General features: G+C 39.3%; 1 protein-coding gene and 1 long non-coding RNA gene across 3 annotated transcripts in view; both read left to right on the top strand.

Annotated features, from left to right (window-relative positions):
- LOC138239370 (uncharacterized) overlaps positions 1-3,820 on the top strand; it is a 4,889-nt gene extending 1,069 nt beyond the window's left edge. Inside the window, exons 3-5 of the long non-coding RNA XR_011189827.1 lie at positions 1-54; positions 381-428; positions 3,746-3,820. The exon at positions 1-54 is cut by the window's left edge and continues 45 nt beyond it. This is a non-coding gene — a long non-coding RNA (uncharacterized lncRNA). The remainder of the gene's footprint in view (positions 55-380; positions 429-3,745) is intronic.
- A 20,270-nt stretch (positions 3,821-24,090) lies between these two features.
- Positions 24,091-60,823, top strand: lrrc24 (leucine rich repeat containing 24). Of its 2 annotated transcripts, none has more exons than XM_015354075.2 (5): positions 24,091-24,344; positions 56,034-56,238; positions 56,859-57,137; positions 57,855-58,023; positions 58,960-60,823. In XM_015354075.2, exons 2-5 carry the CDS (start codon positions 56,086-56,088, stop codon positions 59,973-59,975), a joined length of 1,617 nt encoding a protein of 538 aa, XP_015209561.1. In that variant the 5' UTR covers positions 24,091-24,344; positions 56,034-56,085; the 3' UTR covers positions 59,976-60,823. The 2 variants fall into 2 exon arrangements, with proteins under 2 accessions (XP_015209561.1, XP_015209559.1); XM_015354073.2 differs by having other exon boundaries at positions 24,091-24,561.
- Positions 60,824-72,089: the final 11,266 nt, after the last annotated feature.

The following is a 72,089-nucleotide window of genomic DNA, read 5'->3' as shown; positions in this document are numbered from 1 at the left end:
TTGTCTCTGAGAAATCTGAATCAGGACCAGACACAGATGGATTATTAGACACAGGTAAAATAGTTCTTCTTTGTTTCTTTAAAAAATTCAATTAGGTTAGTTATTATAGTTTTAGATTAGTTAGGAAATCTGTACCAGCTCTATATTGATATTCAACTTGTGTGCCACAGAAAGCAGAGGAAATCTCTGTTTACTCTGACTGTGAAACACAAAAAGGCTATGTAAGACAGACATTTGTATTCATTGTCTGAATGGTTCAAATAATTGATTGTACATTTTTAACCTTAATTATTTATCAAACATATTATTTATCATTTGCTAAATATGTTATTGCTCTCCATTCAAAGGCAACAAATACAACGTGTAATGTTGTTTTTTAGATGATCATCAAGAAGACACATATGATGATGTAGCTTCTATACAGCTTGGTAAGAATTCTTTTATTTATTTTTTTACCCAGTTTAGTGATGACCTGTTGTTAATCAATTCATCTCACCACTTCAACCCTTGCAACACCACCAGGGGAATGAAAACTGTGCAGGCTCTTCTTTATTACTCCCCTGACAAGCTGGTTGGTATTTGACTCACAATAGTATTCAATGAGGACAGAGGTGTATCTCTGTGACAGCAGGGCAACTTCCCAGGTGCTTTGCATGTCCTAAAGATCACTACTGGGCTGTACATATTGGCTCATTTTAGTCTGTCCTACTCTGGCAATACTAAGCTAATTGTGGGCCACTGTTGGAGTATCCTTTTTTTTACATATACATGCAGATGTATTAGATATTTATGAATGTCACCTTCTTTCTTTTTTATTATTAAATGACAAGATAATACTAAGACACACAAATATACATACAAATAAAGGAAAAAAGACATCCACTGACAGAAACAAAAAATGTTTGAGCATCCTTGTCGAAGCCTACTAATTGCAGTGCAGACTCTTACTAGAGATGTATGGACTATTGTTCTGAGTAATACATCTTATATCTGAGACACTCAGGGGTCAATAAACTATAGTTTATTTTTATAATGTATTATAATTTTGTTTTGATTTATATGTTATGAAACACTAAGTGATAAAAACTGCTCTGGATGTTTGGTGAAATTCTTCTCGAGAAAAAATCACCTAGGGAATGTATTATTTCTGATTCCTTTAAAAAGGAACTACTGTATTCCTTTTTAATCTGCAAACATTCTTACAGTTATTGCAGTACATACTGTAGTCTGCATCTAACGTTTCCAAAAGTATATTATTATTATTATTATTATTATTATTATTATTAATAATAATAATAATAATAATTATTATTATTATTATTATTATTATTATTATTATTATTATTGTTTACACTTATATAGCGCTTTTCTGGACACTCCACTCAAAGTGCTTTTTACAGGTAATGGGGACTCCCCTCCACCACCAGCAATGTGCAGCATCCACCTGGATGATATTAAGGAAGTGTTTGATAAAAAATCAAAGAGGTGGTAAAAATATTTAAAGGACACTTCCTCGGGTCACTTTTGTTACCAATCTAAAAATGAAAATAATCACTCAGTGAATGTTTTGGTACAGTATGTGGTTTTTTGTCAGTGCACATTTTGAAATGTTGAAAAGGTGTGGAATCCCTTAGTATTGCACGTTGTCCTAGCTATATGGTGGAATGTATTCTTTTTGTACATGTCACAACCATTGATTGTAAAGATGAACCAGACAATTGGGATGTGAATATGGGGAATGTTGCAGCAAATAATTTGCACAGGATGTCAAAGCTATTCAACATTAAGGCCACTGGTAGAGTTAGTGATCAAGTTCAGTGTCAGCATGTGGAGGCTGCATAAAAACAAGCTAAGGTTTATTCCATGCTGAAAAGAAAAGAACAAAAACACAAAAGTTTTCATTGTGGAGCCTTCTTTGGGTGTTGGAGGAAATAGATCAAGCATGAGAGAACAAAAGCTGGGATTGGAGAGGAGGCAGGAGCAGGAGAGAATCAGTATCAACTCTCAAGTGATGTGATATCAAGAGAGGTGAAGAGAGGTATGATATCGAAATCTGTAAATGAATAGAAGGAAAAGAGTCTGCCATTGAGAGAAAGGGGAAGGTGTGATCCTAGTTTCACAATAATTTTGCTTTTGCATGTCTTTTTGTAGTAGGAGTTCCTAAACCTTTCTGTGAGAACGCAGACATAGAGATCAGTATGATCATGGCAGTTAAAGGTGAAATGAGAAACTATAGGTTTTGAGAGGTCCTTTGATCCTCACAGAACTGACATGTTCCCTGAAATGGTCTCCCAGTCTCCTTCCTGTCTCACCAATTTAAAAGCTGGGCATTTTCCACAAGAGAAGCAGTAAATAAGGCTGCTGGAAATTACATCTGAGTGATCCAGAATTGTCCAGAGGGGCCTGGGATGTGTGTGGTATTGGTTAATATTTACAGGTGATGGAGCAAGTTGTGTGGCATGGGAAAGTGCCTGGTATGGATGATTACTGAAGGCAGTCAAGGGAGCTGTGAACAAGAAGGTTCCACAGATTAGGTGGTCGGCGATGTAAAATGATGGGGCGGTTAGAAAAAAGGGTAACAATGGAGGGATTACCCTGTAAGATGGAAAAGTTGTCGTTAATGTTCCTGGGGATAGAAAGTGTGTTAGGGTGGTAGGGATGCATTAATGGAACTGCAGTTGTAAGTCAGGGAATCTCTAATTGGGTTGATGATCCTAGGGCTATGTTTGGCTTGTGAGAGGGCCCTATCAATAGCATGGGTGGGGTATCCTCTGTTAATGATGATTAGGAGATAGGAGGAGTCAGTGATCATCCTATTGACAATACTGGAAAATTATTCTCCAAACCCTTCATAGCCTGTTTCAGAATAGAGTAAGTAATGTTATCAGGAATTGAAACAGGGCAGGTGCTGACAGAATCATCCAATTAAGTCTTGGAAAAATGTGGACCATGGTGGCATGGCAAAATCCTTATACTGTACATCAGCATTGGCTACACAGCCAATTTGCACAGAACTACTGTATGTTGTTGATAAAGCCACGTTTGGTGGAGGATAAATTATGGAGTGAGGTACAATTAATGCTCAGTTCAGATCAGAATGTCTCCCCTGAGCTGTGTGGAAAACCTCAGGAAACCAGTCCCCACCTATTGTTCATGTGGCCTGGCAGAGATGGGTCAATTTACAACACAAGAATACACACCATTTACAATTACACAGTTACAAAAGCAATCCTTCAGATTAACAATGTTGGCTTGGCTTTCATGACCAGAGAAAAATTAAACATTTCTGGGGATGAGTTGGGTCATCGTGTTCAACAGTACCATACTATTGCAGAGTTGTTACTATCTTAACAACATTACTAAACAGATCTCTCAAAATCTGTGTGACACACTGGTGGTGCCTCACTGACTTCAGGCATGTGTAAGAGCTCAAGAGCATGCTCTTACACATGCTCAGGCATGGTTACATGGCTACATCCATTTTTAAGTATCAGTGAGCTCTGTTTTTTTTCTCATGCTATCTATTATGTCACAATCATTCCTTTGCCATTTAGTCTGTGGCTTTAGAGGTACACTACCAGTGTATTCTTTTCTCCGCTTACTGCATTGATAAACTGAACCAGGCAAAACATTTTGTCATTACTTTCATGGAGTTACAAAATGAGCTCATTTATACTGTTTTTTCACAATACATAAACCAATGTAATTGCTTTATTGTGTATTGTGCTGGAACCTGATCTTCCAGAAGCTGGATATGATGATGTTGGTTGTGACTCCAGAGAGAAAGATTCAGATTATGATGATGTTGAAGAACATGACCATGTCAGTGAAGAAGGGGACAGTGGTGAGTGAACCTTGTTTTTGAACATAACAGTACGATTTGGCCTGATTAACTATATAATTAGTGGTAGAGGATTACAAAAGGTGAATACTATTCTTTTTACTTATTACTTATTTCTGTACCATTTTCTTCACTATTCCAATAACTCTGAAGAAAAGGAAGATTTACTGGGAGAGTACTGATGCACCACTGTAATTGAATTAATTATCTTTATTTTGTCAAATCTAGCAGCAGAAATAAAGGCAGAGACAAATCAAGGTGTCATATTTAGGCCCGATTTTCAGGCATACTGTGTATCATTTTTAGTTGGTTCAAATAAATAGTGTGTAGCTGCTTTTGGAAGCAAATCAGACAGTCCACCTGAAGAAGGCTCCACGGCCGAAACGTAGTGTTCTCTTTCTTCTGTTTTTCAGCATGGAATAAACCTATTACTTGTTCCTTTGCAGCCTACGCATACTGACACAGCTACTCACCTGAACTAGTCCATCTGTATGCCTACATCTAGTGAGATTATGTCTCTTTTCTTTCATAAAGTCTAGACAAATCTGTTCCTGTGCTTTAGTCTCTATACCCTAGATGTCACAAGCCATCCCACAAATAGTCAATGGGGCTCAAATCTGGAAAGTAGCAACAATAGAGTAACTGTAAAATTTTCATTTCATAAGAAAACCATTGTAAAATGAGGATGTTTGATGTCCTGCTGGAATATTGTCATATCTGAATGAGCCCACAGAAGAGGCAGCAGTGATAGCCGAGTACTTGTTCAAGGTAGTTTAATGTAGTAAGGTTACAATCAATTACTGCAAGTTGAGTTTTCTAGCAACTGAAAACTCCTGCCCAGACAATCACACTTGGAACTCTTCATCAATCTAGGCAGGATGTCATTACTCATGGTCTTCTAAATGATGTCCTGTCAGTGATAGATAGCTTTTGGCTGTACAGTAACATTGTGCCCGGTTAGAAACTGCCAACTGCGAATATACCAGACAGTCAGTAACAGACTCTGATACACTGTTGGCACAAAAACAGTATTCTCTTTATAAGCCATACTAGTACTTAGCAAATTATGTTTATCAGTATGAAGTTCTGATATTTCAATTTATTCTATTCAAATAAAAAAAAAATCTCAAATGCTTCTCTAAGCAGCTCCATCATTGGCTCATCGGCTTGTTGGTGTGTGGCAGCTCTGGCTCTTCAACAGCAACCTCACGTTCCTACTGAGGAGAGCAGCAGTTTTAATAGAGGCTATCAGGGCACTAACTACCGACAGCTGTGTCCTCCTCTGTTGATCACAAGCTGTTGGCAAGTCCCAGCAGAATTTAACAAAGGGTAGTATTTTCGCAACACAGTATTTTAGCAGTAAACGTTATGCTGTTCGTTATTTCTCTATTAATGTCATTGTTAGAATCCAAACCAGGAACCAGAAAACTTGATAGAGGGATTTCAATAGAGCCAGCTTTATTGAATTTGCAAAAAGGGAGGTTGTACGGTAACAGAGTCCACCATCATATAAACATTTCTCAAAAATCAGTGGCAGACACAGTATCCCTTATTTGAGTCACAAATGCTTGTTCGTTTTCCAAAAATCTATTCATTTTAACAGATGTTTTTACTATTTATCATCATAAATAGTAAAATCATATCTCACCTCAAAATCATATCTTACTGTATATCTCAGGAACCCAGTCAGGCTCATCCTGTCTTCCACTTCTAAATTACACTCCACTGGTTTATTCTTTCCTGTGTATCTTCTGTGTTCTTTGTTAGTACAGTACATCTTTCCCATGCCTGTTAGTATGCTGAGCTTCTGTAAGTTCAAGGTTAGGTGTTCAGCTTGCACAGCCCAAGTGTTTCAGTCATACAAGCATTTACAGTAGCAAATGATCCTCAAGCCTAATATCTGGACAAGCCTGCCTTTACTAACTTATTATCTGCTGCTAATAAATAATTATTATTCTAAATGCTTAATAAAGAGCAAATTATACCAGGTAGGCTGATAACTACTCTGGTATCCTGTGTAGTGTGAAATAAAAGTGTAATATCTTATAACAGTATTGCAGAATATTTTCATGTGATATTTTTATTTGGCAGAAGTTTACAAAGTAAGGTATCACTTCTTGAAATATACATGTTGTATCTTTTACAAATGTGACTTTTCATCCAGATGTTTCCACAACATCAGGTATATGTATTTGTTATATGTGGGTCTTGTGGGCGACACAGTGGCACAGTGGTTTGTATTGCTGCCTCACAGAGCTGGGGCCCTGCGTTTAGTTTCGGAACTGAAGAACTATCTGCATGGAGTCTATATGATCTCCCTGTGTTTATGTGGGTTTCTTCCGTGTGCTCTGGTTTCCTCCCACAGTCCAAAGACATAGTTGTAGGTCAATTGGCATCTGGAAAAATTGGCCCTATTGTGAGTGTGTGTGTGTTTGTGTGCTGTGTGTGCCTTTCAATGGACTGGCATGTGGTTCCCCCCTGACTCCCCCCTGACTCTGAATTGCTGGATTGCTGGATGTGTGTCTAGTCTTGTCAGGAGTATAGAGCATGAAGACCTTGCAGATTATAATTATGACAATTAAAGAGGTCCTGTATGTCATGTTTGACTGCTGAGAGAGAAATAAATAGCACATTGTGTGCCACTTTAACATGATTTAGGATCAAGGTTATTACTTGGAGCAGACTAAAATGTTATATCTAATGTTCTTGGAAATAATTAGAATCAAGGAGAAGTGAAAAACCAACATCAGAATGATAAGCAATTCCTGACTAGAAAGCAAATTTATAATAAAACACACAGCTTTTGCCTGTGATTATTTTTGTCTTCACAAGTATCTGTTTATGTTCGACAGGTGTATCTCAATACAATGATATTGGAAACAACATGGAAAAGGATAATTCAATTTCAGGTAAAGATTTAAATTATTTATGTAGAATTGTAGCTAAGTGACACACAAATTAAATAGAAAGACTCATTTGAGATAATTTAATTGTCATGGTTGTCCCAGGCATGTATCAGAGACACTAGAGATGTCTGCATACTACCCCAGCTCTCTACGCACAGCAACCTAACTATTATTAGGCACAATACTACTGTTATCCTCTGTCTACCCACTCTACACACTGACTTAAACAAGATGGCATGTTAGTGTAACCTATTGAGACAAGGTCATTACTGTATAAAGTAGGATGTGAGTCATTTTGATGTCTTTGGGTTCTAACTCAGGTCTGCATAATTTTTGTATCCCAAATATAGTATATTACATGGCATCTGTAAAAATCTGTAACACGATTTGATGTTAAAAGGCCACATCTAATTCAGCAAAGAGAGATGTGTTCACAGTACCTAGCCTCTTGAAGTAAAGAGGTTTGTGTATAGTCAATCATTGTCTTCCCCTTAATTTCCTCACAGGTGTCTCTGTGGATTTCCTTCACATCTGACCAGAATACTGAGTTAGGAAATGATTCTGAGACAAGAACTCAGAATCACTTGCTGCACATTAAATACAATCCGATAGAAAAAGTAATTAACAGCTCCTTTCCAGAAAGACTGGGGAGCAGCATTCCTCTTCTCTATGCCATGTAAGCCAGGTGTAAAGCTAGGCTGTGATCAATAGGCAGAGCTCTCTGTGAGGAAGAATTTAGTTCTTATTTATGGCATCAGGATAAATCATGTGCAGGAATCAGTGGAATTCTGTATATAATATTGTCATGGCCAGTACACCTAGAGGGCGCTCTACTTCTCTCCTGTTCCTAGTTCCCTGTGATTATTCATGTCTTTCTGGTGTGTCTTATTGTGTAGCCTATTTACTTCCTGCTTCTGCTCAGATCCTCTCTCAGCATTGAGGTTCGGATGTCCTGAAACCCGCCTAGCAACAGGTCGCCCCACGTCCGCAACCTGAGGGCATAGGTTTCTATACGGCATTTCCTGAACAGCTGAGCCCAGGCTAACCCCTGTCTCGCTGCTACACATAGATTCTTTTTCGCTCTCCTGCCATTTCACGGTTCGTCACAGCACATTACTCATTAGTGCTGAAAATATTCTTTATTTTGAGAAAAAACTTATTTTGTTATACTCTATTGATTTTGCAAAACCAATTTTGTGCTTTTCACATCAAGTTCAAGTTTATTATCATTATACTCATACACAGGTATATGGTATAATGAAATACAATTTAGCTACCTCTCAGATAGTAAGTTGTACAAAAAACAACAACAATACAATTGTATAAGAAAAAAAAGACAACAGGCAATGTGCAAAACAACAACAGGTAACAGGTAATGTGCAACAATCAGTTGTGCAAAATCATACATCACCAGAATGAAAAAAAGGATAGAAAATTATGGGGAGAAAACTTCTTGGCATGTGAGGTAGAGGTACATTCCAATGTGTGTTTGAGTTTTGATAAAGAGAGAAGGCACTGTGAGGGTTCGGATTGTAGGTGAGAGAGGCTGGGAGTTTAATAGTTAGATAGTGCTGGGGTAAAAACTGCCTCTGAGTCTGGTAGTCCAGACATGAATACTCCGGTACCGTTTTTCAGATGGTAGAGGGTCAAATAGTCTGTAGCTGGGGTGTGTGGGGTCTTTGATGATGCTTAGAGCTTTCCTCAAGCACCGTCTGTCATAAATGTCCTGAATGGATAGGAGAGCAAACCAGTGATGGACTGGGCAGTTTTCACCACCCGTTGTAGGGCTTCGCAATACTGCACTTGGCATACCACACTGTGATGGAACCTGTCAGTGTGCTTTCTGTAGTGCATCTGTAAAAGTTAGTGAGGATCTGGGCAGATATCTTAGCCTTCTTCAACTGTCTGAGGAAGTACAGGCGCTGTTGCACTTTCTTAATCAGACAAGTGGTGTTGAGGGACCATGTGAGGTCCTCGGTGATATGGACACCAAGGAATTTGAAGTTACTGACCCTTTCCACTTCTGTCCCATTGATGTTGATAGGGGCATGGCCATTTTGCAGTTTTCTGAAATCAACGATCAGCTCCTTGGTTTTGCTGACATTGAGAGTGACGTTGTTGTCTTCATACCACGTTGTAAGGAGACTGACCTCCTCCCTGTAGGCCCTCTCATCATTCTCTGTGATAAGACCTACAACTGTGGTGTCATCGGCAAACTTGATGGTTGAGTTGGTGTTATGTTTGGCCTTACAGTCATAAGTGTAGAGGGAGTAGAGCAATGGACTAAGCACAAACACCTAGGGGACCCCAGTGTTCAGAGTTCTCAGGGAGAATGAGTGTAGTGTAGACTTCTCCATCCTGTCCACCTTCAATACAATTTTAACATCTTTTAACACGTCATGGGCAGCATAGCCCTGAACTGGAGGTTCAGTGCTGATTGGAGGAGAGACGCAACCCTCACCAACAACACTGCAGGCCTTCAATTCCCCTGGGACACAGGGCTGCTGTGTCCTTGTGAGCCAAGAGCCCTGGCAAAATAATCCTGATTGGCTAATCCCACTTTTCCCTATGTGCACAAATGCTGGAAGAATCCAGATCATAATCACTTATTAATATTACCCAGACTTGCACTCGTGATCAAAGAGCTTAACCAATCAAGATGCCTTGTTATTCACTTTAGTTTAGAAGACAGCAGGGGATGGAACATTCCCACTTCGGTTCCTTGCTAAAGTCATCATTAAAGAAGCCTGTGCAATTCTTTTTTAATCATACATAAAATGTACATTTGTGTTTAATTAGAATAGATACTGTACTGAGTTGTATTAATGATTATATAATATACTGTAGATATTTGAAGAGTCTTTTTTAAAGTTAGATCAAAGTTATATAGGGACTTTAAAATATGTATCTCCAACCCTAGTCCTAGACAGCTCTATTCCAGCATTTCCTAGGTAGCAATATCTAAAAGCCCGAAACAATTTAATTATGATTTATCAATAGTTGCTATTTGCTGGGTAGGTGTTGGGTTCAGTTTAGACATTTGGAACAAAAATTAGAATATCCATCAGCCCTCAAAGACCAGTGTTCCTTTTATTGAAGCATGCTTAATCATTAATTTGTTTAAAAAAGCGTTTCTAATCTTTAACTAACAGGACTAACACATCTGAATTGTGGCTTTGCAGGACAAGGGTTGGAAACTCCTGCATTCTTTGCATCTTGGTTTCCTGGAAATGTTAGATACTCTTCACTGAATTATTTCATTTTACCTGCTAAAAACATTTTATTTTTACTTTATTCCTATACTACTCTATATATTATTCTGATGTATATCATGCTTGGTGATTTTAATTAAACTCAGTGTTAATGATTAGAAAATTACTTACTATTATATATTACTTTTTTTTTGTTGATGGTAATATTATGAATTTATTTCAACATTAGTTTCTTTTAGATTTTGTAAATGATACCAAGCAGTGGACTTAAGCTTCAATAAAATGTTATTGCTAATGAAAATATTTTGTTGGCTTTTTTCTTACTAAATTTAACTTCTAATTCTCTAGTGCATGTACAAAGGACAAAACAAAAGATTAATCTTATGTATGATAAGGTTCAAGGAAAGACATATGATATATGTATACTTAATTAAATTGTACTAAAACATTTAGGTAAATTTAGGTACATCTTAAACCAAATACAGATCAATGATTATATACAGTATGTGGTCACTAGCACAAATGTCTAGTCTCACACATTAAAGTGCATTCTAACGTCATCTCATTCTCACAGACTGAACTCTTAAGGCACACCCAGTTCACACAAATGGATATCCCCCTGCTAGCAATTGAAAGATTTACTAGGGAATTCAAAACAGAAGAAATTTGTGAGGAACACACCCCAAAATGTGAATACTGTAAGGTGTAATCATGGCATCTTCAAAATTTACTCACAGTCTGCTTTAAAGGGGATGTTGAATGATCTTCACTTTAAACATGTTTGAAGTCACGAATTATTATAAAATGGAGATGAATCTGCAACCCCAGAGAAAACTTAATAATGACAAGATTACTGTACAGTACAGTAGGTTCCCTGGCTATAGTGGAGCAGTTTGAGCTGGAGTCTCAATAATAGTTTAGGCCACTAGAGGGACACTCCACAGAGAGCAAAATAAGATTCTACATTTGCCTAAGATTATAAAAAGGATTGACTCCAGCTGGCTTCAGAATGATTCCTCTATAAAAAGGTTCAACATTCTATAGATGGAAGATTTAAAGTAGGAGACATGGGAGATTATAGGATTCAAGGTGCAGACTGTGAAGCGGGAGCAAGTTACAGTACAATTCTAAGAATAAGAATAGTTACTGCTATAACTGATCAAAAGAAGAATCAGTCTGATCGAGACTGATTTGTGTGTCTCACACAAAGTACATTAAAAAGTCCTGCGCAAATGCATACCAGTAAATTGATACAAATGCATATAATGTCATGATCTCTATTACAGAGCACAAAGAGTACCTACTATAGTAGCCGTCTTCACTTCTCTGGGGAAAAAGTCACAGATTTCCAGCTCAGCTCAAACAACAGGTGCACTTTACTGCTTAGAAAAGAACAAAATCAAGAAGACACTAGGCACTGCAGGGGTTATTTGAAACCCCTGCTTTATCTAGAGAGAACTCCTTCTATTACACATTTCCCCATCTATTCATTTTTCTGCCAGTTTACAATCTCACTATAAGCAAATATGAGCATGAAGCACTTGTGCTTGGTTTCCGCTACTGCTAGAACCAGAACTACATTGCATTTTAAAGAATATGAACTCTCACAGTCGAGGTCAGTGTTGGCCAGTTTTGGCCTCCAGTTTTTTATTATACTTGTGATCCCAGCCAATTACTCACTTAAATGTGTAAATCGAACATTGTTTCCAGATTGCGAGCAAGCTTCTTCTAGTTTCTTCAGAACTGCAGCTCTCCAGCTCAAGACTGACACACCACTGATTAAAGGACGAGACAAGTACAGTGTTTTCACTCTCTCAAACCGAGCTCTACAAATATTATTAATTGTTTCTGTTTTAATTCTCTTAAGGTTCCTTTGGAGGTATATCTTTAGAAAGGAGACTTAAGGTTTGTCACAGATATTGCCTAAACTGCAAAACAACATACTTTCTGAACATTTTAGATCCACACATCCATTTGTCCATTTTCTAAGACAAGCACACACATTCATACCAGGATCCGTTTTCCCAGTAACCAATCAACCTACTGTACCAATATGTCTTTGGGCTGTGGGAGGAAAACTGAGAACCTGGCAAAAGCCCACAGAGAACATATAAACTCCACATAGATAACATCCCAGAAATTGAATTCAGAGCCCCAGTACTGCAAGGCACCACCACTACCCAGCTGCTTAGATATTTTACATAAATTCCAATTACGTTTATTGAGCCCTGTTCTTCTGGATTGACATCCTAAATGTTCTTAAATTATTACTTTTTATTATTTTTATACAGTATATCATACTTTTGCTATATTCTGACTGTACCTTGTTGTAAAATTACTCTTAAAATGTTCTCAATTAGTATACATGATGTATAGGAATTTAATCCAAGTATGACTGTCACAGAAGCCGGGTTGGTCTTCCATGGAGGGTGATGTTTTAGACCCTATGCAAGGTGGCGATTCTCGAAAAAGGACCATAAACCAGGTTCAGGAAAGAACAGGGTTTATTGGTGCTCACAGTGAAGAAGGGAGGTTCGTGCAGACATGCTGGGAAAATCCGTAAGCAAAGATATCCAAGGAAGTCCAAAGGGAAGTCAGGAAGCAGTCCATAAGTCCATTGCCAGGAGATCCATCAGGAGATGCAGACAAACAGCAACACAGACGAGACGACAAGAATCCAGGAAATACGGGGTTCTTTTCAAAGCCCTGGGCTCAGTGGATCAGGGAGCATTAACAGGCCTGTGCTCTCACGCCACAGACGTGAGGCAACCTGGTACTAGAAGGGCCATCAACCTACTGTGTACCAAAGCTGAGCCCCGAAGGCAGGAATGAGTAAACTTAAATAGGGAAACTAAAACAAGGCACACCAGGAAATAATGCAGGTTATTAAAAGAACTATTGTAAGGAGGTTGAAGCACCCTCTGGAGAGGAGGGTTACTGTGACAATGACATGTTGTTGTGTCTGTTAAATCACCCTACAAAATTCAAGAAATTCAAAAGATTGATAGCTTTTGAAGTTCTCGTTTAACTCAAGCAGTAGTTTGTCTGCAGTGTTTCAAATGAGTTTTATAATGTTGTTTAAGAATGCTGTTAGTTGAGGAATTTGATTATTTTGTTCTATACCAGCAAAATGTTCACTGTAAAGTGTCACAATATATTTTTCACCAGGACACTAAGTTAGATTTGGCTCTTTCCCCATAAAATTTGTTCATTTAAATGCTCTTGTAGCAAAATGTAAAATGAGAACAAATCAATATGTAGAACCCTGATTCAGTGGATAATGATTTTCCTCTATTTTCCACTGGCTGAGATTTGGATTTATTTTCGCATGCCCTCATTGACTTGTGATTGTTTCATTCCCATCTCTGAGGCTGGTTGCAGATTTTCAAATTCATCAGATCACATGCTCTGCAGGCAAGAGACCTACAGAACAGCCCATCTAGCACATGTAGTGGTTCTGTTTTGCGAAAGTACATTAATAACTGAGAACAGGAGGTACGTCTACACACAAAGGACTGTGAACGAAACAGATAAATAATTAATTCCATGCTGAAAAGAAAAGAGGCACAGTGTTTTGGCTGTGGAGCCTTCTTTAGCTGCAAGTCTGGATACCCAGTCATGGTGTTGAAGGTGGTACATTTTCTTCTTTCAAAAAATGTCCAGAGATCCTTAAAGTGCTTACCAACTAACTAATAAATAAGATGAACAGTCTGAATGGCTTTCTCTTGCTTGTAGCTGTTTTTAAATTCTCAATAGTTAATTCATCACAGGAATTCATCCAGTTTTTCCTGAAAGAAACCAAGGTATCAGCTTCAAAGCTATGACTGTGTAGCTTGTTCCATACTTCCACATCTTTTTGAGTTTGAGACATTGTATTAATTTGAGATTACTGGATTATGTTTTTAGTCCCTTCCCTTCTGTTATAACTGATTTAAAATAACTGTCATGTGAAATAATTCTTATAATACAATTTAATTAATCAAATGTATTTATAAAGTAGACTCCCTCTTCCATAAACCAAAACTTCAAAATATATTGATGTGATGAAGCCTGATGAGGTTCTCAGGGGAATCAATTACTAAAAACTCTACAACGGTCAGAAGACTAATGGTCTCCTCTGATTCATAGTTTGTCCTGTATTCTTTGGAATTTAGAAATCAGAAGACTTTCCTCCAATCAGGGATTAATCTTATTTCCTGTTTGATATTAACAACAGGCAGCCAGGGGCAACTGGCAGAGGAGAACCCTGTACTGACACCAAAACAGCAAGGATTACCAATGTGCAGAGGAGCAGTGTATAATCCAGTCACAGGAGACAAGGGGAGGTGTTGTGTTTTTAAATGTATATTTCAATAAAGGCCTTGTGCAGACGATTAAAAGAGAAGGAAGAAGCATTGTAAGCAAAAAAAAGACACAAAAACATACAAATCATAGATCTCTTTCCTGATATTTCTAAATAACACCGAGTACTTCAACATTCTTATGAGCATTTTGTATTTCATTGTATCCCCATCTAAATGTTTACCAAATTAACTTAATTTGTTAATTTGTTTTAACAAATCTTTTCTTTTATATTGAGTATTTTTCAACACACTACTCATCATTTGTGAAAATCTTATTTTGTTTCAGTTTGACCTAGAACTCCTAGTTCTCCTTAATAATGAATATGTCTTTGTCTGTAAATGAACTGTTTTCCCTAAAGGAGTGCTGCGCGCTGGGTTTCTTGGCACATGTCAGCCCTAATTAGACTAATTAACATCAGAAACCTGTCCAGAGCAAGTATACTTCTGACTTCCTTGTAGCTCAGTTTGCATGTTTTTATTTTACCTCCTTTAGCTATCCGATTGGAACAACTGGGCATTCTTCAAGTTGTGCTTTATCTTCAATTGTTTGTAAAAGATGGGACTTATCCAGCATCTCTTTCTGCACATTCCCAGTATTAAATCTGATGTGCTGAAGCTAGAGAAGAACACCATGGTTACCATCAAATTGCACGTAAAATTGTTCTTTGATGGGTAGATAAGCAAATTGCTCAAAATAATGTTCAAAATATAATAAGAACTGTGGTACTCCAAGGCCTCAGCCCTGTGCTAAGCTAATTAGACCAATGACTGAATTAGTGTTTCCTGAGGCTGTGAGTGTTATATAGCAGCTGTGTAGATCTCTTCTGCTCATCCTAGGCGCTCTGGGCAGAGGGCCACAGCAGACAAGCTGCTGTAGGAGAAGCAGCAGGACAGAAAGGCTCAGCTCATAGGCTCTCCAACAGTTGATCCATAGTGACCAACAGACCCACACATCCACATTTAATCCCACAACTCAGGATCAGACAAGCTGCTTAAACACAAATGCTTCCAGGTTTTTCTCCTTAATAGCATGACGTTAGTTGGTTTTCCCTGCAGCAGTGGGTTACAATATTCTTCCAAAATGTTCCTATAACATAAATCCCTACAATATCAGCTCCAGCATTAATACAAGTTATTTTTTAAATTAATTGCAATAAAATTGCCATGCGCTAATATTCAAGCAGGTTACCACATAACATATTGGGCTGTGTTTGCTTTTTATAGGTGGCCTGTTTGCTTTTCCAAAGACATGAAAAGAATTGATTGATTTCAAAGCACATTTTCAATCTACGATTTACAGGGATAAAGGTTATCATCCATCCATCATGCTTTCTTTCAATGACCTCTGTTTGTTTGGGTTCCAGGTCAATATTTTGATTTTAAGTAGAAAAATAATTTGCTTGGTACTTTAGGCACTCAATTAGTTGGGATGCTATCACTGCTTCAGAGGTAAGTACTGCATGTCAAACTGAATCATGGGTGTGTCCTTGTTGGTGAAAGATCAAAGTTGAAACTTTATGTGACACTTCTCTGAACCTCATAATGATAGGACAACTGAGAACAGGCAAGACTACAATTATGCAGTCCATGGATGGGACTTGCTGTGTCCGAATGTCTCTGTTTGTTTCTGTTTTTTCCACCATGTTAGTGACCCTGCTGTGTGTGCGTGGCCTCTGGACAGATTCCAGACCAGGAATATCTTTTTTTGTGACTCTGCTTTTGCTATGGTTACAAATGACTGCATTCAATTACACGTCATCTGTCATGAAACATTAGCTATCCAATGAATGCAAGTATATCCCTTCTCACCAGGTACTAAGGCACAAGCTACATGATGGAAATTAAGAGCACGCAAACATCACTGGGATATGTTTAGTTTTACAGTAAAATCTCAAACACTTCACATGCACTTTTTAGTCAATTAAACATGTTTTTGACTGTGATGGATTGAGATGGCCAAAACTGTAATTGAGAACAAGAGAGGTATATTATATGCATATTTATGTCCTATGATTTATGACATCAATTAAATACTGTAAATGTACAATCAAATAGGAATTAAGGAATTCATATTTTTCTTCTAGTGCTGATGTGAGCCTTTTGGCAAGATTTGCACTGTGAAACATAACCTGTTCTACTTTCTGTGATCTGGCTAAATTAAATCCCATGCATTCATTCATATTTGTATTCCAGTTACACTGCACATTCTTCAGTATCTCTGTCTAAAATCACATGTTTCATTACACCCCTATATGCATCCCACTGTACCCCTTTCTGTCCCTCTTTGTTCCCCACCATTGTACCCTGACCTCATTCAGACCACCACACACCCCTATTAGTGAAATAAATCAAGCCGATGCTTTAAGTAATTTTAATAATAGAGCTGCTAAGCCAGTTTCACTCTATGACCTCTCCATCACTCCTTCTCCTTCCAACCTACACTTCTGGTTTTCTTGAATGCTGATGTCTAATTACAGTTTTATCAGCATTGGAACATTGACCACTGTTCAGCTATCTCGAAATCCTTGAAGTTTACGGCGTGTGTCCAATTACAGAGTAACTAAAACTGCATAACACTCAGTGCAGGTTGCAGAAGAATTGTTTTTGCTTCATGTTTCCTCGCCTATATACATTTTCTTCGGTATATGACAGTTGTAATATACAGTTTTTTTGTCAGATGACAAGTAAAACAATTGCATTTGACATCTGTGATTTCTGGTTGTATGGTATTGGGGCAGCTGGTATACAATATGTAGGTCATCCCATGTTATCTGCACTTATCTGTTCTTTCTATTTACTACCCATTAATCACTTCTTAATCCAAGTGCATTCCTACTACCTATGGTACATTTTAAGCTTCAGTCTTTTAGAAGAAATGTTATTTGTCACGAAGCATACTTCTGGACCCTATGCAGACAGTATTATCCGGAAGTGAGTGGAGTAAGACAAAGGGGAGGAGACGACGAAGATCAGAAAGGGTTGACAGACAGGGGGGCATGATGATGGTGAACTGGTGCTTGGGGGGACGTAGCCAGGGTGAACAAGTCCAAGGAGTCCAGGGGGGAAATCCAGGGAGAAGTCCAAAAGTCCAAACCCGGGTAATCCAAACAAGACGCAAACAAGACACAGTTAAAAACCAAAATGGGATCCGGTACAGGGACTGGGAATAAAACCAGGATCAAGAGGCCAGGTGCTCTGAACCCCGGACTCAGCAGGGTCAGGACGCCGATAGGAGGCCTATGCCCTCAAGCTGCGGACGTAGGGCAACTTGGTGGTAGGCAGGCCTCCGGGCATCTGTCTTCCAATGCAGAGCCATGAGTAGCGAGAGTGCCCAGCTTAAATAAGGAGGGGCAGGATTGGAGGCAGGTGAATGAAATAATCAAAAATGTGAAAGAGATGGAGTGCCCTTAAGAGGAGGGATCACGAACGTGACAGTTTACAAAACCCTTAAAAAATTAAAATATATTTTCATTATATATTTTGTGTGTGTCTATTAAGGTGGTTGCTTGTTCAAGGAACACTAACAAAATTGTAAAGACCTACCCTTTCTAAATCCATTTTGACTATAATTTCTATAATGTAATGCAATAGAAGTCAGACTTGTAGGAATGTAGTTACATGGCTCAGTTTTGTCACCTTTAAGGCCAGGTGCAACATTGCATTGGCAGTTTACAGTCAATGGGAGTGACCACAACCTTGAGTGACAGTTGGAAATTTTACATGAATTGCTTCTATAACATATCTACAGAAAATAAGTTCATTTTTCCCTTGTCGTAGGGTTAGAAGTGCATGATGAAAAACCTACACAAAGAAAAGCAAACAACTGTCATGATGTATTCAAACTTTTTGTTTTCCCTGGACACAAACAGGAGCTTGGCAGGGAGTTCTCTTATGCTGGACCTGGTGTATTGGCATCTCAGTGAGGCATTATCCTATAGGGACCTGGAGACTATGTGTAAAAATAATTCTTTATGCTTGTACATACTGTAGCAAATGAAAACATTACTACTGTATAGGAACTCCTGATAAATTATCAATTGAAAAACCCTCATTTAAACCTGCTTGTAAATTCAGATAACTGTGTAGAACATAATCAAAAAGGGAATTCATGCAATAGTGTGTGAAGTCAGAGCAACAATAATTTGATGACTCACTGAAAGTAATAGCAGGTTTTCATTCTGTCCACAAAAAACACTACGGAAGACAGACCTGTTATTACACTCACATCATAGTCATACATAATTACAGAGTTACAGTATGTGTCAATGCAGTGACAGGGCATTGTTGAGGCCAAGCACAACAAGCTATAACACAGGGTGAGCGGGGGATTATCAGGGACTTTAGGATAACACATTATGATCTGCTCTGATCCCTTGGAAACAGTTTAATCTCCACCTTCATCATTAAGTGATTTCAGATTAATCTGTACTTTTAATATTAGACTGAAGTCAAACACAAAGAAACACAGTGTGGGGGATCAGTGTGTCCATCCTCTCTCTGGTTATTGTCATGAAAATGCAGACAGCTGGACTCCACACATTTGGCATGCTCTCTGTGCCATTCAGCATCTAAATATCGGGCTACAAAATCAGCACAGGAACAGTTTGTTTTTATGTTTTACAAGGATCTTCAAGACCCCAGGCATTGTATTTGTAACATGTATTATTATATTTAAAATATAGTTAATAGTATATAGCACAGTTCTTACTCAATATGAATTTCCCCAATTCAACCACAAAGATTTATTCACTGGGAATAACAACACCCAATGATTGGTAATGTTTATTGAGTGTTTTAGTTTTAGTGAATTTGGCTTAATCTGCTGAAGGGCAGCTCCTGGACTACGAAACTCAGACCTCTGTGCAGAGAGGGATGTGAGGGAGACAAATAATTTTCTAACATGTGAAATTTACTTCAATAATGATAACGGTTTAGTACAGCTGAGGCAGATTTAACTTGGCTGTTGTTTTCCCTCCCAAACTTTTGTTGAATTTTCTTTATGGAGGGTGTTTTATTTTTAACGCTCTTGGTGAAACTATATGATCTCATTATGATCTGCAATTAAGATTTCTGAAGTTTAAAGATTCATCTGTTAGAAATTATTCAATCAGATTAGTTTTCTACTCTTGCAAGTCTTTTCAATTGCACAATTGTCTTGTTTTGCCCCTTCTGTCACATTTAAAGGAACCCCCTTCCTTCATCAAAGAAATTATGATTTTGTGACATGAAAGAAAATATTAACCACAGGAGGAACAGGAGGACAGAATGATCTCATGCACCATGTAGACACTGACAGACATGCTCATGTGGAAGGACAATGCAATGGCATAGGTCGCCTTCAATCTGAAACTAAATCACCCAGGAAGAAAGAACATTGGCTGAAGTCTTCCTTCTCTTTCTCCTTTACAGTTCTGTCTACAAGATCTCAGCTCACCCATCAATTTTGCAGTCTATACCTTCTTTTATGTTCCGTTTGTTATTGGGTTTAATCTGGCAGTGTTTGTAAGACCAGTTTCATGGTGAAAGACAAGCAACACTTCCACACTTCACATTACTTGGGTTATTGCATCACAATAGAGAAAGGAAACAATATGATACTTCTCCCTGTCTTTACTATGTCTCTTGCTTGTGTACCAGCAAAGCAGCTCCAGTTCTACACTACAACAGAATGGGAGAACATTTTTTAAAAATATATTTTTATGTTTCCATTTGTACATGCCATCTCTTACAGTATGTTCTACCATTCCAAATTTACTCCTATTATATTTCCTCTATGGCTCCAAATATTTTTCCTTCATTTTCCTTCATCTTTTCTCTTCTATTTAGATCTCTGAGTGTTTCTTATCCATCTACTGAAGCTCTCTGGGTTTCTAGATTCTTGCAGTATATGCTTAGTTATTTGGAAAAACACATAAATTATCCCTAATACATCAGGGGACAATATGTCAGGTTTTGATTTATGGACTTGAGTGGCATTGATATGGATTTATAAACTCAGCTGTGTCACAGGAAGAAACAGTAGAAGACAAGAACTGTCACATAAAATATGATTCCTGGGAGGAGACTCTGTAATCAACCTTACTGATTTACAGAGGAAAAGGTGAATATTCCATTCCTTAGGCAACCAAATGCCAAGTACTATTATCAGAACATTGTGTAGTATTAAACCTTTTCTTTATTCTGTAGTAATAAAATCCAGTCATCTCTTTAGAACCCACATGAAAGAGAGTAATCGTATAAAAAGTAAAGTATCTACAAATTAAAAATTAAATGAAGAAAATTAATTTTACCCCCCACATTTCTCCGAAAAGTGCTTTTGTGGGGGCAATTAGAAATGTCTCTCATTGATTTCACTTTCAAAAGCTCAACACTTGACTCATGTCTTTAGTACTCTTGTGCCTCATGTGTCTCTAGTACTATTTTCTAATTCTTCTTTGATCAATGTCTGGGGTCCAGTGCCTGTTTTGGGCATTTTAGTCAGTTTCCTTAGGAGAAGTTTACAAACTGTGACTTTGTCACTATTTGATACTATGGGATTTTCTGCAATATAGAAATCACCAAAGCGCTAAGTACTGCTTAAGATATTTTGAGCCCTGGATCTGTGTCTTCTCTTTTATTTGTTTTCATTTTCTGCCTTTTGCTTTAAAAGCCCCTAGTTGTTTTCTGTATCTGTTTATTATTAACAGCAATCCAGGATGCGACACCCAGAATAGCCATCCTTCCAAAGGGTAAACATGAACATATACTACAGTAGTTTTTATCTTAACTTGGAGCCAAGTGAGTACAACTCACTTAAATTTAAACATAAGAATGCTTACAAACGAGATGACACCATTCCTCCTGTTCGGTCCATTTGGTAAGTAGCAACTAATTGATCCCGAGCACCCCTTTCATGAACGAAGCCAGAGTACCATTTTCAACTTAGCTGGACAGCTCATTACGTACTCCCTCAGCTCTCTGTCTAAAGAAGGGCTACCTGATCTTAGTTTAAAATTCACTTCCACAGCATTTTTACTCATGTCCTCTTGTTCATTTGAAGATATCCACTAAGTTGTTAATGCCTTTGCACCCTGCCTTTACAACATTTTAGTTCTCATGTGTACCGCGATGCCTCCCCTATTTCAGTTAATTCTCTCTTTATTGACTAAGAAGCAAATGTGACCTCTGATAGAAAGAGTTTATTAACATATGTCAGATTCGCCTGGAGAAAGTTCCTGTGCTCTGGAAGACATCATGCCTGGTCCTGGTACCAAAGAAAGGGCGCCCCTCTGTCCTCAATGACTACAGACCAGTTGCGCTGACTTCTCACGTCATGAAGACACTGGAGAGGCTGGTCTTATCCCACCTGAGACCTCTGGTTAGTTCATCACTGGACACCCTACAGTTCGCCTACCAGCCCAGTGCTGGTGTGGAGGATGCAATCATCTACATGCTGCAAATAGCCTACTCACACTGGACAAGGCTGGCAACACTGTAAGGACTATGTTTTGCGACTTCTCCAGTGCCTTCAATACTATCTAGCCCTTACTTCTAAGGAGGAAGCTGGAGGAGATGCAAGTCAGTGGTTCTCATGGATCACGGACTATCTGACAAGCAGACCACAGTCTGTGAGACTTCACAACTGTGTGTCTGAACAGGTAGTAAGTAACGCAGGGGCTCCTCAGGGGACAGTTCTTTCTCCGTTCCTATTCACCCTCTATACTTCGGACTTTATATACAACTCAAAGTCGTGCCACCTGCAGAAGCTCTCAGATGACTCTGCAATTGTGGGATGTATCAAGGGTGGGCAGAAGGAGGAGTACAGGGGACTGGTAAGCAGCTTTGTGGAGTGGTGTTGGGAGAACCACCTGCAATTGAATGTAACAAAGATGAAGGAACTTGTGGCAGATTTCAGGAGGAAAAGGGTCAAACCTAATCCTGTCTACATCCATGGGAGTGGTGTGGAGATAGTGGACTCCTTCAAGTACCTGGGAGTGTACAAGAAGAAGAATTTACAAGAAGGGTCAGAGCCGACTTTACTTCTTGAGGAGTCTCAGGTCTTTCAATGTATGTAGTTAGATGCTACATATGTTCTTTCAGTCTGTGGTGACGAGCGCCATTTTCTACACGGTGGTATGCTGGGGCTCTGAGATTAGAGCAGTGGATTCTAACAGGCTGAACAAGCTCATCAGAAGAGCAAGCTCTGTCATTGGGTCTGGCCTGGACCCCCTGGATGGTATCCAAACTAGAAGCCATCATGGACAACTTCTCCCATCCCCTCTATGACATGCTTGTAGAAATGAAGAGCACGTTCAGCAATAGACTGGTCCATCCACGGTGCGACAGGGAGCGCTACAGGAGGTCATTCTTCTGCCATAAGACTGCACAACGCATCCACCTTGCGTCTGGGCAGAGGCAACATTGACAGTGACCTGTTTCTGGACTGAACAGTAAATTGATACATCTGTTCTTTTTCTTTTTTCCATTTACAACCGTTTTTCCGCAATATATGCCAGGGGCCTGTGCAATACATTTATATTTATATTGTGCAATACGACTCTGTTTGTATTGTATGTATTGTATTATTATTATTGTATCATTTGTTACACTGTTTCTGTGTTGTCTGTGTTGTAAGCTGCTGTTGCACTGCAATCTCCCTCACGGCATCAATAAAGTATCTATCTATTCCACGGGTATATTTGCATTTGGATATTATACATAGATATTAAAGATGTGTATAAATCAGTGATTATATTAAGTGTACCCCCCTCCTTTCTATTTCAAGAATGTTGGTAATATTTCCAGGTAAAACCATATTTCTGAACAGCAATACATGCTGACCTGTACATTGTATTACTTTATTACATAATGCAGTGCATAAAGAAGCATACTGTAATATTGCAGTATTTACATAATGTTGTATTTTTAATGTTAATGTTTCAAGCCCACTGTGACATGCAATGTTATTTGAATTTGTTTCAACAAATTTATTACAATTTACGTTGTAGTACATCCTATGGTTCACAGGGAAATCTTTCTATTTTTCTTTTGTCTGAGTGTGCTTTCCTGTATTATTATTGCATTTATTTTTTCTTAAAACTGTCTACAGATCTGTTGGAAGACTGTAGACTTTTGCAATTAGGCTAGGAAAGTCCATCTTCAGTAATTGTTATATCTAAGCTCACTTATTTTTGGATTCCGTGTGACTGAAAAACACCTGGAAGCATTTTATTTCAACATTAATTTTACTAGTGCCACCTCTTTCATTGATTTTCATAAAAATATGTTGGAATAATAGTGCTCCGTCGATACGGTACGATAACCCTAAACACTAAAATAACTCATTTGACAAGATATGCATTACATTACCTTCATTATCTATACAATCTTTCCGTTTTCCAAATGGATGATTACTTTTCACGCTTGGCCTCTATAATGATGTATGCTGCACGGGGCTTGAATAAGTATTGAATAAGTATCGTTTTAAATATGAGCTTCCTATATTTAGTATATTGTAATGTTGGATAAAGAACATATGAAGTTAAAGACCTTAGGCAGCAGAGAGAATTATAACAGTGGGACACGTGTTGCATTGGAGAGCAAGTTCTTAAAAGAAAAGTCGTTAATGAAAGGCTCCTCTTTATTACGCGGAAATAATACAATCCAAAAATCCAGAAGCATGTTTGAGGCTTTAGTGATTGGATCGGACATGTGGTGATGCAATACTCGTTACCAATCACAAAATAGAATGGTCAAAATACAGGGTAAACTGGCAGCGTAGTCCAAAGGCGAAGAACAATACAGGCGGGGGAGCGACACAAGAGGCGGGGGGGTTAAATGATGCGCTAAAGGCTAGATGAGTCTGAGCGGAGTGGGGGAAAGGAAAGGGATTTGCGGTCTAAAGCGACTGGATCACTAACACAAATACGCACTTTTATTACTGCAGCAACAGGGGCCAAATTAGATTAAGCGCATCCTTTATGAAGCGGCTGCGGCGGCTCATAGCTGTTCGGATTGGCTGAAAACCACGGAACAGTGGAGCAGCGAGGCTACACTGGGACAGGTGCAGTGAACGGTGATTTTTGTTCTCGGTTTTAATTGAGACGGATTTTTTTTTGCGTTTTAAAGAAGTCATAATTCCTTTCGTGGTTTGGACTGGTACGATACATCCATTTCCAGGTTTCTAAATGAACTGAGCCCACGCACAGATTACTGACTTCCACGGGAATCCTGTTCCAAGGGAAGCGTCAGGAACTCCTCAGTTCTCCTGGGTTTGTCTGGTAAGGTAGCCAGCTGTAAACTGATTTCTGCAGCTACAATTCGTCTTTCTAATTTAAGGCCATGCACAATGGATAGACCAAAACGAGCTCTATGTATTTGACACATTAAATCACTCAATTGTACATGGAAGTCAGAAGTGTCATAGGGTGTCACCCCCTCAGATGTCTTGGTGTTGTATAAGATCTAATGTTATATACTTTATTTCGTATTGAACAGATTGCTTGGAATTTAGAGCTCCCGCTTGGTTTTTAAGATTTTATGATCAGTCACAGTACCATGTGTTTTGTACTTTGTACCGTGTGCCGTGTTTTTACAGCCTGTGCTTGTAAGACATACTGTAAAAACGGAGGGTGATATTTGTGGATAACATCGTGTAAAAGAGCGCTTAACTGTCAATGCAAATTGTCCTTAGGGTAAGAACGTGCTACATCATCATTTGAAGGGTATGTCATGAACAGCTGTACTTTTACGGACACTGATTAAAAGCAAGGTTAAGGAATGTGAGTTTCAATCCCACCAGCCAGTGTTTCGTTTTAAATGCACTATGAAGTCTATTTACATGCAGGTGAGCAAAACAAATCAGACAGGGTAGAATACTGGAGATGTATTTACTGTTGCAATTCAAAGGGAATAAGAAGTGTATGTTTTATTCTCTTTTATATGTCTGCCCCTTTATTGATTTTTGTTCCAATCCCTTTTTTCGTCTTTACCTTTTCTTTATTGTCGTTCAGTCTGTTTCCACAATACCGAGTTAGAAAGTACAAATTGATATTTCAAAATTTGTAACCTGTATACATCAAATATATCAGTTAGAGATTTTGTCTGGGTCTTGTAATGATATTCGCTGTTCTAAATATCTCTAAAAATAATGAACACGAGTTCAGCTTTTTATGTGCTTTGCAAGTGGATTTAATATTTTACTTAAATGATGGAGATATGGTGATAAATAATGTAGAATGAGAACATTTAAGGGATACAGAAAAAGATGCTCATCTACTGTACATACTGCACAACAGAAATATTGTACTGTATTGCATACATACATACTGTATACTTGCGTAAGCTGCAAAGGAACAAGTAATAGGTTTATTCCATGGTGAAAAGAGAAGAAAGAAAACACAATGTGCTCCATGGCCGAAACGTTGGGTTTTCTTTCTTCTCTTTTCAGCATGGAATAAACCTATTACTCGTTCCTTTGCAGCCTACGCATGCAGACGCAGCTACCCACCTGACATACTGTATTATGTTGTGACACGATATTTAAATGTAAATTATGCTCCTGATTATGAATGAATCGTCCCAGTCTTCAGTTTTGACTATCTATTCGGCAGATGCGTTGCACTGTCAAAATGAATTACAACTTCATACAATGATAGACTGTGCGCAGAATCCATGATTAAAAAGAAGTTTGAAAGATCTTATAGCAGACATTTCTGTCTGCTATAGTAGAAAGGTGTGATTTATTAAACACCTCCAGACAGCTGCGAAGCACAGCCTCTACACAAACGGCGCTTAATCGCTGAAACCTTTTCATTTAGTTTAATCAGTCAGGGAATGCGATTGCTGGGAGATGAAAACTTCTCTTTACACTTCATAGGGCCTTGTTGTAAAGCTCTTATGTGGACGACCACATAAGACCCTCATTGTTTCCTTTTTTAAAATTATATAATGTTAGCATGCCCAAAGGGGTTGGGCAACCAGTTAACCCCTAGAGGTTTTTTCTCTCCTTACTAAGGAGGTTTTGGTTCCTCTCCTCCGTTGTCTTCTGGTCTTCTGTTCTGTATTGACAAAATGTATCGTCAATTGTATTGTTAAGCACCCTGGGGCAACCTCGTTGTGAAAGGCGCTATATAAAAGTAAATTGAATTGAATTGACAAATGTCAAAGCTTTACTGTTCTGGGATGAACACTAACAGAGCTGAAATGTTCTTCAAAAGACTGAATTAAATGACTTACATCATTGATGCAAATAAATGTGCAGTTCTAAGAGTGAGTTTGCATCAGAAGCAGTAATGCTGTTCATGGAGCTCAGACAGCATCCTTTTTATTGGTTATTGATGACTGTTTAGTTCAGGTTGTGATGAAATACTGCTGCTGTTCAATACAAGTAACTAATTAGCTCTGAAAAAAGAATATAATGTCTTGATAGAACTGTATTTCAGTTCATCAGTAGTGATTTCATAGAAAGGCTTCTCTTGGTGGGGAATGATTTTTTATAGCAAGCCTGGCGATGACAGAGGAGATCAAAAATTCAGTAGTTCAGTTTTATTAGGAATAACAACACCCAAGAATTAATTGTTCTGAAAGGATTATGGAGTGTTTTAGTAAAAATTTGTCAGAGCGCTAACCTCCTGGTTAGGAGGCCGGGACAAGGAGGCTAGAATTCCCATGCAGAGTGAGGAGTGACCAAGAGGCAGCTGCAGAGGTGGAGATGGTGTAGAGGTGGGGTGCAAAAAGACGTACTGTATGCGAGAGAGAGAAGGGGATCATGTGTTTCTAATGTTTTAGGTGACGGAATTATGTCAAGAGCTATTGCGAATAACTGACAGCTGAATCTGATTACATTTGGCTGTTTTCATCCCTCCCGAATGTCTTCCCTCCTTCCCTTTCGATTGAAAGCCCCTACAATCCTACTGCTGTCATACTACTGTATGACGTTTGGTAAAGTAAAAAAGTTGTACAACAAATTGGCATCAGGGTTAAAATATGAAGAACACAAAGCAGAAGAAGCAGGTTGGTTCACACAGAGGTAGGTAAACCTCACAGTGCAAGAAAGGCCAGATGCAGTTTTAGGCACATCTGGGCACGATAATTTCCTTCTAGATTAAATAAGGGAAATGCTAACGTTTGGGGAAATTGTTTTGTTTGAACAGAGGGAAAAGTGTAATTTTTTTAAAAATTGGACTTTAATGTTTTAAATGAATGTTGTGTTAAAGATATGGCTTTCTTGCACTTTAACAGGATAAAAGTGGAAACTATGTTTAACGGTGTACTGTATATACAGTGCCTTGCGAAAGTATTCGGCCCCCTTGAACTTTTCAACCTTTTGCCACATTTCAGGCTTCAAACATAAAGATATAAATTTTTTATTTTATGTGAAGAATCACCAACAAGTGGGACACAATTGTGAAGTGGAACGAAATCTATTGGATTTTTGAAACTTTTTTAACTAATAAAAAAATGAAAAGTGGGGCGTGCAAAATTATTCGGCCCCTTTACTTTCAGTGCAGCAAACTCACTCCAGAAGTTCAGCGAGGATCTCTGAATGATCCAATGTTGTCCTAAATGACTGATGGTGATAAATAGAATCCACCTGTGTGTAATCAAGTCTCTGTATAAATGCACCTGCTCTGTGATAGTCTCAAGGTTCTGTTGAAAGCGCAGAGAGCATCATGAAGACCAAGGAACACACCAGGCAGGTCCGTAATACTGTTGTGGAGAAGTTTAAAGCCGGATTTGGATACAAAAAGATTTCCCAAGCTTCAAACATCCCAAGGAGCACTGTGCAAGCGATCATCTTGAAATGGAAGGAGTATCAGACCACTGCAAATCTACCAAGACCTGGCCATCCCTCTAAACTTTCAGCTCAGACAAGGAGAAGACTGATCAGAGATGCAGCCAAGAGGCCCATGATCACTCTGGATGAACTGCAGAGAACTACAGCTGAGGTGGGAGAGTCTGTCCATAGGACAACAATCAGTCTTACACTGCACAAATCTGGCCTTTATGGAAGAGTGTCAAGAAGAAAGCCATTTCTCAAAGATATCCATAAAAAGTCTCGTCTAAAGTTTGCCACAAGCCACCTGGGAGACACCCCAAACATGTGGAAGAAGGTGCTCTGGTCAGATGAAACCAAAATCGAACTTTTTGGCCACAATGCAAAACGATATGTTTGGCGTAAAAGCAACACAGCTCATCACCCTCAACACACCATCCCCACTGTCAAACATGGTGGTGGCAGCATCATGGTTTGGGCCTGCTTTTCTTCAGCAGGGACAGGGAAGATGGTTAAAATTGAGGGGAAGATGGATGCAGCCAAATACAGGACCATTCTGGATGAAAACCTGTTGGAGTCTGCAAAAGACCTGAAACTGGGACGGAGATTTATCTTCCAACAAGACAATGATCCCAAACATACAGCAAAATCTACAAAGGAATGGTTCACAAATAAACGTATCCAGGTGTTTGAATGGCCAAGTCAAAGTCCAGACCTGAATCCAATCGAGAATCTGTGGAAAGAGCTGAAAACTGCTGTTCACAAACGCTCTCCATCCAACCTCACTGAGCTCGAGCTGTTTTGCAAGGAAGAATGGGCAAGAATTTCAGTCTCTCGATGTGCAAAACTGATAGAGACATACCCCAAGCGACTTGCAGCTGTAATCGCAGCAAAAGGTGGCTCTACAAAGTATAAACGCAAGGGGGCCGAATAATTTTGCACGCCCCACTTTTCATTTTTTTATTAGTTAAAAAAGTTTCAAAAATCCAATAGATTTCGTTCCACTTCACAATTGTGTCCCACTTGTTGGTGATTCTTCACATAAAATAAAAAATTTATATCTTTATGTTTGAAGCCTGAAATGTGGCAAAAGGTTGAAAAGTTCAAGGGGGCCGAATACTTTCGCAAGGCACTGTACGGGCTAGTTTGCAACTTCCACCATGTTTGGCGTCCTCAGAGTGTGTGTCTGAATGGACAGAAGTCTGGTTACCTTATCTGTGTTGCTGCTTGCTCAACTTTCATCATTAATCCTTTACAGCTGCTTTGCAGAAAATAAAAAGTGAACTTTGTTCTGGGGAAAATGCTTCTTTGTTTGAAAACCAACTTTGTTTCAAATTTAAAAAATTGAAATACTTTTTAACACAATGTCTATCATGACCAACCTACGACTGGTCACTGCAGAAAACTATTTTGTCCAGCAGCCACACTAGTGAGGTACTGTGTGTTGTTGATGTGCTTCATCTCAGCACTGAGACAAAGATGGGCAAGATGGGCTGTGAGGCCTTCTCTCTTTTGTAACCTTTCTTATGAGTTCTTATTAATCTCTTAGAATATGCGTTCTTAGAGTATTTTCTGTCAGTTTTGTCTTTGAAATGTTATCATTGTGTTTGTGAGTTGCAGTGGCATTTTAAAGTGCATGGGCATGAGAATGCTTTGCTGTTGATCCCATTTCAAAACGAGTTCTGTACCGGTTTTACTCTGTAAATTTTACTCTGATGTTTTAGTCATCATAGCATTTATAAATCTAAAGCTGATGCAAGAGATAATGACAGAGCATTTAACAGTTTTTCCATTATAAAATAAGGGCTGTCTCTAAAAATAAGGGCTTTTGACAACCCACTGTAGATATACTGTATGTTCTGATGTCTTGTACACAGTCTACAGTATATAAAGCCACTTCTCTTCACAGGCTTCCCAGAAAGAAGCTTTTATTATGCAAGCCATTACTTCAGTTTCTGTAGACAGACTAATGGCATTGAAATCTGTCAGTGGATAAGAGGACTGCGCCCATGAGTATGAATAATGTCTATTGTTGCAACAACTGATCTGCTTCCTAGGGATTTCAGTACCGAGCTGCCAGTTTTTTGCCAGAGAAATGTAGTGGCATGTGGAGGCTTCCCTGTGACATGGTGTGTCCACTCACAATTCTGTTTCCTCCTGGAGGTGGGATCTAGATAAAGGCAAATAAAACCATTCATTTCAATGAATTAAAAAGCAACATGGAGTTAAAAAGAGTTAAACTATAAATCCGTAATTTGAAGGTACTGTATGTGTTGGAAAGGGCTTTTCCATAGTCAGAATGATAGAAGTACTGTCATCAAAGAACTGTGAAGTGTGAGATGATTAAAAAGGTATCTGTTGTATTATTGCAGTTCTGTATAGGGTGGCACACAAGTATGAAGTGGGCATCACACCTCTTGGGTCCTAGGTTCAATTCTGGGCTGAAGCACCTTCTGTGTGGAGTTTCCCTGGTCTCCCATTTGGGTTGTTCAGTTTCTTCTCTATCTTTCAAAGCCAAGTTGTCTAGGTTAATAGGTGTCCCTTTGTGCTTGAGTGTGTGCAGTTTGGATTTGACTGGCATCCTGTCTATGCGGTATAATCTTCCCTTCTGCCTTGTGTTTTGGGGATTGGCTCCAAGTTGCCCCATCCTTTATTAGAAATAAACAGGTTTCTGATAGAGGATGGATAGTGCTGTACAGGATTTGTAACTTACATGAAGGGGTCAGTATTTTTTGTATTTGTTTCCGCTGTCAGGAAACTTGGAATGGGCTGGATTATTTAAAATGCAATACATTATTTAAAAGCTTTGGGTGAGGTTTTTATTATTTAAGTCTGCTGTCATATTCTAAAACAATATATATATATTCCTTATTTCTAACTGAAAGCACATAGCCTGAAAGCCACGACTGAGCTGAAGTGAAAGAGATAACTTGTGACACACACTCGTTAAGAAGATGACATAACTTTATTCTAGAGATAACATATTTTGAATAAACCAGGTAGGAAATTACTTATCACTTCATAAATGTTTAAGAGAAGAAGAAGGGATATTATTTGGAGCTTTAGCTACCTGGAAAAAAGTTATTTTCTTTGCACATGAAAAGGAGTCAGAGCAGTAATGTGAATCATATCTGTGAATAAAGTGTAATTCCTATAAAGTTTTGTAAGCATTCAGCCTTCGGTTTTCACAAAGTATTTTTATCAGGCACAGGGTATAAGGCAGAACTACAGTCTCGATGGGACACACCACACACACAGGCATAAACTGGAGACACCTACCCAACACATCTTTGTAACCTACATAAAAATATGAAGAACATGCAAACTCCACTTAGAAGTGCCTTCATCAAGAATAAGTCGTAGGACCCAAGAGCTTTGGAGGTGCTAACTCTTGTGCTAACTGCCAAACATGCTTCTCTACTGGGATTTACATGCATTTAAAAATTTCCACCATAGTAAAGCCTATTTTTTTCTGTTCCGGGAATCGTAAAGAATGCTAGCAAACAGTCTGTGAACTGTGAGGGGAGAGAGAGGTGATGAGCATAGTTGGTTGGCTTCCATGTCTACATATAAAACAGAAATAGTATGCTTCTCTTAAAATGTAAATGTAAAGTATTGAAGTAAGACCTACAATTCAACACATAAATCTGGCTGAACATCATCTTTCGAAACTGTAAGAAAAAAAGTATTCCATAGAAAATATTTAAGACCTAGCCAGTCCAGATCTGAGCTATATGTTCTGGCCTTTTGGATCTACAGTATAATGTGCACTGTAAACATGCAAACTAATTCTACAGGTCTGACGGTATCAGTCTTTAAGCCTTTGTTTATGGTTTGGAATGGCTGTGAAATGTTTTACACCCTAGTTCCTCATTTTTGTTTTTCAAACAGTGGTGCAGATTTATGGAGAGAGAAATGAATGAGAAACCAGTGTCTTCAAGGTTCTGTCTAGACAGTGCAGTGAGAGTTGGTAAGAGATAAAAAATAAGTACTTAACATTTTTTCCAGACAAGAGAGGGACAAAAGATTTATGACTTTGGGGGTTTCCTCTGCGTCATGACTCCAGTTGGCATTTCTCATATTTGAAGTCTTGAATAATTTTATCTTTTATTTTCATTAAGGAAAATCAAGGTAATCCCTAAGTTATTATACTAATCATGCAGACAAAAAATAACTGAAGAATATGGCAGCATAGATCATGTTTTTTTTTTATTGCTCAGGAACCAAACTAAATGCCACTCAAAATACAAGTATTGTTAACTACAGCTAGTCTACCAGTCTGCACTACCTAGACTAAACAATAGCAAGGGGTTGAAGTGTTTTAATAATATATGCCATTTGGGAAGCTGCGCGTGTACTATATGTCTGTTCCTGTGCTTACAATGGCTCATATCTGAAGCCATAAAATGTCAATAGTTACTTCACTTTGACAATTATGGTTGTTGGGAATTATTCTGGAACAAGGTACCCAGCCATGTTATTGATGCTGATATTTTAACTTCTTTCAATAAACAGAAGGATAAGATCTTTGGATCAATTAGCTGCTAACTATCAAAAGGCTAAATGTGGTCTCCTTTAATTTGTTACCTTTCTTAAGTTCTTGCCTTAATTAAGAGCTGTCTGTTTATCCAATCCATTCAATTACTGTTTCATTTCCTGAAGCATGAATTTCCCAGTATCTATGAAAGTCTGGTTTATAATAAAACACAAATCCAAACAAATGAATTGACTGTTGCTTTCCTGGCCCAGGAGTAAATATAAATGTAAATATGCATGTCTTACAATATGCAAAAACGTTTTGCATATCTCTTTGTTTTTTAAAGTGTTATTGGTCTTTGATGTTCATTTGAAACAAGAAATTGCAAATTAAGATTTAAATTAAATTAATTTACTATTTCCATTGAAGAAACTGTATTTTTCTGGCCTTGTGTGTTAGCTTGACTCAACACCTTAAATCTTGTGCTGAAAGTAAAACTGTATTGTGATATCAACATTACTTAAGAATGACCTACTGTAACTCTAAAAAAACAAACACATTATCTCAAACCTGGTTTAACAAGGCACAAATGACAATGCTATAGTAAATGCAAGTGAAGATGCACACAATGCCCCAGTAAAATGTGTATTGGATACTTTCATAATTTAGACCACATCCTCCACCATATAAGCAGCAAACAATTTGCACAGTAAGGCAACACCACCAGCCTTGTAAACCTTGTACAGATTCCTAGAAAGAATCACTGATAAAAAGAAAACTACTTTAAACTTATTCTCCCGGAATATTGTCCCTCTTTTGGTTCATCAAGTGTAAAAGTAATTTTGCATTGCCTAAATAATTGTGTTTTTCATACTCAGATATTCACTTCGGCATGCTGTCAATGGAAAATGTTATGCTGTCTCTTGTATTGTCAGTCTCTCTACTCCTCTTGCTTTCCCTTTTCTCATTTGTTTTGAACCACTGTAGTCATCTGTACTGTTTTCAAGCATCTAAGGTAATGTTCTTGTCTCTTGGTTGTCAATCAGACACAACACTTTCTCCACAATTATTAAGGCACTGGGTCATGTTAAATTCATGACAATTAAATTGAATCATGTTATTTTATCTTTTAATAATTAATCTATTACCACGGTGCAGTCAAAACTATTTTGAAGGTAATGTCTCCATTATTTCTTTTTATACACTTCACATGAAAAAAACACCTAGGGTAACTGCTTTATAGAATGAGACAAAATGTTGCATTGTTAATGTCAATAAATTGATGTTGCATGCTAAAATTACCCTAGAAACATTTTTATATTTACAAAAGGACAGAAGATAAAACAATAACCCCAAACTAGACGAAAGACGTACAATATGTAATGCTGTGCTGAACTGTTTTCACTTGGGCAGAGATCTTCAACCCTTGTCCTTAAGAGACCCAATCCAGGTATTACAGATCACTTTTAATTCACCAATTTCACTTGGAATGACAATGCCCAAGATCAAAGCGTAATGATTGGACATGTGGGGGGGTGGGGGTAAAGGACAGGGATGAAATGGGAACATGGGACGAAGGACTTACCTGTTGATAAGGTGGTACCGGTGGCGGAAAGGGTGAGAGAAAAAACGCGAAGTCAAGACTGAGACACGAGACGTGGGACTTACCTGTATCGACATTAAAGAGGTGGTGCCGGTAGTGGCGGTGCTGGACAGACTAGACTCGTGACAGCTACGGACTGGGCCTGAGGTAGGACGCCGGACATACCCGGGGCGAAGGAAATGGCCGCAGTAGCAGCGGAAACTAAAGTAATAGATCTGGGGCCAAATTGAAGGCCGGGGATAGGGAAAATGTCTGAGCCTGGGAGAAATGCAGTCGCGCTGCATCCTGGAATGTGTTTTGTTTTTATAAAACGGAACACTGGGCTAAATTGAACACTGAAGCAGGAAAGATCCCTCAGGGCCGAGGAACTGGCCGCAGTAGCAGCAGAAATGGGAACCCGGGACTGAATTGAACGTTGGGGATTTGTAAACATGGCAGTGAGCGTGCATTTGTCGAGAGCAGCCCATTTTGTTTTAACAGGAGAACCATCTGGATGTTCAGATGCTAGATGTTTCGAATGGATGGTTCAGGAGCGGTGGGTCCTGGTCTCGGAAAAGGCCTGTGAGGACCTGCCAGGGCCTGTGGGGGTGTGCAAGGGCCTGTGGGGGCCTGAGAGGGACGGTGGAGACGGCGGAGATGTGGCGCGGTGGCACCAGAGCTTAGAGAGAAGGCTGGGTATAGAGCGCGGTGTGGGGCTGATCAGCACTCTCCCAGTGTTCGCTCTAGGGAAGGACACAGTGGTGGCTGCCATGAGTGACAAGGAGAGCTCCCTGGAGAAGCTGTGTAGATGGAGGCCAAAGGCGGCGGCCAGGTGGGAGACAATGAGCTGGAGCACCTCTCCCTGGATTCGTATGATTCTGACGACGGATCCGAAGAGGATGGCTACCCAAGGGTGATCTTGGACTTGGATGTCGTTGACAGCATGTTTGCAGGATTGGATTGCCGTTGCCTGGTGAAGGCGAAACGCAGATGAATGTGTAGTGGGACAAGACAACGGAAGATGAGGGGCCAAGGCATAGGCAGCTTATCTTCTTTTACTCTTTCTGTTCTTGCGTATTCACGTTTTGTTCTTTCTTCTCTTTTCTACCTTTTTTTTTGCGAAAGCGGTCATTTTAAATGGCTGCAAACCCTTTTGATCAGGAACCCATGAAAACTGGGTTAATGAAGCTGTTTAATGTCCCGAAATGATGAGAAACCAACTGGCTGTCTCCATTCTGCAGCTACTGCAGCACAAGTTCTAGCATGGGCTGGAGAACGGCTGCGCGGGTGACGTCAGCGGAGGGCCCCGGAAAATTTGGAAGCATTTCTTTTAACTGGACTGTCACAAGCCTTCAGATCACGGCATCAGGGGAATCCTCTGTGCTGCCGAAGGTTTTTCGTCAGAGCAGAAAAGTTACAGGTCTGAAGGTGATCGAAACGCAAGAGAAAAGGCCCAGGCTTGTGCAACGCGAAAAGACGTACCTGAATATGCAAAAGTCGCACGCGAGGAAGAGAGATATCGCATTTGGTATTTATAGCATTCAGTGGAGGAAGGATGAAGGGAGTGATTGCTAATTACTGACGGCTGGGAATGATTGAGCGTGGTTGTTGTCACCCGCCCCGAACGTTCATTAAATAAACTCCATTTCAATAGTTCCATTGTGATCAGTGCTTTGCTAAATTAGAAATCATTTAAGACTAAAATCTAAGTATTCTTCAGCCAGCAATGACCAGAGTTTTTTAGTTGTACAGATTACTTGCTTGATTCATCAATAGCTCACAAGTGTTGCCTTTAAAAACAGGTGACCTTTAAGACTAATTGGAATTGGATTGGGGCTCTCCAGGACCAGGGTTGGAGATCTCGACACTAGGGTCATAAATATATGACCTTTTCACCTTCATATTTTTGTAATATCAACTACATTTACAACTCCAGCTCACATGTCAGAAACATCTACAGATTGGTGTATATTCACTTCCACCTTACGATCTGCAACACAGATTTTAATGTAAGATAAGGAGATAGGAACGTTTTTGAAAATTGCTGTCATTATACACTGGTATTATAGCTTGTTAATTCCTTGTCAATTTAATTTTCAAAAGGTCCCAGGGAATCAATTATCATAAAATGACCTTGTCACACTATTAACCAACCACTTGCCAATTCTTAGTTTCAGATATTAGGCTTATTAACATTCAATGCCTTAAATACCCTTTAGGTTTAGCACTGTTTTAACAATTACCAGACTGTCAGATCAAAACTATATATATATATTATATATAATGTATATGTCACCAGGCTATGTTGTACTGTTTTCAAACAACATGTCAAAGTAGAAGTTGTATATTTTTTTCAGAATCGTTTCTGGTTTTCATATACTTTAAAGATCCTAATTTCATTTTCTTTTATTTTTTTAAAGCACTAAAATATAAAACTGGCCATAGTAACCTTCTACCCAGCAGGGTTTTGTGAAACTGCCCCCGGTACAGTAGGTACTGCATGATACTGTACGTCTGTGCAGCAGTCCGGGATTTGTTTCCATCAGTTCCTCCAGTTCTAGTGAATTATGTCCAATGCTTTTAACCTGTGTGTACAATGCCATAATTTACTTTCCAGTCATTAATTAACTCTGGTTGCTCTTTGGTGTAATATTCCTAGTGGACAGATGTTGAATTTTTTAAATTATGGATGAGTGAGGAGATGATTTATAACTGAAAAAAGCATATGTAGCCCAAGTGGGAAGCTTCAAAAGAGAAAACCTCTAGCTCGGAAGCTCTGGGAAGAGTACACTAAGGGAGCAGTTTCTTAATGAGGAGTGTGATCCCGCTGCCAGCATTATCATTAGAAAGAGATGGCTGACTGACAAATATTTTATTCATTATTCTTTTCTCATTTGTTAATGTGGTAATCAGGAGCCCTTGCCACATCCTGTTGTGCTTTACTTTATGAAGCAAAAATGAGTTTTAGGGACACGCAAGACAGAGGCTATGCTTCATTCCTTATAATTTGTGTATTTCTTGTGTTTTTTTTTTCTTGTTCTTCTTTTGATTTGTGTTGCTGCATGCCTAGAAATGAAATTGACTGCAGGCCTCTCTGGAAGCCAAACTGCTTTTTTAAGGGTTTCCATGGTGACATGTGAGTCTGCAGGAGAGAAGAGAATGGAGAGGGATTTGTGCACAAACTGCATCTGTCTGGATGGACAATTATCAGAGTTTCTAAAAGCTTGGATTTACTGTACAGTATATGCAGTAACAACATGTGATGCTAGGAGTGTAACAGCCATTGGACTCACTATGTATTATGTTATTTGTTTGTTTAGTGACTAATGTTATCAGGTTTTTCCCAATTTTTAAATTCCCCAGTATGGTGGAAACTAAATTTAAGAGGTTACAGATATATTTATGCTAGGTATTTTGTGTGTATTATAAATGTAGATTATTGAATAAAGAAACTTATGTGAGGATATGTATTCATTTTTATAATGGAGATCCTACCATGTAGCATAAACTGTAAGGAATGCCAACTAGTGTAATATCCATCTCATATCCATGAGCATACTGTGACTAAGGATTGCATCTGAATACCAAATATTGTACTGTACATTTTAAATTTGAGAAACTGCAATAGAAATACCAGATAGGTGAATGTATTTGGCATATTATATGACACATGTTTTGACAACTGGGTTTTGCCACCTCTCTCTTAGTAGTGGATATACCATAATGGACATATGGGTTATTTGAAATTTTTTAAAGTATTTCGATAATCAGTCAACTGTAGCAGAAAGCCTCACTGAATGGATTGTAACCCATCTATCTGGATTTGAATCATTTCTGACTTAGTGATATTGCTGATGTTGCTGGGTTACAACTGGCCCAACATTGTACATCAGCTATGCAGCAATACACAGCTGCTATGAGTTCAGAAGACTGAGCATTGAGAGCAGATCAGAGCTGGAGGCTAACTGATTACAGAGTAAGAGCTTGACCTCTTTCTCCAAGCCTGAAATGTGCTGTGCATGCACCCAGCCTTTCACAAACAACAATCTACAAATCCACGACTTTCCACTTCAGTCACTGAAATAAAAACACACTTTTGCTTCTCTTAACTTGGATGTGTTATTCTCCCACGTATCTGGCACAAGAACACCCAGTCACTTTTAGAGGCAAATTGTATACATCCATTCCCAAGTCACATTAAAGATGCTAGAATGAAGCAGTGATAAATTCCCTGGGCAACACTCTATGCTGAAGCAGACTGACAAATAATGACCTTGTTTTCTGTATCAGAAAAACCCTGCAAAAGCACTCATTCTCTGGTTTAAAGACATCTCTAAAGGACTTCTTATAGATATCTTTAAATGTTTTTGGTGGTATCTCTAAATAATAAATTGGCTTGCCATAATTTGGCTGTGGTTAACAATGTTGTATCTTAAGCACCATTTGGAAAAGGCTGGTTAATAGATTGATAGGACAATATTTAGAAATCATTCATTATCCAGTGAAACTGGCGACTTTAATTTAAAATCTGATTATTGTTAAATTTGAAATCCTTTTCCAGTCAAATCATCTTCAGAATTTTAAATGCATTTACAGATTTTTTCCTTTGCATTTCAGTGTTTTTTTTATAGCTGCAGGTTTTATCACTGCATTACTAATATAATGGGATGTTTCACTTTGCAAGAAATGCCCATATGTAAGGCAGTGTTTCAGTCGTGGTTCAGAAATGGCAAGTCTTACTCAGACTGAAAAACATCATTCATTGAATCCTTCATTAAGCACAACAGTATGAAATAGAACCATGCTTTAGCAATAGGTACCACCACGTTAACTTCAATTTTTGTATATTTTTTATAAATTTACAATCTATAGTTTTGTTTTTTTTTCCCAGATAGATAGATAGATTCTGATATGGAGGACTTAGAGAATAACACATGGCCATCTCTGAGACATAATATGCTTATTTCACACTGCAACTGGAGCAGAAACGGCTGGTCTTAACAGGCTTTTGAATACTCTTAATCCATGAAAATTATAGTCAGATTTTGCTTGTGTTTGTATTGTTTTCTGGACTACAGTTCTGAATGATTTCTAAATAGACACATATTTCTGTCTGGAGAGCTACAGCCTTAAGATTTTCTAGGCATGAAGAGTAGAATAAATATTGTTGATTGCCTATTCTGGGGTCCCAATGAACCCAGCACAACCATAGTAAAGGCTGCTGAAAATCGCTGTCATTTCCCAACCCTTTATTGGAAAAACTCACACAATTAAGATTCTTAACTTGTGTGCTCTATGCAGGACAGCACAGCCTGGACGTACTGTGTCCTGTGCTGTGGGCCTCTCTGGATGAAGTCTATACTGCTCCATTCTGAGCAGTACGTGGTACATGATTGGATTGTAAAGAATTGCCATTTTATTCACCATTGAGATTAACTGCAAGATTATCTTTCAGTTTCATTGGTTGTATAATTATTTCAGTATATTTCAATCCAGAATAAAATCTGTGTAGTTTGTCATGGAGAAAAGGGTACATCTAAATAAGTAGAAGTCCATAAAGGGTTATGAGTGAAAATTCAGGTACATCTTCAACTCACTCGAATACAAACTTTCTCATACATTCAGCAAATTTCTTTTCTCAGATGTTTAGTTTTTGTTGCCAATTTAATGTGCCATTTAAATGGATAGAACAGTCTCTCATCTGTCATTTTGGTGACAGATGTGTGAGCATCTGCTGGTGTCTGTGACACTCTCTTTGTCTTTCAGGTACCCATAAGATGGTACATTGTTTCCTTTTAGCAACCTGACAGAAATCTTTAACAGTAGTCTTTTAAACAGATCTTTAATCACATTTTAGTAAATACCATACCATCTGGCTCACCTTGCTTTAAAAGCCCTCACTGTACTCATTAATTGCTGTTCTCTGAAGCACAATTTCCTTGTAGTTATTTTGGGAGTTCTTATAGCCCAGGGCATGTTATTAATGTCACTTGTAGAGCCTTTGTTATTTCTTATGTAATGTGCTGTTAATAGCTTTGCTCATTCACAGAAATAATTAATTTGACAGTCTCTCTGTTTGCTGATGTGAGTTGCTGTTTGCTCACATGTAAGCATTGTGAAAATCTCAACCTTCTAATTTGTAAAAATAAAAGCAGCCATTTGTGTGGTTTTAGGAAGAAAGTCCAGATTCATTCATGATCAGTTGTCTTTCAGAGGTCATTTACCAGCGGCAGAAATATTATGGAATCCCTGCTGTGTCATAAACTGTCACTTGCTACAGAGATTAAAATCTAAGAGACAACAATCTGTAGAGTCATTCTTCAAAGAATATAAAATGTTTTTTCTGGTGCCTTTTTCCTCATTACAGATGTTGTTTTAGCTGTTAAAAAAGGAAAATCTAGACTCCACTAAATGTAGTGCTTTATATCTTTTGCATTTTTTTGCTTTTATTGAGATAGCTTCTTGTAATACAATTTATTTTCTTTACTATTGACTACACAATGCTTGGTATTACTTTGATAGGAAGAGTTAATGTACATGTAATGAATTGTTGATATTTTTATGTGGAAAGGCCTGGAGTAAGGAAATGGATACAGAGTGGACCTGCCCCAAAACACTACTGTATACTGTATGTTGTTTCTCACTTATGCCATTGATGAATTGAGGAATGTTACATATGAACTATGTTGGGAACATATTTCAATTATTCCTTATGGATAGTAATTCCCCTAAGCCATTTAGCTATACTGTAAGTTACATTATTTAGGAACATATCCTGGACTTACTGTACAACAGGACCCTCTGTGCTGAAAATGGTTGGTGACACACACATTCAGTCTAACTAACAATCTCTAACCTGGTTCTATTCCACCAATTTTTATGGAAAAAGCCTCCCTTGGGCAAACTTTTGCATGGTCAAAGCTTACACTCTTACAGTCCCAGACCCTCCAAATTTACATTATTCTTATAGGGAAACATTCACCTTTATACAGTATGTTGCTTCACCACACATCATAAGTTTCTTTTCCCTAACCTTAACGTACTGTATATCAGAATGCAGCAGGTAGAATTGTTACTAGGAGCAGAACATACAACCATATAACCCCCATACTTAGCTCTCTTCATTGGCTTTCTTTCAAGTACAGGGCAGACTTCAAAATCCTTCTACTCACTTACAAGGCTCTCAGAGGTCAGGCACCGGTCTATCTAATGGAACTTATTAATGTTTACCATCCAAGTTGCCTGCTTAGATCACAGAATGCAGGTCTTCTTCATATACCACACATTAATAAAACAACAGTTGGTGGTAAAGCCTTTAGTTACAGGGCCCCTAGCTTATGAAACAGTCTCCCACCCCATATTCGGGATGCTGAGTCAATCTCAGTATTCAAATCCAGACAGAAGACCTATTACTTCACCCTAGCCTACTCACGCCTTACATTATAGCCTGCTGCAACCATGGCTGCTGGTGCTGGTGTACATGCCATTTTGTGTGTATGTTGGTCTACCAGGTAGATACATCTGTTCTGACCAAACTATCCTATTCGCCTCCCCACATGTCCGGATGGTGCGTGAGATGGGCACCATCTGAGTTGAATGCTGCATCACTGCCATGGATCCAAGAGGGACATTGTGGATATACAGATGCAGCCATTCAAAGTGCGCGGTACAGACATGTACCGGAGGTAATAGGCTACGGCGTCGCGCATTGTGACGCACGATGACGCGCGGTACCACGGTACGTGATTGGTTGACCGACAGGGGCACTCGTGGTCCGTTGGTCTGTTGTAGAAAGATTTACAGTAAACGTCTTTACTGTGCCCGTTTAAGTATTGAATATTAATATGGAATTTTACCACTGAAGGGAAATCTTAGTGCCTGATCATAAAAAGAATAGGAGCATACTGCAACGCGTGTGAAGGCCATAAACATTATTAATTTTGGAACTTGAAACATACAGTATATGGCTGGTCTCGGTACTTTAAAGAAAACATGCACACCAGTATTCCATTTCTCCCTAAACATTTTAAGCAAAGTTACAAAATAAACATTTATATTGATTTAAATCGCGTTTTGATTTCAATCATAAATGCGTGTTTAAATATGTGTTTTTTGATTCACAATCAGACAAATGCAACATAAATTGATATCTTTGTCTTCTAAGTATCTTAATAAACTTTCAGCATAGCTTTCTCCCCGTTTAGATTTATTTTTCTTGGGATCTTGGGATCAAATGTGGAAAGATTAGATTGTAATCTTTTTTATTTTTTAAATACATTTTAGAAAAGTGTAATCTATGCTAAAAAGTTGTACACCACCTGCTATAAAGATACATATTGTAATACTCTCGGGTTCGGATAGGACAGACATGAGAACTCAGACTTGCGGAGTTAAAGCAAGTTAAAGCCTTGATTTTATATGTCGCCTTTAAAAGTGGAATCTCAAAGCAAAGTAAATACCCAACACTGATTGTACCCATCTGTTATGCTAATAAAGCACCTTGAATTGAATTGAATTGAGGGAGAGAGGGGGGGAGAGCGAGCGAGAGAGCCAGGACAGACAGGCAAATAAGATACACTCCACAGACATTCACAACAGCGACATATCATAAAACGTTTGCACATAAAGTTAAGTTATTACTTGGTTTTCAAAGTGCAATGAAATACAATATTGTTGTTGTTGCTGTTATTGTTGTTTTTATCCTGTAAAGCGTTTTGAGAAGCCACCTTTAAAGGCGATATATAAAAGCACTTATGGAATGTGTTCCGCTGGGGATTCAAAAAATTTATTTTTTTTAATCGCGTATCTAAGGAAAATAGCAGTATAACTTTGTTCATGCACAAACAGTGGCATGTTACATTATTAATTTGGGTGTCTCCTCTTGCCAGAAAGCTCTAAATTGCATTTTGAGTGAGGTTTTTGACTTTTTCTAAATTGCAACACATAAATAAAGCTGATACAGTTTAGACTTATTTTGAACTGTATTACAGCATCAAAATGGACAATGCAACATAAGTTGCAAAAATGCACTTGGAATCTGTCCAAGTCCTACTTTGTCAGGCATTTTTTTTTACTGCAACAGACATTAAAACTCCCTTGCTTTTAACAGAGCGTTTCATAATTTCTAACTACAAAAATTATTTAAACTGCGACACTTATCATTCATTCCATTCCATTATCAGTCTTCCATTTCTCCCTAAACATTTTAAGCATGAGTTTTATGAAACGGTACCCAAATATGCGATTGCTGTATAGAATGAATTTTTATTTAAAAAAATTATTTAACACGAAACTTAAGATGGAAATCTCACCCCCTTCTACTTTGAAAATACCTGTGAAACCGGTTTAATTCGTCGCAGAGAGGGGGGTTGTACTCGTTAATGTCTTAGCCGGAACACATCATTATATCTCATTTTGTATTTCTATAAAAAAATCGTTTGCCCAGCCACTATTGTTGTTATTGTTTTTATCCTGTAAAGCGCTTTGAGGAGCACAGCTTTCTCACCACTTAGATTACTTTTTGATACCATCCTTACACAAAGCAGAAACTTCTTGTATTTTCCGATGACATACAAGTGGAAAGATTACAGATTTTAATAGTCTTTTTTCTGAACCAGGGAAAATCTGATCATGTTTCTCTATAACAATAATAAAACAATAATAAAAAACTTTATTTTACATATCACCTTTTTTTATTATTTTATTATCACAGTTTTTTTATTATTGTTATAGAGAAACATGATCAGATTTTCCCTGGTTCAGAAAAAAAGATCTAAAGTATACTAGTTTGTCACTCTTCTCATCCCCTCTTTGCTAAATGGCTTTTGAATAGAGTCACATGAAGAGAGAGGTGAAAAAGCCCTACACAGCCTTGTCGCAGTACACGAATATAATTATATCTTATTAATTTCTTTAATAATTAATAATTTCGCGATTCTTTTAATACAGTCTTTGCTGTGCTCTAGAGGATCCTTGTGACATTTTGAGCTCTGGTTGAATGATAAGTGTCGCAGTTTAAATCATTTTCGTAGTTAGAAATTATGAAACGCTCTGTTAAAAGCAAGGGAGTTTTTATGTCCGTTGCAGTAAGAGAAAATGCCTGACAAAGTAGGGCTTGGACAGATTCCAAGTGCATTTTTGCAATTTACGTTGCAACAGACAATGTACAGCGTGTACTATTCTTGTGTTGCGTTACATGAATATAATTATATCGTTATGAATTTCTTTAGATACGCGATTCCATATTATTCCCTTTTAATCAAATTCTTAAAAGTATGCTTGTTGACTCCAGTATCACGTTAGTTAAAGACTTCGATGCTTAAAATGTTTAGGGAGAAATGGAATACTGGTGTGTATGTTTTCTTTAAAGTACCGAGACCAGCCATATACTGGTCTAATATACTGTATGTTTAAGTTCCAAAATTAATATCGTTTATGGCCTTCACACAGTATGCTCCTATTCTTTTTATGCTCAGGTACTAAGATTTCCCTTCAGTGGTAAAATTCCATATAAATATTCAATACTTAAACGGGCACAGTTAAGACATTAAATATACATATACATACTGTATACAGTACAGTTTGCATATGGTAATATGTTTATGTTCCTAAATCAATCTCTTTTATGAGCATGTGAAAGGCATGGTGAATCGATTCTCAAAAATTACTGTACTTTGCATGATTGGAAACAAATGCGTGATTGCGAAATGCTGTGGTGTTACTTTTACAAAGACGGTCAATGAAAAAAAGAATGTAGACCAGGGCAATACTTTGAGTTTACAGCTTGTCCAAGGTCATTCATTATTAATACTATTACTAATATCTTCGTTAAAGACTTTGATGGCGACAGCCCGAACATGAGAGGTTGAGCTTTATTAGCTCCACCTTGCGGAAATTCCGGATACTATTATTTTACTTGCAGTATTATAGGAGAATTTACGGTAACTTGCGGTAGACTGCGTAAAGCGCACCACAAAATAATGCGGTATTACCCGCTCGTTTTGAATGGCTGCATCTGTAAGTGAAAGAAATGGGTTGTGAGCTGCTGTGCTGGTGCAGGAGCATGGAGGTAGGCATCGTCTGGTGGGTTATAATTCAGGACCCCTCGATGCGGTGGCCACAGGGCCAGGTTTATGTGTTGTGCAGGCTACCTGCCTGGCTGTATAAACTGTGAATAATCTGGAGTAGAACCAGCAGACCGAATGAAAAGATTTAATTGAAACTTGTAAATATGCTAAATGGAAAATTGTATCGATCTATATAGACTGTATATATACATTTGGTGTATTCCACAATTTTGGATGGTGGTGGAGGAATAGGGACTTCCTCAACATGGCAGGGACTCCAGTTAAGAATGCTGGGTTTGTCTCTGAACTGTTAGAAGCTTTGCAGCTACTGACTAAAGTAGCTGTGGTAAAATATCAATCACATAATAAAGAAATGTTTCCAGTAACTCGAGGGAACAACTTTGCAGATGAAGCTGTCAGGTGAGCAGTCCTGGTAGACCTGGAGTCAGAGACCCCTGTGAAACCTTTGTTGGTGAAAAGGGGACAGCTACAGGACATTCAGGCTTCTAAAGCAGAAAAAAGGACATGGTTAGAAAAGATTGTGGGGCTGCATGATGATTGGGTGTGGTGCTGCCAGCACACTGGACGCCCTGCATGCCCTCACAGCCTAATGCCCTTTGTAGCCTGACAAAGGCACTCTGTCGGACACCCAGGTGTGAGTCAAATGGTGTGCCGGTTACCCAAAACTGGGTGGGGACCTGGTTTGAAGCAGTAGCCACTTATGTGGTATCTCAATGTGATGCTTATCAAAAGAACCCAACTACAGTTCAGGTGCGGGTGCAACAGCTCAAAAGGCCTGCTCCTGAGGAACCTTTCATGCAGTGGCAAATTGACAATTGTAAAGGGAAACCTTGGCTCTTATAATCTGTTTTCCCAGTGTGTTGCTGCCACTGCCTCTGTGTCTACCAAACACTTGATGATGGAGATAAGCCTTCGGTGGGCACTGCCCTTCCGCTTTTATTATGATGAAGGGACGCACTTCACAGGGAAAGTGTGTCAGGCTGTGGCTGCATTGTTTGGGGTGAGATGGACTGAGATCACCCTCAGTCTGCTGTAACAGTGGAACAAAGGAACAGAACTCTGAAAGATCAACGAAACATCAGACTGAAGGAACACCATGGGTAGATGCTCTGCCTGTGTAGCCTGCGGGCTGGATCAAACAGAACTATGTAAGAGAGCCTGTTTGATATCATCACGGACCAACCAACAAAACTTCCTGGAGGGCCAAATCTGGCTAATGGATCATTGAATTTGCTAATTCTCTATTGTAGTATTGTAGATTGTTAATTGAAGCAGTGCATGGGGCTGGTGAACAGGTGCTGGACGTTTGGGGACCTCCAGTAGGGGGAAGACACGACCTGATACCTGGTGAGTGGGTGTGGGTGAGGAAGATATACCCTGCTAGATGTTGCAACCCCACTGGGGAAGGATCATATCAAGTGCAACTGACTACCGACTCTGCCATCTGAGTGACAGGATGAGATCACTGGATCTACGCGTTGCACTTCCACCAAGCCCCTGCACCAGAGACTGAGTGAACATTAATTATTATGTTGTAACTTTTTCTGTGTTTGTTGAGCTTCTTGATGGAGGCCGACAGTGTGCCTGTTAAGTGTAAGGAGTTTTACTTTGATAAATGGGGATATGGAATCAATACTTTATCAATCAGCCATAAATAATAATCAGAGCTCATGTTGGGTTTGCATTGCTATAAAAGATGCTCATGGGAGTAATCCCCTTTGATAGAGGTGATTATTTAGGTTTATTGGCATGGGTAAATAGTTCTGCTTTTAGTCTGAGTGTAGCTTAAATGTATTAGAATGGAACAAACCAGGAGGGTCTCTGGTTCAATACATATTTGTGGGTCTGGTATTATTCATAATGATCATATTGTTAATATCCTGCTTGAAAAACATGTGGACTACAGCTGCTGCTTCTGTGCTAATGTACGCCATAAAGGGAACACAGAGGTCAAGAATGACTCCCTGGGAAAGGTTTCTACATCTCTTATCTAGAAGTAGAACATAATTGGTAGAACAATAATGTTCTAAGGGAGGACTGAAGAATGAAAAGATGAGAGAGATGCCCAGAAAGTGGGATAATAATATCATTTTCATGTTTTTGTATGTTTTTTGCAAACTATGCAGTTTAGTGGCTTGAAGTAGGCTTTGTACTCAAATATATATAAAGATGCTGCCTGTCCTTGGTCAGTAAGATAAGGGGCATGTATTTGGTAAGCTGGCTATACGCCCAGAACATGAAAAGAACTAACTGCTAACTAGTCTGCAACTTAGAAATAATTAATTGGCAGGTGTTGCTGTTTTGTCATTTGTTTAGAATATGTCATAGTAACTCTTTGTGTTTTAAAGTATAAAGGACAATCTTCAGCTACTTATTTTTTAAGTCTGATGGTCGCAAGCCAGACTTCCATATGCATATGAATAAAGGGACTTCTGCTTCACAGACACCTGAACTTTGTCATTTGTTTGACACTACAATACTAATTAAAAAATGTCTAATTTGCCCCATACTCTGGACTGGGTATTATAAATTCCTCACAATACAGTGTAGCGGCGAGGCTTATTAATAAGGCAGAATTAAGTGTTTCTGAGCTTTCCCAAATTAGGCCTCATATCTCTGTTCATCTCTGTGGTGCAGCCACAGAAAAACTATTCATGCAGGCTGATTTAAGGTTCCTTTGATAAGGTTTCCTAGGACAGCTCCCAAAGGGGGATGCACTTAGCTAAGCCTGCCTATCATGATCAATGGTCATGCATTGGCGCCTATCTGTCTAGGGAGTGCCAGATGGACATCTGGACTGCATTCTTAAGTGTCAGGAGTACGTGACTCATATCTCACCTTGATCAACCAATCAGGGACTGGTAGGGCCGAGTAACCCACGTGGGACTCTGATGCCCATGGAACTTTCAGCCAATCAACGAGCTGAAGCTCCTCCAGGTAAAAACAGGCAACACAGAGAGCCTGAGAGATTCAGTAAGATTCAGAAGGGAGATTCAGAGAGATTAGGAGAATTCTGTGGACTTTTCTAAAGGGAATTCAAAGGAGAATTCCAGGGCAGGACGGCCCAGGAGCAGAAGGCTCCCAAGGGCAGGACATTCTCACAGCGCGCCTCCTGACCATCCTGAGACTCAGCCCGAACAACCACGGAATGGCTAGTGTGTCCGAGTGCCAGAACTTTCCTTTGTTCTAAGAGTCTAGAGCGGAGGTTGCCAGAGAGCAACCAGAGGATCCACCCGAGGTTGGCACCAGCAGCATGCCTCGTGAACAGGTCAGAACTGTGGACAGCTGAATCACTATTCAGAACTAGCTCTTCATCAGGAACGAACCGGTCCTCTTCCTGACCTGCTGGGACCCACAGTCATCTTTTCTCCTGTGCACAAACTTTGCTAGTTAAAGCCAACACTAACTAGCCGGTCAGTGAGCATCAGCAGCGCACCGTCGCAAGCCGCACAGCACAGCCTGGCACGGAGCCAGAGAGCGCGGATTGGACAGCAACAGCCTGCAACTGTTTCTTTGTGCCCGCAGGAGATCTGAATCCCCAAAGATTGGATGAGTATTCAACTTCACTGCATTACTACTCGAGAATTCAATTGTTATCCCAACCAGTTGATATCAATTTAATTCCTAAGAGTTATGTACTTGTTTTGAGTATCTAATGTAGAAGTTGTAACCAAGTTCAATTACGAAACGGTCTAAATGAATGATATACTGAACGTACTGTATGTCCTCTTGATATATGTAACTCTTTGTAACTGACTGAATATATACCTTTTGTATTCTGATAACCCTCTCGATAAGATCTGTTAGGTTTATATGCATATTCTATGTATTAATAAATGTATCCTCGTGTATTAGTACCTGTGTGTGCGTTGTTTGAGTTATTTCGCATGGTTGGATTCTAAAGCCATCAAAAGAATCAATTTTGTGATTTACTGCTACAATTAATAATTGTCCCAGTAAATGCCAAAACCCTACAGAACTGGTGCCTTCAGAGAGCACACTACATTACATTTTGGCATCCCTGAACGGCTATGGCAACGTTACAACAGCATGTATCTGTGATTATTTGTTTATTTAAAATGAATTAGAAAATGGTATATCGTCTTTGGCCATCGATTAAATGAGCATCATGTGAACATCACATACTGATGGAGTCAAGAGATGCATATGTTGTGGGATTTCTTTCTCTGTAATTAAGACTAGAGGTTTTAAAAAAGTTTACATTTACACAGTTGCATAATTTGCTAATTACAGATGCAGCCATTCAAAACAAGCGGGCGATACCGCATTATTTTGCGGTGCGCTTTACGCAGTCTACCACGAGTTACCGTAAATTCTCCTATAGTACCACAAGTAAAATAATAGTATCCGGAATTTCCGCAAGGTGGAGCTAATAAAGCTCAACCTCTCATGTTTGAGCTGTCGCCATCAAAGTCTTTAACGAAGATATTACTAATAGTATTAATAATGAATGACCTTGGACAAGCTGTAAACTCAAAGTATTGCCCTGGTCCACATTCTTTTTTTCATTGACCGTCTTTGTAAAAGTAACACCACAGCATTTCGCAATCACGCATTTGTTTCCAATCATGCAAAGTACAGTTATTTTTGAGAATCTCAGATTCACCGTGCCTTTCACATGCTCATAAAAAAGATTGATTTAGGAACATAAACATATTACTGTATGCAAACTGTACTGTATACAGTATGTATATGTATATTTAATGTCTTTACTGTGCCTGTTTAAGTATTGAATATTTATATGGAATTTTACCACTGAAGGGAAATCTTAGTTGCTGAGCATAAAAAGAATAGGAGCATACTATAACGCGTGTGAAGGCCATAAACAATATTAATTTTGGAACATAAACATACAGTATATGGCTGGTCTCGGTACTTTAAAGAAAACATACACCAGTATTCCATTTCTCCCTAAACATTTTAAGCATCTTAAGCATTTTAAGTCTTTAACTAACGTGATACCAGAGTCAACAAGCATACTTTTAGAATTTGATTAAAAGGGAATATAATATGGAATCGCGTATCTCAAGAAATTAATAACGATATAATTATATTCATGTACCACGACACAAGAGTTGTACATGCTGTACGATGTCTGTTGATAATGTTTTGTAGGGCTTTTTCAACACTCCGCATGTGACCGGTGCCGCTGTGGGTTAGCTTCCTGACTCCCATGTCACATGCTGTGTGTTCAAATCCCGCTGGAGCCATGACTTTTTTAACAAACATTTCTTTGAAAAAATAAAACGTTTCCCTGGCTCAGAGATTAAATAAAACTTCACTTGCACCAGACAATATACGGCTCAACTTTGTTTTTGGATATCTGTCGTGACTTTTGGAAATTATGGAAAACATGGACTTCCCGGGACTCCATTCAAAAACACTAAGCTAGTATCAGAGTTATTGGAAACACTGTCTCTTCCAAAACAAGTAGCTGTAGTAAAATGTAAAGGTCATAACAAGGAAGACTCCTTGGTGGCCAAGGGAAATGCTTTAGCAGACATGGCAGCCAGGCAAGCTTCCATGAAACACGAGTGGCCAGATCAGGAACCAGAGCTATATTTGAGATCATTGGCCTTTCAGCAGAGTGAAATTAAGGAGCTTCAGAAAGAAGAAAGACAAGTTTGGGTGAAAATGGTGTGGGGCAGTGCCAAAAAAAAAAGACTGGTCATTTGAGGTGATCACTGGACATCCAGTGAGGCTACCAGACACACCAGACTTATCCAAAGGGACTTTGAGTCTATTAACCGATTGTATGTTGCAGTATTGACAGAAGTAGTACAAGGTGCCAGGAAGCAGGTGTCGAGATCCTGGGGACTGCCCGCTGAAAGAGTAGAGTGGGTTTGGATAAAAAAGACTTTAACAAGAGTTCATGATGGGTGTGTTTAGTCCCAAGTTTATGAGAGGGGGGTTTCCTCTCATGCCCATGCCTTACAATTTATTGGACTATTTGGGGGCTTTGTTGAAACTGTAATATAAGTAAGTAATATAAGATGGTAGGGTTGTAATAATACTTCAGAATGTAATTGCCGTAAATGATTAAGGGACTATGATGTTACACATACCAGCTTCTCCAGCTTTTATTTGCCTGCTGTTAAACAGAATGATAACTGGTGGAATCGAAAGAATAATGCATACCCTTGGCTACCTACTAAATGGGAGGGGAGTTGTTATTTAAGCTTTAGAGTACCACATTATTACCTGTATTCGGGTCATGGGGGGCCATGCTGATGCAATACATACTAGTAGGAGTAGTACTGTTTTTAATAACTATTGTCATTCGAACTTGTATTAAATCCCTCTGCATTAAAGCTACTACTTCAGTCCTGACCACACATTTAGGACAGCAGAAAGAATCATGAAATTCACCCATAAAGAATTCATCAGTAATCACAGGATACATTTAGAAAACAATTGGCTAATTGCAATATTTTCTAAAGGGGGGACTGAGCGAATTAACTAAAAGATTTTACTAAAAGTTTGTATTATATATTGTTAACTATGTATCTTTATACTTATATTTTACTAAATCCGTCTCAGGAAACCTGGTCTCAAAAGATAACATAGCCACATGATGTCTTCACACACAGCTGACATACGTAGTTCGCAGGGAAATGACCGAAGTAACAGCAAAAGGGGCTGCTTGTAGGCTAGGCAAAATATATATATATTTTTTAAAAGAAATCAAAAATGAGATATAATGATGTGTTCCTGCTTAACTTACATATTGCACAACTTTAAAATCTATAAAAACAGGTTTCGATAGTTAATAACCACTTTTTATGCGCAAAAAACAGGTGATTTTTCTTCCTCGTGATCAGATAAGAATCTTTGTGTATGCTGTAAGGTTTTTACTTCTTAAACGTTTAAAATACACAAATTTCATAAAGACAATACAGGTTTCGAATAGAAAAAATCCCATTCTTTTCTCTTCCTGTTGTGTGAAATTGATCAGCAGGTCTTTTTTTCCCAATCAGAGGCTCTGAAAATAGTGTACCGCCCACTGCGCTCCGTCAGAGAGGGGCGCGGCACCGAGAGAGGGAGGAGGTGTGGAGCTCAGTCTTACACAATGGCAGCTCTATAGCGTGGAGTGCGAGTGGTACCATTTGCGTCTGCATTCATAACTTAGTGTTAAAAATTAAACAACGTAAAGGTAAATCATTTTCTTTGACTTCTGAGTCCCTTAATTATCATTAAGCACAGCATTCTCACCACTTAGACTAATTTTTGATACCATCCTTAGACAAAGCAGGAGCTGTTTGTACTTTCTAATGACATTACAGGTGGAAAGATTACAGATATTAATCGTCTTTAATTTTGTTATACATTTTAGAAACGTTTCATCTATACAAACACCACAAAACTATTCTTGATTGTATGACTGAATGTTATGTTACACTTAGGTCATTGTTTTAAATACATCTAATTAAGAAAGTTAGGTGTTAGCATAAACTATTAGTAATCAATAATATTAAATTTAGCACTGTAATAAATTGTTGAACTTTTCCCCGCATCTTGTAAAAATATATTTTTATTGTTCAAACATACATTAAATATGATATCATAAAATAAGTTAAATACAAAATTAAAGAAAAAATGGGGTAAAATATAATTCAAAATATTTTGCTAACAATGTTAGCTGTTTATAAAAATAAAATGTATTAACTAAGGAATAGGATGGCACAGTTGTTAGTATGTTTTTTATTTTATTTCTTTTTTATAAATACAGCAGTAGTACCAGATGTCTCAGTGGCTTTCAAAATAAAATTATGAATGCAAACCTCTGAACTAGAAAGATAACTAAGCACTGGGCCCTAGGTTCAATTCCTGACGCCCTGTGTGTGTGGGGTTTGCATGTTCTCTCTGGCTTCCATGGTTTTTCTCCATATGTGTGATAGGATTCCCTCTCGCACTCCAAAACATACAGATAGGTTAATTGGCTTATGGGAAAACTGACCCTGGTGTGTGTGTGTTTGTGTCGTCTGTCCTGTGATGGACTGGCACTATGTCCAGGGTGTATTCTGCCTTGCGTTCATTGCTTACTGGGATAGGCTCCAAATCCTCTGTACTGGATAAACAGATTAGAAAATGGATGGAAGTAAAGGCACTGTGTGGATGGAACTATACACAGTGTTAGAAACCCACTATGAGATGGCAGCATCTCACTGAGGATAAATTATTTTATAGTTCTGGCTTAAGGAAACAGCCTTTCCACCTCTCTTGCACATTAGTATCCATACCTAGTTAGTTATTTAAACAAATTGCTTCTAAATACAAACATCTTAAGATGCTGGCTCTGTGGATCAGCATAAGCGATGTTTGCCCATTCCTTCAATTCATTTGCTAGCAACTACACAAAGTCTAAAATACAATCCTTATTTCAGTATCTACAGTATGTAAACATACAGTCTGTTAACTTCATAATCTTCGTCAAAAGTACGCCTAACCTTAGGAAGTGTTCTTGTTATCACTATATTCTTAAACTTTCCCCAAATTATCTTTTTCTTACCAACATCTCTAGTCTTATATCCTGCAATAACTCAGCCAACACTTAAATCCCCAAAAGCTGCTTGCGTTAATTTCTTTAAATCACAAATATCATATGTAAATACTGGCCATGTAATACTCAGCATTGTGGAATAATAGTTTATTTTCAAGGGAACTAGAGAAGCTAGGAACTAAAGAAATCAAGAAAGGCTTTTTTTCCTAGAATTAATAAATGCACATCCTGTTCACTGCGGAAATTAAATTCACACTGAGCAATCTCCAATATGTTCAGAATTTGACAGCCAGCATCCTGATCGGGATGCATTACACCCGTCTTCAAGTCCTTGCACTGGCTTCCTATCAGGTTTCGAGTCAACTTCAAAATCCTCATCCTCATTCAGTACCTATCTGGCTATCTGCGACAAAATATACACTTAGCTCAACCTGACAGTTCATTCTGCTACCAACATTGAATAAAAAAATCCTTATATTTCTACATTTATGTCTTTATTTAGTGGTTTCATTAGTGACAGAGGTTAAACTTTCTTGGAAAAATGTTTTTTTTTATGTGTTGCGAAAAACTGACTTGCTTTAACAAAATATATTTACAAATGCTTTCGTCTGGCAATCTACCTGAATGCCCAACTATCTGAGAAGCCCTCCATGAAACCATTTTCTATTTATTTATTTAAGGCTCTCTGACAGATTTGCTGTTTTTCATGCATGCTAATTTTCTGATTCCTCATTCTATTTCATGTTTGCATGTTCTTTTGTAACATACACCTTTCTGTGATATTTTTGTATATCTAAGCAAGTGTTCCTGCATCCCTCTTCTGCACTATGTATAGTCATGGGTTTTTTCTGTTTGCTTATTTCAATGTACAGTAACACCTGCTCCATTTCTAAAACTTTTTGCTCATGTGCATTTTTGTATTTTTTACACCTCTAGCACCTTTAGCGTCCTAAATTTTCATTTGCCTTAATTTGTAGACAGAATTTTAGTTTTAGCCGTAAAAAGCTTAAGTTTTCACTATCTTTTGTGTCTTGTCCTACAACAGTTATTATTGATCACCAAATTATTGTACTTGACATGACTTCATTCACCCTTTCCTGAACGTCTATGACAGGCAGAGATAGTGCTGTCTCTAGTGCGATTTTTGCAGCTGACATTTCACTGTTTTAAACGACTAAGAAATTAGATTAAATCATACATATAATCACTTATTCTACATAAACACACCTTAATTGCTCTCTGAAAATGCTCTTTTTCTTGTTCATTTTGGAGACCTTGATCGAAACTGATTTGAGATGTCAGAAAGGATTTATTTTCTCTGTGTATTTCTGAGTGCGCATTTCCTACATTGTTTTGTCGAGATTTAAACTTTATATTTAGGCTTAGATTTCAACTATAAATCGTACACTTATTACTAACAGTAAATACTGATGTTTTGTTCCCTCTTACCACAAAAATATATATGTATTGTAGCTCGGATGAACGTTTTTTTGTACGTGTCTCTACCTACTGCGATTCGGACATGGAATGGTTAAAGTCAGGCACCCTCCGCTTCCATAACTAAAGTGCCAAATAGGAGTGGCTTAAGCGACATACACAGTTGTGTAACTGACAGTTTGAGGTAGTCTATCGTGTAGATTTCGCTTTGTTGCTGATAGGTTAAGCTTTCAAAACTCAGCCCCAAAGTCATGTGACTGATTTTTTGCCCTGTTTCATTGGTTAAACGCAAGGATCACAAGCACCATGGTAACTGGGATGTGTAGTTTTTAATTCAGTTTGAATTATAACTGTACATACTGTCTTTGTATTTGGCCAGGGCTTTAAAGAGAGGGCGCACCAAAAATTTTTGGTGCCATCGTCTGCGCTTTAAAGGTACCCCCATCGTCGAAGAATTTGACCTTGGAACGTTTGCCCAGCGTACACTTGTCATGCAAGCCGGCAGTAAAGAATATATACTGTATGTAATGGTCAGCTTTTTAGAATGACCATATATATATGGCAAACAGAGAGTCAAACAGAGAGTCATGTGGGAGAGTATCTTGTATTGTTAGTTCACTATATAAAAGAGCACTGTAAACATTGGTTTTTAAGTCTTGTGCCACACAACACAAGACTTCCATATGCATATGAAATGAAGACGGCTTTCAACACACAAACTCAGCTGAAGGCCTTTTTTCTGGCACGACAGTAATAATAATAATTGCTTACAATTATATAGCGCTTTTCTGGACACTCCACTCAAGTGTTCCATTCTTTTTTGTGTTCAAATTAAAACAGAAGATAGAAAATGCCTCTTCCTGTGTTTCAGTCTGACCTGCCTGTTCAACTTCGGGACTCCTCAACATAACACTCTGTCCACGATGGACATCCTGCTGCCGAACCTTATTGTTCTGGTTATGCACGTTGTCAGGACGCTGGGGTGCCCAGCAGGGTGTCAGTGTTACAGTCTGACCGTCGAGTGTGGCTCTATTGGCCTGCGAGAGATTCCCTCAGATGTCCCTCCTACCACACAGGTAAGTTTGATGTCAGGCTTCTTGGGTTTATTTCACAGTAATTTCTGGTTATTATGAACGTGTTGTGAGTGGATGGATAATTATTGTTGTGTGAGGTTACCAAAAACCTCAGGGACACTGGTGAAAAGAACCTGACTTTAATGCTCTCAACTATTTACACTCAGGCTATGCCCAAACAGGATAGAGTACTTAACCTGCGGGTCTGCGCTGCTCCATGTCCTCAATATTTTCCCACATGAACACTCATTCCTGCTCCCAGCTCCCTGCTCCCTCCACTCTGGCTGGGCGGCACACCGGGACTACAAAGGACACATCCATTACCTACACCAGTTGATCTCCCGCATTCGATCGCAATGCACGATTCCAGAGAATCAGCCTAGACCAAGGGTATCTCCTTGCCCAATGCCCAATGGGAAAAACCCGGAATGCTGCAATAATTCTCAATTGTTTTCCGGGAACGGTATTCCTGTTCAAACTATGTTTCTGAACAAGAAACCTACAGTATTCTCGACTAAATTGCATAGCGTTTGCCTGCTGCAGTAATTATCTCAGTTCATCAGTTACCTGTGTATTTTCTCCTTCATGTGTTGAATTAAATTGCGTCCATATTGTCCGTGCAGACCATTTTCCTCCAAGACAACGCCATCGGCCAGATTCGGCAGCAGGATCTGTTTTGGCTGGGGGAGCTGCACTACCTCTACCTGCAGAACAACAGTATCTCGGCCCTTGAGCCTGGTGCCTTCCACAGTCAGGGCCAGCTGCTGGAGCTGGCCCTCAATGGCAATCGCATTCACCTGATCACTGCCGACGTATTCCAGGGCCTTGAACATTTGCGTATCCTCTACCTGGCTGGCAACCAGATCACACGGCTACAGGACTTCACTTTCCGAGGCCTGCAGGTCAGCAGGCTGCAGCCCTTCCCCCTCTACATGATGACGCATCCTGCCCTTCCAGCTGCACAATACTTAGGGACATCACATGCACATCTTTTTCTTAAAGTGGAACTGCAACGCTATTTTCATATTTTGGGGTAGAAAAAATTAGCATTGATGAGTGCATCAAACCACATCATTCAGACCACAATAATGTAAAATGTGCACAGTAACTTGTAAAACCTCCAATTTACATCACAAAATAGACGAGATTTCCAGGTATGCACAGCGCCATGTTCTGCCATTCAGAACGAGGCAACAATACATCTGGTGACTTGTGAGGCCCTATGGCATTGTAAGCAAGCAGGCCTGTGAATCCATCTCTTTTAATCCAATAGAAATATTACTTTCAATTTTGCGACTTTTTTTCCAAAAAAGACTACTTGTTAACTCTGTATGCAGATCACATGGGAACATTTCTGCGGTGAAATGTGTGCTGCACAACCTGTATTTATACGCTTGTATTCATCACACTACATGAGTCATTATGGAAACTAGTGAGCAGGAAGGGTCGCATCACATGGCTATTCGAGGGAACTCAAATGTGAGTTGCGTCAACATGGTGATTTACAGTACTCTCACAATGTTCACAATTTTGTGCTCAATTTGAAATTTGTAATTTTTTCTATAATTATTAATAATAATAAAAATGTCTATAATTCCTCCTCTTTCTCTCTTGAGCAGAGATTACAGGAGCTGCACCTGCAGGAGAACAGCGTAGAGCTACTGGGGGAAAAAGCACTGGTGGGGCTGTCCTCACTGGCCCTGCTGGACCTCAGCCGGAACAACCTGCGCACCATGAGCCAGGGCTCCTTGGGGGCTCTGGTCAGTCTGCAGGTGCTGCGTGTCACAGGTGGGGTAAATGCCAGAATTTCACAGGTTTTCTCTGTTTCTTTGGGAGACAACATAAAATTGTATGAAAAGGACTGTTCTGATTAAGATATTAATCAAGTTGATTAATCAAGTAAGGAACTGACTGGAATTTAATTTTTTTCAAAATATGGTCAGGCATTTTTTTAACCATCTCTGGATATGCCAAAGTTCAAAAGTGAGAGAAATCATATCACAGTTTCCCAGTGCAGCAGTGTGGAGCAGTGGTTAGGGTTCTGTGCTTTAACTGGATGGTTGTGAGCTCAAATCCTGGGTAAGACACAGTTGTTGTACACGCCAGCAAGGTATACTCAAAACTACTCCAGTTAAAATACATACAGTATGTATGTTGCTTTGGACAATAGCCACTTCTAAATAAATGAGGAATTACAAAGCAAATATGAGGACAAAATGGAGGGTTGAAAACTATTGAATGAAAATAGCAGTAGGTTTGGGTCTAAATTAGAACCCATCCAAATTTTTAGAGAGCCATTTAAAAAATAAAATATTTCAATAGTGTTCGAATTTCCAAGTCCTGTTTAATACTTATCATCTATTCCCCATTTGTATCCATCTCTGCATGATGCATACTCAACTACATAATAGTACAGAATTCTCTATAATATTTTTAATTGATGCTGGATTTCTGTTTGAAGTTCCAGAAAATAAATGGTATACCTCATTGTATTAGTGATATTCTCATTTTTTGTGCTCATGCTTGTCTCCTTAGATTCCATTGTCCTTGAATGTGCACATGCTGATTTAATGCAAAGCAGCTGACAGCTTTCTCTTCCATTTTGTCTTTGTTCTGCTTCCTATTTCTTTGTCCCTCTCCCTGATCTACCTTCTGTGTCCTTTTCCCTCCCTTCCCTTGCTTCCCTGCCTCTGGCTCTTTCCTTCTCTGTGTTTCTGTGTTCAGAAAACCCCTGGCGCTGTGACTGCGCCCTGCACTGGTTGCGCAGCTGGATCAATGAAGAGGGCCAGAGGCTGCTGAGCTCATCGGAGCGTCGGCTTGTCTGCGCAGAGCCCCCCCGCCTGTCCCACCTGAGCCTGGTAGAGGTGCCCGGCAACAGCCTGGTGTGCATACCGCCCGTGGTGCAACTGGAGCCCAGCCACCTCACCGTGCGGCTGGGGGAGAACCTGCGCGTGTCCTGCCAGGCCTCGGGCTACCCTCAGCCACAGGTAACTTGGCGGAAAGTGTCCCAGGCCAAGTCAGAGTCCTCGCATAAAGGAATGGTGGAAAAGGATGCTGGGGGGGTAACAGCAAGGCCTTGGAAAAGTGTCCGTGGGGAACATTTTGATCCAGACACGGGCAGCGGGATGCTGTTCCTCAGCAACGTCACAGTGGCGCACACCGGCCGTTACGAGTGCGAGGCTTGGAATCCGGGTGGCGTGGCCCGAGTCACATTTTACCTCTCGGTCAACCTATCGTCCACCTCGCAGCGCTCGCATGCCTTCCCAGCCGTGGACATCAGCCAGGAGCCCCTCTACGAGTTAGAGAGCATGGACTTCAATGCGCTCAGCATGGCCACCCAAACCACAATCGCTGTCGGCATCTCGCTGCTGGCCCTCACTGCCCTGCTGCTCATCGCCATGATCTACAGCCGCCACCAGCAGCGCAAGAAGGGTCACAAGGAGGAGAGCATCCTCTACGTCAACGACTACTCCGATGGGCCCACCACTTTCGCCCAGCTGGAGGAGTACCGAGATGAGCGCGGGCACGAGATGTATGTTCTTAACCGCAGCAAGCCCGTTTTCCCGGCCAGCTACCCGCAGCAGGGGGCGCTGTCCCCCTCTGAGCCCCTGCAGGACCAAGCCACTCAGACTGTGGAGGCTGGGGCTGGGGATGGGAGGGAGGGGCCGGACGGAGAGGGCCTGTTCCTCAACCAGAGCCTTCTGTTTGACACGCAGATCGCTTACGAGATACACTGCTGAGGAATGCAGGGGGCCAAACTCAGACTCTCTCGTGTGACGTAAAAACAAGAGGGAACGATGGGGGTGGCTTCGCTTTATTTCAGGGAAAAAGGGATTTGTTTTTCAATACAACAAGAACTATCCCTTGAGGGAAAAAACAGGAAGAATTTGTACACTAACAAAAATTGTGTTAAGCTCTTTAAAAGCAATGAATTGTTCTGGCTTTTTTCAAACCCACCAGTTTGGAGACATTGTGGTGCTGGTAAAACAAAATAATGCCGGGAGAAACAGAATGATGTGCAGTTTGAGTTTTTAAAAAAGTTGTGCTGCTCTTTGGCAACCCTGACCCTGCTTGGGGTAAGGAACTTTTTTGAAGTAGTAAAGCGACTTTTTTATGTGTAACTTAAGGCTTTGCGGTCATGCCAGTGTCTCTTGCTGCGTGATCTTGGAAGTTTCCTTTCTTAGTTTTTAAAATAATGTTTATGTTTAAAAATCCACAAAATTATCTTAAGTATTTTTGAAAATGTCACTGGAGTCAAGGAGGTATTTAGAATACCAAAGGAGGGATGTGGAGTTATTTTTAATAAATACAAAATACATCTTGAATTGTCTTTGTTTAAACAAGTTTTGATATTTCAAATAGCAGTGGTTGGTGTTATTTTGTTTCTGCATCTGTGCATCATCATAATTATTATTATTATTATTATTTTATTATTATTTCATCCTATCAAAGGCAGTTTGTCAAATGTGGAGTGTTTGGAATGCATTCACATTGCATTCTTACAAGTCTGTATCAACCATATCTGCCTAATGAGACCAATTCACTCCCAATTATACCATACTTGAGAAACAATAAAAAAGTAATATTAGAGGTTTACTGCTTGCATATGGTAAATCACCCTTTTCAAATGGAATAGTTCTGCTAAAGCTGGGTCAGTTTGGTTGTCTTTTCTCTGTCATAGATGGTCCTATGAAAACAATAGTGCTTACCATCACAGTCCAAGTCAGGTTTTTTTTTTTAAATGTTGCTTTAAGACCTGTATCTTTCCTTTCAGTATGTGCAAATGCCCAGTGCTTAATCTGTAAACCATGAGGTTCCAGAGTCTAGTGTGAATGGGAGATAGTAAATTATAAGGGGCAGCAGAGGTCCAGGAGTCCATAACAGTGACAAGCATAACTCCAAACATCAGTGTAACAAAAAGCATAATTACTGTCACTAGACAATCGACAATCACTGTCGATAGACAAGCTTACAGGGTTTACTTAAAACAATTTTTAGTTAGTAATTTCACAAACCATAATCATGTTCTATCAGGTCTACTCTATTTTTTTTTAAAGATTTTGACTCTTGATTTTTCTGTAGGGTTTCAAAATCTGACTGTATTATCTCCACTGGCCTATATTGTAAGTAGCCCAGCGTAAACATACAATTTTATTTTAAAGGTAAAATTCTTGTCTCTTTTTCAGTATTTTCATTAAAAACACCATTTAATCAGATTCCTTCTGAAGAATGTGTATAAGACAATTCAGACTCTTTTCTTTGAACTTATAGACTCATCTAACATTAGCCAGGTTTTATGAGAGCTCAATCAATTTTCTCTTCATTTTGAGGAAATGTTAAAATATTTGAGCATACAATATTGGACGTGCAATATCTATGCCCTGTCAATCACATTCAATTCCTGACAGTTTGACCTGGCGGTATGTCAGCAGCTCAGCAAAGTACGAAGCTCCATGTCCTGCTCTGTTCTCACTATGCTTACTTCCTTTTTAAGGTGTTCACACGTAGCAAGCAACCAATAATTTTTTACCCATGCTTCTTTAAAATTATTTTAAATTTGAAGAGGAGCATGTTAAATATGTAATGTCATGCCGAACTGAACTGCGGCACTAATCAAACACACTTAGTGTGGCAAGGAGGTGATATGAGTCCATCATTCTCAGCAGATGAGCCCTACAGGAATCTGTAGTGCAGTCTGTTTGTATTGCCCAAATGACAAATTAATCTACCTTTTGTCTTCAAATGTATGAATAGTCATGTACAGACTGCAGGCTATAGTTTCCCCAGTTTCTGCCTTCAGCTAGTGAAAGAGAAGCATTTCAATTACTCTGAGTGGGAAGTGGATCAGCCTTCCATCTAACGCTCAATCTGCTGTAGGTGCTGTGCAGCTCACAGTGAGAAAAAAAGGGCACTCCACATGGAAATTGATTTCCATCTCTTCTGTGGTCGTATGAAGGTCACTCACAGAAGATCGCTGAGTTGATTGATAATTGATTGAATAACTCTGAATTACCTAATTTATTTTTTAAAAAGAAAAGAGCCTTGCAAAACTTATAGTCAATATGGGTCTTGCAGGTGGACAAGCCGTTGTTACAGCAGCATGGACAGTCGAAAGGACAGACCATTCCTAGGTTTCAGTGCAACAACAGAGGTAGAATTCTCATTAAGCACCTCACCAAATGACCTCCATGGCTTATTTTTTGTGTGTCTTTTCTTCCACATCACTTCAAATTACAAGAGTTCTGCCATTTTAGAAACAAACTCTCCATTTTCTCCAGAGTTAGACTGCACTTGTGCTATAACTGTCAGCCCTCTTACACTTCGTATTAACAAATTTACAACTTGCCAGACAAAACTGTGTTTCATTTCTTGCTCAGTGCTTTACTTGGCAAACATATAATTTTGTTGTGACAGAGCTCCAGATTATTAGCTTAATGAATGAACAGTGCTTTATATCAGATATACTGTAGACTCCCTTAGGATTAAAGACTAATAACATCTTCTGGGTTCATTTTGATTTGATGGATATCTTAGAGATATTTATCATTTATTTGAATATTTGGTCTAAATATAAGGAGTTGTTTCACTTATGAAAAAACAATGCAATTAAAACCTACATGTGTGTCTCTCCAAGTCTATGATAGGTCATCACTGCTCTGTACATTGTGTAGCACCTTATTTAGAACCCAGTTATTGGAATACACTGATGGGTGTATGTCAGCCAAGCTTTTGATTAGTCACAAATCTGGATTAATTAAAGAAATTTAATATTGTTCTCAGAATCTCACATTGTTTAACAAGTTAATCTTTTTTTTTTAAATCATGGGTTGTGAGAGACCTTCGATAAGAAGTTTAATATGCCAAGCTAATAAAAGTGAACTGTTAAGTTCAGGTCTAGATTCTCCTGTTCTAGAGCTGCAGTGTATCTTTAATGTGTTTAGAGACTACTGTGAAGGACACTTATCAAGTTTCTTTTGTTGTATTACTTATGTTTACATGATGACACTTTTGCTATTATAATTAGTAACTCTTGGGCAGAATGATTAAGGGTTTCCACAGCCGATGAAGCAGAGGAAACATCTTACTAACAAACAGAATAATGAGAAATTTATTCAATAAGAATCATTATTTACATCTTGATAAGTAGACCTAGATGATTAAAAAAGGCAGTTTCCAATGAGATGCAGTGAACTAGAGAAGTCATTTGTTCAAGATGAGCAAGGCATCTTAACATACACAAAAAACATCCTTGTGTAGCTTATCCTGTTTTACTCCTAATAAAAGGTGGCTTTCATTTTGTTATTTTCGTCCCCAGAGCTCAGCTCTAATTTTACCATGGTCAAGTTCAAGTGTATTGTCATTACACTCATATACATGGTATATGGTATAACGAAATGCTATTTAGCTAACTCTCGGACATAAGTAGTACAAAGAGAAAAAAACAACAACAACAACAATACAATTGTGTAGCAAAAGAAAGACAGAGACAACAGGCAGTGTGCAAAAAACAACAACAGATGATGTGCAAAAAAACAACAACAGGCAATGTGCAAAACAACAACAGGCAATGTGCAAAAAACAACAACAAGCAATGTGCAAAACAACAAAAAGATAACAGGTTATGTGCAAAAATATGCATCAACAGAATAAAATAAAGGGATAGAAATTATGGGGAATGAGCTTTTGACATGTATGGTAGAGGTAGATTATCAATGTGTGTTTGGGTTTTTGGTAAGAAAGGAAGAAGGCACTGTGAGGTTCAGATCATAGGTGAGAGGTGAGGTGAGAGTGAGAGTGAGAGAGGCTGGGAATTTAACAGTTTGATAGTGCAGGGGTAAAAACTGCCTGGTAGTCCAGGCCCGAATGCTCCGGTACCATTTTCCAGATGGTAGCAGATCATAAAGTCTGTAGCTGGGGTGTGTGGGGTCTTTGATTATGCTTAGAGCTTTCCTCAAGCACCGTCTGTCATAAATGTCCTGGATAGATGGGAGGGTAACCCCAGTGATGGACTGGGCAGTTTTCACCACCCGCTGTAGGGCTTTGTGGTCAGCAGCACTGCAGTTGCCATACCACACTGTGATGCAGCCTGTCAGTGTGCTTTCTGTAGTGCATCTGTAAAAGTTAGTGAGGATCTGGGGACATATCTTAGCCTTCTTCAACTGTCTTAGGAAGTACAGGCGCTGTTGCACTTTCTTGATCAGACAGGTGGTGTTGAGAGACCATCTGAGGTCCTCGGTGATATGGATTCCAAGGAATTTAAAGTTACTGACCCTTTCCACTTCAGTCCCGTTGAAGTGGATAGGGGCATGTCCGGTTTGCAGTTTTCTGAAATCAACGATCAGCTCCTTGGTTTTGCTGACGTTGAGGGTGAGGTTGTTGTCATCATACCATGTTGTAAGGAGATTGACCTCCTCCCTGTAGGCCCTCTCATCATTGTCTGTGATCAGACCTACAACTGTGGTGTCATCTGCAAACTTGATAATGGGGTTGGTGTTGTGTTTGGCCTTACAGTCGTGGTTATAGAGGGAGTAGAGCAATGGACTAAGCACACACCCCTGGGGGACTCCAATATTCAGAGTTAGTGTGCCGGAGGTGTGATTTCCAAGCCTGACAGCCTGAGGTCTGCCTGTCAGAAAATCCCGAATCCAGTTGCAGAGGGTGGTGTTGAGACCCAGTGCACTGAGTTTCTTGACTAGTTTCTCTGGGATGATAGTGTTTAAAGCTGAGCTGAAGTTGATGAATAGTAGTCTTGTTTATGTGTTCTTTTTGTCCAGATGGGATAGGGCCGTGTGTGTGGCAATGGAGATTGCGTCATCTGTGGATCTGTTGGACCGGTAGGCAAAGTGGTACGGGTCCACTGTGTTTGGGATGGTGTCCTTAATGTGCTTCATGACCAGCCTCTCGAAGCACTTCATGATGACAGGTGTTAGTGCCACTGGTCGGTAGTCATTAAGACATGTCACTGTGGTTTTCTTTGGTATTGGGATGATGGTGGTTGTCTTGAAGCAGGTGGGGACTACGGCTTGGGCCAGAGACATGTTGAAAATGTCTGTGTATACACCCGCCAGTTGATTGGCTCAGGTTCTGAGGACACAACTGGGTATGCCGTCGGGTCCTGCAGCCTTGCGTGTGTTCACTTTTAGCAGAGATCTCCTCACCTCATCTGCAGACAGTGAGAGCAGCTGGTCAGCTGCAGAGGGTACAGTTCTGATGACTGGTTCTGTGTTGTTGGCTTCAAACCTAGCATAGAAGGTGTTGAGCTCGTTAGGCAGGGAGGCATCATGGGCAGGTGCACAGATGTTCTTCCTCTTGTAGTCTGTGAGGGCCTGTATACCTTGCCACATGCGCCTTGGGTCATTAGTGGTGAAGTGTTCCTCTAATTCCTGTTTGAGCGTGTTTTTTGCATGTTTAATACCATTGTTAAGATTGGTCCTTGTTACTGTTGATTTTATGTTGTTTAGGTATGGATATCTTATTTCCTCTCCATCTTTCTGTCCAGAATGGCTACTAGTTGTAACCAATTTCAATTAAAGAAACTAGATCTGAATTAGATTAGCTGTGTAAGTGCAAAGCAATGTCTCCTGCACTCAGTTCTGAGGATCAATTCTGAAGGTTGTATTCTTTGACAGAATGTTTTTTAAAGATTTCTGATAAAGTGAAGGAGTGTATACCTGCTGGTGTATCATTCCTACTAAATTCTTTACTTACTTGATTCCTTGACTGATCTAACAAGTTGCATGTATGAGAAATGGCTGAACTATACTTGGCTCTCCCTACATCTAAGTATGGTCCTACTTTAAATTTAAACTGTCAGGATGGCTTACTGCTCATTGGAAGAACCAGTTGAATGAGACACAGCTGGGCTGCATGTTCAGTTAGCTTCAGATTGAGTGAAATGCCACATGAGAAAAAAGAGCTGGTGGAATAGGCTTTGTGTCTTTGGTCACACCTCTGCTCTAATCTTGAAACCCAAGAAGAAATGGGTTTCAGTCTATGTCTAGACTCCAGCCTTAATGGACAGGGTGAATGAAAACTGTACTGCAGGAACTCTCATAATAATGGATTGAGCTGGCTTACAGACCTGTGAAACTTGGCAAGTGATGGATATTGAAGAAAATATTCCCCAGTACAGACCTAAGCTGTGACACAGGTCCTGGACAGGTGTTCATTGGGTAGAACATTTGCAAGGCTCAACAGGGCAGAATTATGTTGCAAGGGATCAGGTTGGGCCAGCAGAACTAGGACTAGTTAGTGATGGGGGTTGGAAAAGTGGTTGCTAAATGAGATCTGGTGCTTTGTGAAGAGTTGTTATAGTGCTTATAAAGGTGAAGATGGAGAGTTGGGTAAACCAATTGGTGTCTCTTTAAGTGAAAGTGACAATTTTAGTAAATATCACAAATGGGTGACATGGAGTAATCGAGTCTAATTTCCTGTTCTGGTGTTGTCACACATGGTATTGCAAATACAGTAAGCCCTTGAATCCACATTAGAGGGACGTAAGAGCTCATGGGAAAATTAGAGATTTCTGTGGAGCACAGGAGAAACAAAAGCATGGGCTGGGAAGCTACATGCTGGTAACATCACAAAACAGCCCTGGAATGCCATTGGAGAGCACAAGAGACTATAAAAAATGCTAAATCTTGACAGCTGACATGCATCCAGGTGAAGGCAAATGTTTGTGACATAGAGAAATTACGTGTTACTAGTTTCACTCGTTATGTTGAAACCTATGGAGACAGAGGGCCAGAACTGGGATGGGGGTGCTTAATGTAGTGAATTAAACATTGTACAGTATGTCTTTGGAAAAGTACTTGTTAGTCCTTTCTTTCCTGATATAACTTCACTTGTATTTATACTCTACTGCTGATTGGGGCATTATAGAATAAAGCTTTTTGTTTAAAAGATCTTCCTGAGCTAGAACCTGGCTAAGGCCAACCTGAGGTTGGGTGATGGAATCAAATATTTATTTAAAACTTCTAAGGTTTTGTGGATTGATGTAATTGACGTGATTGACCATACAAATGTCCATGGGGAATTAACCTACCAGTGCGCTTTGGACCGTGAGGAAACCAGATAACCCGATGAAAACCCACTAGAATAGAGATAATTTATAATTTGCATATTTACTTAGCACAACTGGGGTGGCATAGTGATAGAGTGGTTAGCATTGCCGTCTCACAGTACTGGGGTAATTTGCTCAATTCTTGGGGTGCATTATAAAGTGTTTTATGCCAATCAATGGCAAAAATTCCATAATGTTATTAAATACATTATGATTGTGAAACAGGCAGGCGTTCTGGTAAGATTGAGGCAGCGCAGCAATCGTGCCCCTCTCCCGAGTATACTTATTGCTAATGTTCAGTTACTGGATAACAACCTGGATGAACTGAGAGCAAGGCTTGCTTTCCAACAGGACATCAAGAACTGCAACGTGCTGGCGTTTACTGAAACCTGGCTTGACCCACCTGTTCCAGACTCTGCTATCCTCCTGGGGGGATTTTCTATTCACCGTCAGGATAGAACAATAGATTCGGGTAAGAGCAAAGATGGTGGGGTATGCTTCATGGTAAACAGTTCCTGGTGGACAGACATGGAGATTATTTCAACATCATGCTCTACACATCTTGAACATTTGACAATAAAATGTCACCCTTTCTATCTACCGAGGGAGTTCACATCGGTAGTTCTCACAGTGGTGTACTGTGTATTCCACCGCAGGCAAATTTCACAAAGGCACTGGATGAACTACACTGTCACCTTAACAGACATGACAATTCACATCTTGAGGGGGCATTCATCATAGCAGGTGATTTCAACAGTCCGAACTGTCCGAAACAATGCCTAATCTACATCAACACATTGACTGCCGACGCATGGAACAAACACATTGGACAATGTTTACACTCCCTTCCGGGATGGTTACAAAGCCCTCCCCGACCTCATTTCGGCAAATACAATCACGCCTCCATTCTGCCACTTCTGTTTACAAGCAGAAGCTTATACAGGAGAGGCCAGCGTTAAGAACCATTCAACGTTGGTCAGATGAATCGGATTTTATATTAAATCACTGTTTTGCTACCACTGACTGGCATTCCGCAAAGCTGCCGGAAATAATATCAATCTGTACACGGACTATGTTACTGGCTACATCAGTAAATGCATTGAAGACGTGGTTCCCAGGATAAGTGTTCGCACATATCCAAATCAGAAACCGTGGGTAAATGGCGAGATACGTGCCAAACTTAAAGCTAGGACAGCTACAGTACTTTCAATTCTGGCGATAGGGATGAATACAAAAAATCCAGTTACGATCTCAGGAAAGCTATCAAAATAGCTACTGTAAATACAACTACAGAGTAAAATTAGAGTCATATTATCACGGCTGCAACACACGGAACATGTGGAGTGGAATACGCATCATTACAGACTACAAAACGCAACCCAGCAATATCGCACAACAGTCTACCTCTCTTCCTGATGAGCTAAATTCATTCTATGCTTGGTTTGAGGTCAGTAACGCAGATCCAGTCAGGAAGATTCCAGAAATCCAAGACAGAAACCCACTGATCATATCCAGAGCGGATGTGTGTAAAGTTTTTTAAAAGACCAATCCTCGCAAGGCTCCTGGCCCTGATCCTATCCCTGGCTGTGTTCTGAAGGCATGCGCAGACCTGCTGGTAGATGTCTTCTCGGACATATTCAATCTCTCTCTAGCTCAGTCTATAGTTCCTTCCTGCTTTAAGAAAACAACCATTGTCAATTGTTTGTTGATTAGAGCTGAGCATTCAATACCATAGTGCCCTCAAAGCTTGTCATCAAGCTCCAGGACCTGGGACTGAACACTTCCCTCTGTAGTTGGATCCTGGACTTCTTGACTGAATGTCTGCAGGTGGTGAGGGTGGGCACCAACATATCCTCTACCCTGACTCTAAACACTGGAGCCCCCCAAGGCTGTGTGCTTAGCCCTGTCCTCTACTCCTTATTTACCCATGATTGTATCGCCAGGCATAACTCAAACTCTATCATTAAGTTTGCAGATGATACAACAGTCATCGGCCTGATCACAGATGGTGAGGAGTCTGCGTACAGGAAGGAGGTTGAAACCCTGGCAGCATGGTGCCAGGAGAACAACCTCTCTCTGAACATCAGTAAGACTAAGGAGATGATTGTGGACTATAGGAAACACCAGGGAGGAGATCACACACCTATCTATATCAATGGGACTGCAGTGGAGAGGGTCAGCAGTTTTATGTTCCTGGAAGATAGCATCTCAGAGGACTTAACCTGGACCTACCACACCAACACTGTGGTCAAAACAGCATGGCAGCACCTATTCTTTCTCTGTAGGCTAAAGACGTTTGGCATGCCGTCACATATCCAGGCCAGCTTCTACAGGTGCACTATTGAGAACATCCTGACTGGTTGCATCACTGCCTGGTATGGGAGCTGCTCTGCCCGGAATCGCAAATTACTGCAGAGGGTGGTGAAGTCAGCGCAGCTCATTACCGGCTTCCAGGATACCAAACATCCAAGGATATCTACTCAGCTAGCTGTCTTAAGAAGGCCAGCTCCATTCTCAAGGACCCCAATCATCCCAGTCACAAACTGTTTTCTCTCCTACCATCTGGTAAACAGTACCAAAGCATTCTGTCAAAGTCCAACAGATTACGGAAAAGCTTCTACCTAACCTGCAGCTCCTTTTAGCAAATCACCTGCAATGGTTACATGGACATACAGTTTTCATTGTATTCAGCATACTGTACTACTTGGACATAATATATTCCATACACCATGGACACATAGGAGCTCTATTCATCTTGAGTTTTATTCAATTTCTATTACATTAATATCTATTATCATGTAACTTTATTTTCGTAACCTTAATTTGGTGATTTTTGTTACTTTTGTGAGCTCGCAGAAAAGACATTTCATTGCCAGCAACTACTGCTGCACGCTGTATTGTTGTGCATTTGATAAATAAACTTTGATTTGATTATATACTGATGGAAAAAAGAAATGCAACATTTCCTGGAATGAGGATACTATAGTTATACCTTATGTACTTTCACAAAAAGTTGTCAATTTGTTTTAAGCCCTCTGACCAGCAATACAGCTTGTGCAGTGAGGCATTGCTACTTGCCAATCACACATAAGCTCGTTAGGTGCACTTTTACCCAACAAGGTCAAGGTGGAACAATGCCTGATCAGGTCACCGTTATAAAAGCTCTAAATTTAATTCTAAATCACTGCAAGAGAAAGGCCACGCTTAGTCAGTTTTCTATACATTCCATAATGCCTTGAATGTCACCAGAAGCAAGGGAGAGGGTCATTGGCATGCTGCAGGCAGGCATTTCATGTCCCAGCATTTCCAGACACTCTAGAGTAAGCCGCTCCACTGTGTCCCAATTTCAAAAAAGGTTTCAGCAGACCGGCAGGATGGATGACCATCCAAGATCTGGTCCCCCTCAAGTGATCGCACCAGAGCAGGACTGACACATCAGACTGGTCCGTCTGAGAGGTTGTTTCAGATCTGCCACCTGTACTACTGCTGAAAATGGCAGACACAATGCCCCCATCAGTGACAGGAGTATGTGAAAAAGTCCAAGATGGTACATACTTTTAATAGCCTTTTGTATATGAATTTATTAAAGTGATCCAACAGTAAATACTCTTGTATGAATAAGAACATGAACCCTCACATTAATTCTATACAGGGCCAAGGAGAAGTCTCAAGTTCACCAAAGAGCACCTGGATGATTCACAAGACTACTGGAATAATTTTCTATGAATAAATAAGTTAAAAGTTGAACTTTCTGGCCACAGAGAAACACTTTGTGTGGTAAATCCAAAGACTTCAACAAAAGAAGCTTGATGGTGGGTGTATCATGGATTTTTACTACCTGCTTTACTACCTCAAGATCTGAATGGCTCACCAATTCTGGAGAAGAATCTCAGGACGTCGTTCATCATCTGAAGCTGAGCCAAAAGTAGGTCATGCTAAAACGCAATAATCCTAGACATATCTACAAGAGAATGAAGAATGCAAATGCAGGACCTGAAGAGAGCTGTTCATGCAAGGAATCCCTCAAAAGTCACAGATTTCAAATATTTCTGTAAGAAAGAACATTTCTGGGTTCAAAATATATACTTACCGATAAAAGTGACAGGTTATCTCTAGATGAAATAATTCTTGCAGAAGTCAGTGCCACCAATTACAGAACCTAAGGGCTCACATACAGTACTTATTCAAGTTTTATCTACAGTATATGAGAATATTTACCTTTGGATCATTTTGTTAATTAAATTAATTTTTTATTGATTGTTAATTAAATGATCTTTTATTAATTTTTTTAAGAATAGCTAGAGATAAGATAAGACAACTTTATTAGCCCTATACATTTTCTTGCATTAGGAATTAGTCTTTTCACATACCCCAGCTTGCTCTCCATGAGACACACAGACAGGGAGAGAAGCTCAGGGTCAGCCATTATATAGCACCCTTGGAGCAGCTGGGGTTAAGGGCCTTGCTCAGGAACTTAACAGAGTAGGATTTCTCTGCTGGCCATGGGATTTGAACTGGTAACCTTCTACCCACAGGGGCAGATCCTTAGCCACAGAGCCACTGCTCTGCCCGCTTAAGCTTTTGTTCTAAAATGTAAAGCAATTATATCGCCATTATATACTGTTGGTGCCCTAGTTATCTTCCATAGATAGTTATTTAAATCATCTCACTAACATTATCACTAAGATATGTGTATTTTAAACAGCAATAACATTTCACATAGAACATACAACACATTTAAATTATTCATTAGTTAAGGGGATATGCAAACATTGCATGATGTAAAAAAATC

The sequence above is a fragment of the Lepisosteus oculatus genome, chromosome 6, assembly GCF_040954835.1.
Source record: "Lepisosteus oculatus isolate fLepOcu1 chromosome 6, fLepOcu1.hap2, whole genome shotgun sequence".
NCBI lineage: Eukaryota > Metazoa > Chordata > Actinopteri > Semionotiformes > Lepisosteidae > Lepisosteus > Lepisosteus oculatus.
The sequence above is the reverse complement of the archived record's forward strand: the minus strand, read 5'-3'. Positions and strand labels throughout refer to the sequence as shown.

What these genes read in the sequence shown, in the direction of transcription:
- lrrc24 (XM_015354075.2), top strand. Translation starts at nt 56,086, where the DNA reads ATGGACATCCTGCTGCCGAACCTTATTGTTCTGGTTATGCACGTTGTC. An exon ending in ATGTCCCTCCTACCACACAG is followed by an intron (nt 56,239 to 56,858) that starts GTAAGTTTGATG and finishes TTGTCCGTGCAG; the next exon opens with ACCATTTTCCTCCAAGACAA. An exon ending in TCACTTTCCGAGGCCTGCAG is followed by an intron (nt 57,138 to 57,854) that starts GTCAGCAGGCTG and finishes TCTCTTGAGCAG; the next exon opens with AGATTACAGGAGCTGCACCT.